The 72,089-nt window shown below is 33.4% G+C and overlaps 3 protein-coding genes across 3 annotated transcripts; all 3 read left to right on the top strand.

Moving 5' to 3' along the window:
• The first annotated feature begins 14,154 nt into the window (after positions 1–14,154).
• LOC105774541 (cysteine-rich receptor-like protein kinase 34) lies at positions 14,155–17,269 on the top strand. Its single transcript, XM_012597069.2, has 7 exons — positions 14,155–15,178; positions 15,255–15,389; positions 15,589–15,704; positions 15,824–16,034; positions 16,149–16,386; positions 16,528–16,678; positions 16,759–17,269. The coding sequence occupies exons 1-7, from the start codon at positions 14,344–14,346 to the stop codon at positions 17,089–17,091; spliced, it is 2,019 nt and encodes a 672-aa protein (XP_012452523.1). The 5' UTR covers positions 14,155–14,343; the 3' UTR covers positions 17,092–17,269.
• A 10,164-nt stretch (positions 17,270–27,433) lies between these two features.
• On the top strand, positions 27,434–29,246 carry LOC105771462 (berberine bridge enzyme-like 8). Its single transcript, XM_012592930.2, has one exon. It carries the CDS (start codon positions 27,434–27,436, stop codon positions 29,123–29,125), a length of 1,692 nt encoding a protein of 563 aa, XP_012448384.2. The 3' UTR covers positions 29,126–29,246.
• Positions 29,247–45,521: 16,275 nt separating this feature from the next.
• LOC105772148 (berberine bridge enzyme-like 7) lies at positions 45,522–47,126 on the top strand. Its single transcript, XM_012593464.1, has one exon. It carries the CDS (start codon positions 45,522–45,524, stop codon positions 47,124–47,126), a length of 1,605 nt encoding a protein of 534 aa, XP_012448918.1.
• The last annotated feature ends 24,963 nt before the right edge of the window (positions 47,127–72,089 follow it).

A 72,089-nucleotide genomic window follows, 5' to 3' on the forward strand; every position in this document is an offset into this window, starting at 1 on the left:
TTGGTAGAAAACCAAGCCAACTGCAAGCTTAAAAGCTTGAGATCAGATAATGGAGCTGAGTATGTGTCTCAAAGGTTCCAGAAGATCTGTGATGAAGAAGGGATTCTACACCAACTGACTACTGTCTACACACCACAACAGAATGGTGTTTGTAAGAGAAGGAACATGACTGTCCTCGATATGGCCAGATGCCTTCTGTTTGAGGCCAAAATGCCCAACAACTTCTGGGTTGAAGCAGTAAACACATCTGTTTACTTGCTAAATAGACTGCAGCAGTTAAGGGTAAGACACCCTTTGAAGCCTGGTTTGGACAGAAACCAGTTGTATCACACTTGAAAGTGTTTGGATGCTTGTGCTATGCATTAGTGCCAGCAGAGAAGAGAACTAAGCTGGAAAGAAAGTCTGTGCCAGGGGTGTTTGTAGGCTACAGCAGTGTGAAGAAGGGTTATAGGATCTTTGATCCATCTACCAAGAAAGTGATTGTGAGCAGATATGTCAAGTTTAATGAAGTAAGCTATTGGAAGTGGAATGAGACTGATGCAAGCTTGGCTAAAGAAGACTTGTAGGACCTTGATCTGCAGCATGCTGAAATTGAAAGTGAAGCTATGGATGATTATGATGATATGTCTGTCAGAGGCACTAGAACACTGGCAGACATCTATGAAAGATGTGTTGTGACCATGGTTGAGCCATCTTGCTATGCTGAAGCTTTAAAAGAAAGATGCTGGCAAGAGGCTATGGAAGCTGAACTGAGAATGATCCAAAAGAATGACACCTGGGAGCTAGTTGATAGGCCAGAAAATAGGAAGATCATTGGAGTAAAGTGGGTGTTCAGGATAAAAAACAATGCAGATGGATCACTGAACAAACACAAGGCCAGATTAGTTGTGAAAGGGTACAGTCAACAGGAAGGAGTCGATTTCTTTGAAACCTTTGCTCCTGTTGCAAGGCTGGACACTATAAGGCTGTTATTTACCTTAGCAGCTTAGAAACAATGGCAAGTACATCAACTGGATGTCAAATCAACATTTTTAAATGGATTTCTCATGGAGGAAATCTTCATAGAGCAACCTGAAGGCTTCAAGCTTCATGGAGAGGAACAAAAAGTCTACAAGCTCAAGAAGGCCCTGTATGGCCTAAAACAGGCTCCAAGGGCCTGGTATGATCGAATAGATGCTACTTGACAAGGCTTGGATTCACAAAGAGCACTAGTGAGCCTACTATTTATGTTAAGAAGGATGGAGAGGAGACTTTGCTGATCGTGTCGCTATATGTAGATGATCTGTTGGTCACTGGCTGCAAAAATGAGCCAATTGAGACTTTTAAGAAGCAAATGCAAAGTGTGTTTGAGATTGACTGATCTTGGCTTGATGACATACTTTCTTGGTATAGAAATGAACCAAAACGAGCAAGGCATCTTCATAAGCCAGAAGGCTTTTGCATCAAAGGTCTTGAGCAAGTTTTGCATGTCAAACTGCAAGCCTGCTAGCACTCCTGTGGCACTAGGAGAAAAACTCTCAAGCCATGGTGATGAAGATCGAGTGGATGAAAAGAATTATAGAAGCCTAGTTGGTTGCCTGCTCTACTTGACTGCAACTAGGCCAGACATCATGTATGATGTTGGTCTTCTATCGAGGTTCATGCACTGCTGCACTGTTACACATTTTAAAGGAGCAAAAAGGGTCCTAAGGTATGTCAAAAGCACTTTAAACTGTAGAGTGAAGTTTGAAAGAGTTGAGGAGTTGAAGCTAGTGGGATATTTAGACAGTGACTGGGCTGGCTCAGCTGATGACATGAAGAGTACATCAAGTTACTTCTTCACTCTTGGTTCAGGTGTTTTTTGCTAGAGCTCAAAGAAGCAACAAATAGTGGCTCAATCCACTGCTGAGGCTGAGTATATTGCTGCTACCTCTGCTGTAAATCAAGCCATTTGGCTTAGGAAAATGTTGTGCAATTTGAATGTTGATCAAAAGGAAGCCATAGTGATTAAGGTCGACAATCAATCTGCTATTGCCATTACTAAAAATCCGGTTTTTCATAGTAAGACCAAGCATTTTAAAATCAAATATCACTTCGTGAGGGCGGCTGAAATGTCCAAAGAAGTAAACTTGGTTCACTGCTGCTCGAAAGACCAGCTTGCTGACTTATTAACCAAACCATTAGTTGCTCTAAGATTTAAGCACTTGAAGAATGAGATTGGAGTTTGCTGCTTTGTAGCCAAGGAGGAGTGTTCAAAGGTGGCAACAATAGCAGCAACATGCAAGAAACCATGCAAGGCAGACGTTGCATGCAGAGAACCAAGAACACAGCAGATGCATGCTAACGTCCATGGTGTAATTCGACAGTAGCTTGTTTTATTTAGTTGACTTTTACTAGTTAATGCTGTAATCATTTTTTTCCTTGGTCAGCTAAGGTTAATTATGTGCTTAGCTGATTTTGTAGTCATTTTAGGTTGTCATTATGTTGATGTAAACCTTTAGACACTTGCACAAGCAAGCTTTGTTTTCTTTCAATGTATTTTGATCTATTTATGTATGTAACAATGCTCTTATTCTAGTAATGAGGAAATCACTTTGTTCATTCAATTTTCTCTTTGTTTTGCTTTTGTTTTAATCTTTCAAACACTTCAACAATCGGTTTTGATTGTTTTTAAACCTTATTGCTAAGTTAAAAACTAACAAGACTTAATTAAAGATGATTGTTATAGTTGTGTCAGTTCCTTGGTTAATAATCTCAGAGTTAAGTGTCCTCACTGGAAAGAAGCTGTTTCATTGGCAGTTTTACGACCGTGTATTGTACACTATGCAAATCGCCCATTTTTTGGAAACTTGGAGGTAGAACCCACGGATGTAGCTTATAACAATGAAAGCATCAAATCAGACGTACTAACATAATTTGAAATGGCTTGGGATGGTTTGGTGGTCAGTATGATGAGAAATGCTTCCAACGGCTCTTCTAAGTTTAAGTATGCAACTGAGGAAGCAAAATTTACAGAATCTCAAACTATATATGCACTAATGCAATGCACCCCAGATTTATCACAGGAAAATTGTTGGACCTGCCTAAAGCGAGCCACAGAAACCCATAATGACTGTTGTCGTGTGAAGCAAGGTGGTTTTCTTCAGAAGCCTAACTGTTATTTCCTCTGGGATTTGCATCCCTTCTATGCACTAGGACCTGACACTACTGCTGCTTTATCTCCTGTACATACATTTACAAAAGGTAAGTATGGCTAGATGACTCGTAAGTAAATTGATGTAATAAAAACTACCAAATTGGAACATGGAAACCATCTATTCATTCAATCTCTAATGGTTTAAGAGCCTTCTTTTCTGAATCCAGCATTCCTCACAGCCAACGACTTAACCACAGCTCCTTTTCCCAATCCTTCTCATCCTCTTCATCTCTGATTGCATTTGATTTAAACAAAAAAATTGCAAGATCATTTGTTGTAACAAAAGAATAGTCAAATCGACTGTTGAGTAAGTGGTTAGCCAATCCAAAAAAGGATCTGCTCCTTTGATTGGATTTAGTTAGCCATCTTCTTTTGTATTCATTTCAGCCTAAGTAGATATGGTTGCCAGCACACTTAGTATCTAGTCTAAACAATCTTCCACTGTATGAGTTGCAAGCTTTGCTCTCTTGCTTCTTAAGGCTAGTTGAGTTTTTGTGTTTCTTGTTACATGTCCTTCCACGAGTTGATGATAAGATCTCTTTTCTCTGGGAAACAATTATCAGATGAAACGAAACAAAACAAATCAATATGGATTCCACTTGGTGCAAGCTTATTAGCTACTCTAGGACTAGCTCTGTTTTCTGCTTGTGGTTTCTTTATCTGGAGAAGGAGAAACGTTCAAGGTATGCACTATTAGATCATACTGGCATTTACAAATTTATGTTATAATCTTATAGCCAATCACATTTTGTTTTATTACAGAGGATAAAGGCCAAGAAGTTCGATTACTTGACTTGGTAATTGGAAGTGTTCCTCGTGGGAACTCAAGCGAAAATTTTGATCTACAAAATATAGGAAGGTCGCAGAAGTTTCCTTCAATTCAATTGAATATTTTACAAGCGACAACCAATAATTTTTGTGATGAAAATAAGCTAGGACAAGGTGGATTTGGCCTGTATACAAGGTAATTATGGTTAGGAACTAAAATAACGTAGTTAAGAAAAATGCATGTTAATATGTTAATTTGTAGGGCACACTAGCAGATGGAAAAGAAATTGCGTTAAAAGGCTCTCAAGAACTTACGGTCAAGGGTCGCTTGAGTTCAAGAATGAGGTCATGTTAATTGCCAAATTATAGCATAGGAATCTTGTGAAATTTGTTAGGGACGCCGCTTAGAGAAAAACGAAAAGTTGCTTGTATATGAATTCATGCCCAACAAAAGCCTTGACGTGTTCCTATTTGGTTTGATCCTTCAACCTTTAAATAACAACATTATCTTATACATACACAAAATAAATTTAAATATTTAACTTTGTCTTTTCTTTTCTCTCCTTCTTGAGCATTTGTCGATTCGAGTTTGCACGCCCAACTAGTTTGGCAAAACTATTCAATATTATTAAAGGAACTACCCGAGGTATCATGTATCGCATGAGGATTCTCGTCTTAGAATTATCCACGAGACCTTAAAGCAAGTAATGTTTTACTTGACCATGAGATGAATCGAAAATTTAGGACTTTGGTATGGCAAAAATTTTGGCCAAGATCGAATGAAGCAAATACAAATAGAGTAGTGAACATAGTAAGTCTATTAATTGGTCCTTCCCAACTTATTAACCCATAAGCTTACGTGGTTACATCTACTTATTTTCTTCACCATTTGTTGTTGCCAACTTCAACTTATCCATATTCATCGACTAGTTTAGAAATATGTCCTCTACATCAATATCATATAAACTAGAAGGACCCCATGCAAGTAATGAATCTTAGTATGTTTCATGGTTAGTGATTAGAAACAAAACTTGGTTTTGTTCTGAGAGTATCGATATGTGATTGTTATACACTGAAAATCGGTTCATGTTTGTAAAGTTTCTTATGATTATCTAATTTTGATTTAGTTTTTCTTCATTGTTTCTTATAAACTACAACAAAGTGGATACATGGCACCGAGTATGCTATGGAAGGACTTTTTCATCCAAATCGATGTTTTCGGTTTGGTGTCCTTTTCTTTGGAGTTTATAAGTGGAAAAAGGAATAATGGGTTTCATCTTTCGAATGCGGTGAAAGCCTCCTGACTTTTGTATGTTTTCTTATCCTATCAAAATTTAAATAATAGATTAATACCATGTTATGTATACTACGCTAATTCTAAGTAAGAATCGAAGGCGTGGAAACCATGGTCCAAAGGAGAAGGAATGGAGTTACTGGATAAGCATATTTGTTGGTGCAAAGAGGCAGCAGCAATTTGTTGTTTGTCTTGCTTGGATAGCAAGCCTCGAGCCTTGCTGAAGAAACAAACTCAGAAGCAAGAACAGAAATAAATGTGAATGGAAAACAAAAAGAGAGAGTATTTTTGAATGAAAAGAGCTGATATTTTTCATTAACAAATCAAGAAGGCATAATGCCATTACATATAATAGATAACAACAACAAAATGAACAAGTCATTACCTAATGACATACCTAACACCACTAAATTTACATTGGAAATTGTTAATCAGCTTGCTTAAGTTTCTTTGCTGATTTTCAGTCAATCAATCAACAAAAACATCATAAGGTTTACCAACTTAGTTCAACATGAACTAGATTACAAAATAATTAAAAAATACAATCAAAACATAACAAGTAGTTAGGCAACTTCAAGCTCCAGTTTCTGCACTTCATAGCTCAACTGCTTGCTGCCACTTCTCCTTGCATGGCCACCTTTGCATGTCTTGCATGGGAACTAAATTCAACACTCCTCCTTAGTTTCCATGCTAGTGACACCTAATTGCCTTCTTAATTTAACAAATTTAGACACATTGAGTGCCTTTGTAAAGATATCAGCAATTTGCTCTTCTGAATTGCAATGAACCAGTTCGATTTCATGAGCTTGCTCCATCTCCCTTATGACATGTAGCTTGATGTTGAAGTGCTTTGTTCTACCATGAAAGATAGGATTCTTTGCAATTGCAACAGCAGATTTGTTGTCACAGTAAATCTCTGTTGCCTTTCCTTGATTTTGGTTTAAATCAGCTAGGATTTTTCTAAGCTATATGGCTTGATTTACGAGATCTGTGACAACATATTAAACCTGCATTTGTTGATATGCTACCAGACTTTGCTTTTTAGAACTCCAGCAAAACATGCATGAGCCAAGACTAAATGCATATCCAGATGTGCTCCTCATGTCATCACAAGATCCAGCCCAGTCACTATCAACATAGCCTATCAGCTTCATGTTTTCTGCCCTTTTGAACAATACGCCATGATCAATGGTGCCTTTGATGTATCTTAGCACTCTTTTAGCTGCTTGAAAGTGCTGATCATTGCAGCAATTCATGTATCTGGATAGCACACTAACAGCAAACATGATATCGGGTCTTGTTACAGTCAAATACAACAGACTACCAATGAGACTTTTGTACATAGTCTCGTAAATTGGTTCACCACTCCCTTGCCTCGAAAGCTTCACTCCAATGACCATTGGTGTGCTTGTTGGCTTGCGTTCTTCATAGAGAACTTATCCGGGATCTTCATAGTAAAAGAACTCGACTAAGAAAGATTCCCTTTCTTTGTTTGCTTCACTTCCATTCCAAGGAAGTAGTTCATTCTGCCTAAATCAGACATTTCAAACATTTCCATCATTTTTCTTTTGAAATCTTCCAGCATTCTTCTATCTCCTCCAGTCACCAATAAATCATCAACATAGAGTGACAGGATAAGCTGAGTTTCAGCTTGGTTCTTCTTCACATACAGTGTTGGTTCACTGGGACTTCTCTCGAATTCCAAACTGAGCAAGTAAGAATCAATTCGAGCATACCAGGCTCGAGGAGCCTATTTCAGGCCATACAAAGCCTTTTTCAGTCTGTACACCATGTGTTCTTTGCCAGTGATTACAAATCCTTGAGGCTGCTCGATGTAGATCTCTTCTTCCAGGAAACCATTGAGAAATGCAGACTTAACATCAAGCTGATGAATGGTCCACTGATGTTGAGCAGCCAAGGCAACTATCATTCTAACTGTGTCAAGCCTGGCTACTGGTGCAAATGTCTCCAGGTAGTCCAGACCATACCTTTGGCTAAATCCTTTGACAATAAGCACGGCTTTTAGCTTGTTTGATCGCCATCGCATTCATTTTGCTCGATAGACCCATTTTACTCTAATGGTCTTCTTTCCGGCGAGGTTTATCAACTAGCTCCCATGTGCGGTTCTTCTCAATCATGTTGATTTCATCGACCATAGCTAGTTTCCACCTTCATCCGCCTCGACCTCTTCAAAGCGCTAGGTTACGCTATTGCAACTGTGCCCTTTCATAAATATCATCTAGGGCCTTGTGCCTCTCACAGGCACATCATCAACATCCATTTCAGGTCCTAGCTGCTCAAGTTCAGCTTGATTAGGCACCAGGTCTTCTGAAACTGCTTCTGGCTCATTTTTCTCCCAATTCCAGCAGGTTTTTTCATCAAAGATGACATCTCTGCTCACCTGGACTTTGTTTGTCAAGGGATCCAGAACCCTGTAGCCCTTCTTGACTGAGCTGTAGCCTACTAGAACACCTAGTTGAGCCCTTTAAGAGAGCTTGTCTCTCTTTGCTGCTGGTATTTGTGCATAACACAGGCAACCAAACACCTTCAGATGTGCCAAGGAAGGCTTGAAACCGAACCAAGCCTCAAAAGGTGTCTTGGATGCAATAGCTTTGGTAGGAAGCCTATTCTGAAGGTAAACAACAGTGTTTACTGCCTCAGCCCACATGGTCTTGGGCAGTTTCTTCTCAAACAGGAGACATCTGGCCATATCCATCAGACTTCTGTTCTTTCTTTTAGCTACCCCATTCTGCTGAGGTGTGTAGACATTTGTAAGCTGGTGTTTGATACTAGCATCATTGCAAATGGCTTGAAACTGAGCTGAAGTGTACTCAGTGCCATTGTCTATCCTTATCGATTTCAGCTTGCAACCTGTTTCTGTCTCTACAGCAGTTTTAAACTTCACAAACACTTGAGCTACCTCAGACTTGTGTTTCAAGAAGAAAATCCAGCAAAAATTTGTGAAATCATCAATGAAGAAGATGAAATACCTGTTTTTGCTAAGTGATTCAGTCCTCATCGGGCCACATACATTAGAGTGCACCAGCTGCAGTCTTTCAGTAGCTCTCCAAGCTGAATTTGTAGGAAATGGCAGTCTTGCCTGTTTCCCCATCTGGCAAACTTCACACACATCATTATGCTCCACTGAGCTGGTGAAGTTCTCTGCCAAGCCCTCTTTGGCCATTCGAGCCATTGATCTGAAGTTGGCATGTCCGAGCCTTTGATGCCAAAGCTTTGAGTCATCAACAGAGGCTGTGTATGCTGACTTTGAGTCATTTGGCCAGTGAACCTCAAAGCATTTATCAGTCATTGTGACTGTCATAAGGCTTGATCCACTTGGATCAGCAATGTGGCACTGTTTGTCTTTGAACACAACAGAATAGCCTTTCTCGAGCAATTGAGCTATACTGAGAAGGTTTCTGTCAATCTCAGGCACCAACAAGACATTTGAGATGACTTTGTTGCCTGTAGAAGTGCATATCAACACTTCTCCTCTTCCTTCAACTTTTATAAACTGACCATTTCCAACCTTAACCTTGGTTTTACAACTTGTGTCCAAGGTTTTGAACAAAGATGCATCTGGTGACATGTGGTTGGTGCAGCCACTGTCCAATAGCCACCCTTTTGAGTATTTCTTCTCAGCAGCTAAGCAAGACATAGTAAAGACCTGCTCTTCCTGGTCACTGCTGTCTTCAGCCACTCGAGCTTCAACCTTTGGTTGTTGAAATTGGTTCTGCCTTGGCTTGTTTCTGTTCTTGCAGACCCTTTCAACATGACCCTTCCTTTTGCAGTGTTGGCACACAGCATCTGGTCTAAACCAGCATCTATCTTCTGGATGACCTAGCCTCTTGCAATGTCTGCAGGGCTGGTCACTGTTCCTTGCAGCATCAGGCTTAGGCCTGTTTTTCTAGAGCCTTTTGCCTTTATGAGCATTGGTGCTCGAGGCTTCTCTGGCTCTAGCTTGAAATGCACCTTCTTGGTGGTCTTCAGCTCTGCTAGCTCTCCTTTGTTCCTGAGCATAGAAAGTGTTGATTAGCTCAATCAAGGAGATGGTAGCAAGGTCTCTTGAGTCCTCAAGTGAGGATATCTTGGCCTCATATCTCTCAGGCAAAGTTGAGAGGACTTTCTCTACTATCCTTGCCTCATCAAAGTGCTCACCAAGGAGCCTTATACTGTTAACCACTGCCATGATTCTATCTGCATACTGCTTCACTGTTTCTTCTTCCTTCATCTTCAGATTCTCAAAATCCCTTCTCAAATTCAACAACTGATGTTGCCTTGTCCTCTCAGTGCCTTGAAACTCCTCCTTAAGCTTATCTCAGGCCTGTTTTAGAGTCTCACAGGCCATAATTCTGGTGAAGATGACATCTGACACACAGTTTTGAATGCAGGACATGGCTTTGTGCCTTTTGGTCCTTTCATCAGCATGTTGCCTGATCTGAGCTACTGTGGGATTGGCCCTCAGTGGTGCTGGCTCAACATCTGTGTTGACAACTTCCCACAAATCAAAGGCCTGCAGGTAAGTCTTCATCTTGACCAGCCATATGTGGAAGCCTTCTCCATTGAAGACTGGTGGGGCTGCTGGTGAAAAACTTGAGGAAGACATTCAGCTTTCTTAGTTTGATATAACAGGTCCACTAAGAATGAAGCTCTAGATACCAATTGTTGGTGCAAAGAGGCAGCAGCAATCTGTTGTTTGTCTTGCTTGGATAGCAAGCCTCAAGCCTTGCTGAAGAAACAAACTCAGAAGCAAGAACAGAAACAAATGCGAATGGAAAACAAAAAGAGAGAGTATTTTTGAATGAAAAGAGCTGATATTTTTAATTAACAAATCAAGAAGGCATAATGCCATTACATATAATAGATAACAACAACAAAATGAACAAGTCATTACCTAATGACATACCTAACACCACTAAATTTACATTGGAAATTGTTAATCAGCTTGCTTAAGTTTCTTTGCTGATTTTCAGTCAATCAATCAACAAAAACATCATAAGGTTTACCAACTTAGTTCAACATGAACTAGATTACAAAATAATTAAAAATACAATCAAAACATAACAAGTAGTTGGGCAACTTCAAGCTCCAGTTTTTGCACTTCATAGCTCAACTGCTTGCTGCCACTTCTCCTTGCATGGCCACCTTTGCATGTCTTGCATGGGAACTAAATTCAACAATCTTGTTGAGTCGAGTGTGCCCAATGAGGTGCTTAAATGCATCCAAATTGGGTTATTGTGCGTGCAATCAGATCCGGCAGACAGACCAACTATGTCAACAGTGGTTGCAATGTTAGGAAGCGACACCATAACAGTTCCTCTACCAGCAAAATCTGCATTTTATGTTGGACATTTTATTGCAGAATCAATACTAAACATATATGCAATACGTGTGAAATTAAAATAAATAAATAAGTTTAAATATAAATAAAAAAATTAACTGGTTAAATACTTCTTATTTAGAATGATAAATGTATTCCAATTGTACTACACATATACTTTTGTAAACTACTTATTTAAAATATATGTAATAATGCAACAAATAATTTGAAATTAATAATAATATACAAACTTAAATGGGATAAATCTTAAAATTATATATGAACTTTGATTTAATGTGTAATTGTATACATGATTTTTAACTTGGTACAATTATATCGTGAAACTCAAATTATGGTTCAAATGTATAGTAGAAATTTAATCATACATATTTAAAGAAATAAATACATCAATTTATTTTTATATTGAATAAATATAATTATTTATGTATGCAATATATAAATATAAAATAATATTATATCAATAATTGTGTTAATAATTTACGAGAATTGAATCAAATAAAATTTATATGTAATTACACTTAAATCAACTTAAAATAAAATATTAAACATTATTAATAAAAATATTTAAGATTTTATGTTATATAACACTGCACTCTACATTTTTTATTTTATTTTTCAAAATAAGAAAAGCTTATTTTATAACTTTTCAAGTGGGATAATGCCTACTAAAAAGAAATTATATTAATTGGTGAACCTAAATTTAATGAGGAAATTATATTAATTAGTAATTCTATCACATATGTATGCATGTAGAATGTATTTAGAACAAAAGTAAGCATTGTGAAAAAAACATCTGTCGAAACCTTTTTGGAAATCAACTTTTTTATTTAAAAAAACGAAAATAGAGTCACCACCAATCATTTTTAATTAGGTGTGATTGGATCACCTTAAAACTTATTAATTTTAATAAAATGTTAGGTTTACTAAAACAATGATTTTTAGTCTACAAAATCCAGGAAATGGGTTCGGGAGTCAGTTACAAATGAGGAAGGACTAGCACCCTCATAACGCCCAAAATTGGTACCTAGTTGATTACTTAATGTTTTGGCACCCTCATAACGGCCAAAAAGGTCATGTCTTATAAGTTAGGGCACGGCATCTCAAATCCTCGAAAATAAGATTGCTCATTATTTAATTATTATTTAAATCTTATGTGTTTTTAGTTTTAAAAAGGATGTTCGATTATTTAGGTTCAAAGAGAAAGTCAAACTCCATAAGTTAGGGCACAACTTCTCGATTTCTAAATAAAGAACGTTGCCTCGGTTTTAAAAATATCCTTTTTTATGCATTGAGTAAAAATCATGTAACATTTAAAGTTATGTGCATTTAACTTATTTGGGTATAATATGAAAATGGACAAATATATTTAAACATGATACATGATATAGTGATAGCAAAATAATATAAAATAGCTATGTGGGCAAAATATCAATATTAAAATGATAAATAATGAATAAATAAATACCATAATAATAATGCAACTATAATAATAATAAAAATATTAATTCATAATACTAATAGCAATAGTCATATCACTATCATAATACCAAAATAAATAAATAAATAAAAATATGTAATAACCACCTAAAAAATGCATAAAAAAAGAATATAAACAACATAAATTTTAAGTGCTAAAAAAAAAGAGTAAGTAAAGGGGTGAAATTAAATAAATGAATGATTAAATGGAAATTTAAATAAAATTTAAAGTATGAATTATATAAATAAATAAAGCAAAATAAAGGACTAAAATAGAACATGCGAAAAGGAACAAGAACCAAATGGGTAGTTACCCCACTCATATTACACGTGTCCTTCCCTCAGAGGGTCAACAGTGGGTCAAGGGACTAAATTGCACAAGAGTAAAATAAAAGGGAAAAAAATAGAAATTAAATAATGAACTGTAGGACGAAATTGTAAAATAACAAAAAAGCGGGAGGGTCAAATAAGCAATTAGACCCCCCCTTAAAAACGCACGGATCCTAAGGGAATTTGGTTCGGGTCATTGGGTTGTGTTTAAAACGACATCGGTTTGGGGCTTCTAGAGCCTAGCCAAAATGACGTCGTATCCTGGTCCTTATATATACCAAAAAGTTCTAAAAAAAATCATTTCTAAACTTATTCTTTTAAAAAAAACTTTAGGCCCCTTTTTTTTTCTCGTCCCTTCCATATCCGGCCCTGGTGTTGGTGAGTCTCCACTGTGGCCACCGATCATCAGCAACAGAGACCGCTGCCTCCGATGGCCGAAGATCGCAAAAAAAGAAGAAGCCTTTTTGTCCCTATCTTTTGGGGAATTCGAATTTGGGGTCAAAATCCCTAGCTCCGGTCAAAGTTCAACAACAAAAAAATGGCCCTTTCGGTTTCTAGTCGTCCTCTGACGCGGCCTTAGACGAACCCCCAAGGGTTCGGCAGCCTTCTAGGCCATAGAAGACTCCGATGACGGCAATAGAGGTAAAAACAAACCTTTCGTATTCTTTTTATATATATATATATATGCAATATTCGAAAAAATAAAAAAAGAAAGATACCTTTTTCTTTAAAATATTATAATTTCTTTCTGTATTTCTCTTTTGATTGTTTGTAAAAAGATACATGTGTTGTTATGGCTTTTATAGCCGAACATATTACAGGATATTCATTTTTATTTTTCCTTTTTTTATTGTTGTTTCTGCTACTGTTTCTGTCTCTTTCTTCTTGCAGGTCGTTATGGTGGTCAACGACAATAGGGAGTTGCACCCTTGCCATTTCAGTGAAATGATGGCAAGGGAGGCAATTCTCAGGCAATGTATTCACTGACATGGCCAGAAGCAGCGGCGCATAGGGGATCTAGAGTTTTTTGATTAGTTTAGGTTTTTTAGGCTTGGACTTAGGTGTATTGGGTATTTAGGATTTTGTAAATGGACTTTTGTTAATGGACTATATTATTTTTATTTATTTATTTTTGTGCGGACCAGACAAAATTGGGCCATTATAACATCTATTAAATAATGAAATATTTACTTTGAAATTAATATTAAACATATATGTAATACGTATGAAATTAAAATAAATAAATTAGTTTAAATTTGAATAAAAATTTAAATAATTAAATACATCTTATTTAGAATGATAAATTTATTCCAATTGTACTACACATATACTTATGTAAACTACCTATTTAAAATATAAGTATGTAATAATGCAATAGATAATTTGAAATTAATAATGTAAACCTAAAAGAGATAAATCTTAAAATTATATATGAATTTTGATTTAATGTGTAATTGTATACATGAATTTTAGTTTGGTGCAATTATACACGTGAAACTCAAATTGTGATTCAAATGTATGGTAGAAAATTTAATTTTGATTTAATTATATATATTTAAAGAAATAAATACATCAATTTATTTTTATATTGGATAAATATAATTATTTATGTATGCAATATATAAATATAAAATAATGCTATATCAATAATTGTATTAATAATCTACAAGAATGAAATTAAATAAAAATTTAATCTATCAACTTAAAATAAAATAAAATAGTTTAAATTCTCAATAAAAAGAATATTTTCCATTAACTAGACGCAGGTGAGAGACAGGCATTACAGACCAAGTTTCGTCTGACTTTTAAAACCTTCAAGACCTTTAGCTTTAATGGGCGCTCTTTGACTCTTTCTCCAACTCAATCCCCCCACCTCCTCTCTGCCATGAAAAATCTCGAATAATAAGTTCCCACTTCTTTCTTTTGGGTTTCCTTTCCTTCAAATTATACAACCTTAAAATGTGGGTTAAATTTACAGCTCTTTCTTCAATTCTCTCCCATCTCCTTACCGGCATCACTCTTGTTGAGGCTCTCCTAAAATGCTATGACACTGGCAATTTCTCTACAAATAGCACATATGGTAAGAACCGGGACCTTATTCTTGCTTCTCTCCCATCTAATGTCTCTGCAAAAGGTGGTTTCCTTACTGCCAGTATTAGCCAACACTCCGACAAAGTTTACACTCTTGCTATGTGCAGGGGAGACTCTACTCCAGACGATTGTTATAAATGTGTCAATTCTACAATTCACAACCTCATAGCTAACTGTCCCAATCAGAAGGAAGCCCTTTCATGGGAAGGGCAACCATGTCATGTACACTATGCAGATCGCTCGTTTTATGGAGCCCTGGAGCTAGATCCCCCTGAGGCAGTCTATAATACCGGTGAAATCACATCTAACTTAACACAATTTGATACGGTCTGGGAGAGTTTGATGGACAGTGTGGTGCAAAAGGCTTCCAACGGCTCTTCTACTCTTAAGTATGCAACTGGGGAAGCATATTCTAGATTTTTCCAAAAGATACATGCGCAAATGCAGTGCACTCCAGATTTATCACAGATCAATTGTGATTTCTGCCTCAGGCAATCCGTCAGTACATATCAAAGCTGTTGTCATGGGAAGCAAGGAGGTGTTGTTCAGAGGCCTAGCTGTTATTTCCGCTGGGATTTGTATCCTTTCTATACACCCAGTGCTTCTACAACAGCCCCATCCTTATCTCCTCCACCCTCACCTGTTAGTTCTCCACCCCCAGCTGCTAGTCCTCCGCCACAGTCGGTGAACACAATCAAAAAAGGTAACTACCGATCTGTTAGACGGCATGCTGGTTTCAGGAAGAAATTGATGTAAATGAAAAGTTGTTGCTTGTGCAGAGGAAGGAGGCCACCGTTCATCCCAGACCCTAGTCATTATAATTGTTCCAATTGTCATCTTGGTGGCAGTACTTGTCATACTTGCAGTAGCTATTCTCCGTAAAAGGATCGCGAAACCCAAGCAGGATAATCGAAGTAAGTTGGTCCTCTACTCTCTTTTGATGTACTTCTTCCAATGTTTAAGCATGGTTTTATACTTTAGAAAATAAAAATTAGCAAAAATGTTGCAAGTGCTTTCCTCTTGTTTTCATTTGTTATAACTTTTTTTTTTTTTTGGCATGAGACCTCCCGGCCGTTAACCACAAGCCTTAATTCGTTCTTTGTTAACCTGCAGATGCCAAGACCAGTGAAGAATCGTTGCAATTTGACTTTGATGCAGTAAGAGTTGCAACAGAAGACTTCTCGGATGCAAACATTCTCGGACGAGGTGGATTTGGTCCTGTTTATAAGGTAATTTTGGAAATTTGATTAAATATATGAAAGTGAAGCCTCTAGTTTGATGGCTTCCAAGAAATAATAGGAAATAAAAGTTGGTGTTTTCTATCATTGTTTGTTACAAATACTATCAGGGTAAGCTTGAGGATGGACGGCAAGTAGCTATAAAGAGGCTGTCTGAAAATTCGGGACAAGGACAACAAGAATTCAAGAATGAAGTGATGTTATTGGCGAAGCTACAACACAGGAATTTGGTTAGGCTTCTTGGTTTTAGCTTGGAACAAAAAGAAAGGGTTCTCATCTATGAGTTTCTGCCTAACTCAAGCCTTGACAACTTTATATTCGGTATGGTTTAATCCTCTAATTTATATTTGGTAGTAGAATGCAACTCAAGTCTGTTATAGAGGTGAAAAGTTGATAATCTCTGGTTATGACTATTAAATTCATGATTAATCGCAGATTCAGTAAAGCGTTTGCTACTAAGTTGGGCGAAGAGGTACAAAATTATAAAGGGAATAGCTAAGGGACTTCTTTATCTTCATGAAGATTCTCAATACCGAATCATCCATCGCGACTTAAAAACAGCCAACATATTGTTAGATGAAGAGATGAATCCTAAAATCTCAGATTTTGGATTGGCGAAATTGTTTACGGTTGATCAAACTCGAGCTGACACAAGCAAAGTCGTTGGGACCTAGTAAGCATTTAGAAGGATCTGTTTCTACATGTTATTTGTTAACTTTGTGATATTTAAAACTAAAAGATCCTAAGCATTAGCACTTCTTCTAGGGGATTAGCTACCATTTAAATACATTCATTAAGATTTATTTGTCCGCAGTGGATACATGGCTCCTGAGTATGCATGGCATGGACAATATTCAGTTAAATCCGATGTTTACAGCTTTGGAGTGTTGGTTTTGGAAATCATTAGTGGTAAAAAAATCAGTAGCTTCTCCAACCAAGAAGTGGGAGACTCTCTTCTAACCCATGTAAGCTGCATACTGTGGTTATCGTATTACTGGATTAGAATTTGCTAAAACACAATGTAAGTTTTCCTCGACTTTTGCAGGCATGGAGAAACTGGAGTGAAGGAACTGCTTTAGAAGTAGTAGATCCAATCCTGAGGGATTGCTCCAGAATTGAAATAATGAGATGTATCCATCTTGGGTTGCTTTGTGTTCAAGACAATATTGCTTACAGACCAACCATGGCCTCTGTGGTTCTCATGCTTGGTAGCTATTCCATGTCTCTTCCAGTGCCATCGAGACCTGCATTTTCCATGCATTCCACCATGGAGACAGAAACGAAGTCTCAGTCATCCTCACTCTCCAATCAATCTAAACGAGAAACCGTTCAAGTCTCAGTCAATGAAGCTTCCATTTCTGAACTAGATCCTCGATGAAGTTCGAAGATGGTTACTTACTAAGTACTTGCATTGCATATTTTTTTTGTATCTTTGTCTAGAAATTCAGAAATTCTTTGGTTCATGTATACATAGCAACAAAAAGGACCGTATAAACTGTAATTTTACTTATTCCTATCCCTTTCTGAGAATAAAAAATTTGATTTTTTGTGTTGAATTTTAGCATTTCAATCCCTTATATAGCAATAATAAACAAACAAGCTTCCATTTAGGACACTAGAATAGAAATAAATAAAATCATCTATAAAAATAATAGATTTAATGTTGGAACAATGGCAGCAGCAACTATGAGCATAAGCACACGAACAGCAAAGCAAAGCAAAACAATTGAAAAACAAGAACAAAGAAGAAGTAACCGAATGGAAGTCGTTTACTTTCATTCTCATTTAAAATATGAAGTGTTACAAAATAACTTGACAGTTACCTAAACTTGTAACTGCTCCCATCAATTTGGCAAGTTGCTAACTAAAATAATACATGTAAAAAGCTGAAAAATTCAGCTATTACATCCCTCAGTTTCAAATCAAAATCCTACTAACTTTAGAAATCAAGTTACATACTAACTTGATAACATTACAAAAAATGAACAAAATGAAACAAGCAGCTTCTGGTTCTGCTCCAATGCTGGTCTGCTGTTGCTACTGCTTCATGGTTACTTGCTGCATTGCAGTCCACGCTCAACACTCCTCCTTGGACTGTAGGCAACAAACACCAATCGAATCTCTTAAGAATTCAAACCTGATTGTGCCAAGAGGCTTTGTCAAAATGTCAGCCAATTGGTCTTGTGAGCTGCAATGTATGAGACATACTTCTTTGGATTGTACAGCTTCTCGAACAAAATGAAACTTAAGCTTAAAATGTTTTGTTTTGCCATGAAAAACAGGATTCTTGGCTATGGCAACTGCTGCCTGGTTGTCCACCATAATTTCAGTAGGTTCAAGTTGCTCTTCATTCAAATTACATAGCAAATTTCTAAGCCAAATGGCTTGACTTACTGCTGAGCTACTGCTATGTATTTAGCTTCAGCTGTTGACTGAGCAACTGTTTGTTGCTTCTTCGAGCTCCAACAGAAAATTTCCGAACCAAGTGTAAAGAAGTAGCCAGAGGTACTTCTCATATCATCAACAGATCCGGCCTAGTCATTATCTGAGTAGCCAGTCAATTTTAGCTCACTTCCTTTCTTGAACATTACTCCAAACTTCAAAGTGCCTTTGACATACCTGAGTATCCTCTTAGTTGCTTTCAAGTAAGTTATGTTGCAGCAGTGCATGAACCTGGACAGTAGACTAACTGCATGCATGAGGTCAGGTTTGGTTGCTGTTAAGTAGAGCAAGCAACCAATCAAGCTTCTATACTCCCTTTCATCAACCCTTTCTTGACTTCCAAAGCTGGTCAATTTCTCCCCCATAGCTAGCGGTGTACTCACTGGTTTACAAATTTCCATCTGAAATTTAGTGAGAATCTTCATGGCAAAAGCATGCTGACTAATAAAAATGCCTTGATCAGACTGGTTTACTTCCATACCAAGGAAGTAAGTCATGATTCCCAAGTCTGTCATATCAAACATGTCTTGCATTTTTTCTTTGAACTTTTGAATCAAATCGATCCTGCTTCCAATCACCAATAAATCATCCACATAAATTGAGACAATCAGCAATGTTTCATCTTTAGACCTTTTTACAAACAAAGTTGGCTCACTCAAGCTTTTCTCGAAATTGAGCCTAGATAGGTAAGCATCTATCCTGTCATACCAGGCTCGAGGAGCTTGTTTCAGTCCATAGAGTGCCTTCTTTAGCCTATAAACTTTGTCCTCCTTTTCTTGGACTTTAAAACCATCAGACTGTTCAACATATATCTCTTCCTTAAGAAGACCATTCAAGAAAGCTGACTTGACATCAAGTTGATGGACCCTCCATTGCTTCTGTGCAGCCAAGGCAAATAGAAGCTTAATGGTATCAAGCCTTGCCAGTGGAGCAAATGTCTCTACAAAGTCAATGCCAACCTGTTGGTTATACCTTTTCACCACAAGCCTTGCCTTGTGTTTGTTCAAAGAGTCATCAGCATTGAATTTGGCTCTGAAAACCCATTTGACACCTATGACTTTCTTCTGATCAGGTCTATCTACCAGATCCCAAGTGTCATTTTTGTGGATCATGTCAATTTCAACCTCTATGGCCTTTTTCCAACTCTTGTTTCTTGCAGCTTCTTCATAGCTTGAAGGCTCAACTATGGCCACATTGCATCTTTGATAGATGTTAGCAATGGACCTGGTCCCTCTTACAGGAGAATCATCCACATTGGCATTACTGAAATCATTTTCTGTTAATTCTAAGCTGCTGTGAATCTGCTCTTCTTCAAACTGGCTTGTGTCAGAGCCATTTAGACTCCAAAACCTTCCTTCATCAAATTTAACATCCCTACTTACCAAAATTTTCTTGGTTGAGGGATCAAATCCTCTATATCCCTTCTTGGTGCTACTATAACCAACAAATATGCCTGAAACTGACCTCTTCTCAAGCTTGGTTCTTCTTTCTGCAGGCACATGTACATCACATGTAACCAAACACTTTTAAATGGGAAACAGTTGGTTTAAGATCATACCATGCTTCAAAAGCAGTTTTATCCTTCACAGCATGTGTTGGCAGCCTATTGAGCAGGTACACAGAGGTGTTGACACACGCCCTTGTACTAGGCCGTGTGAATATTTTGAGCATTCTGCTTCTCAATTTTAAAGATGTAGGGGACACACGGCTAAACCACACGCCCATGTGCTAGGCCGTGTGTCACACGCGACTGAGACACACGCCTGTGTCTTTGCCCGTGTGGATGAAAATAGGTCATTTCAAGGTCACATTTCTCACCCATTTAGGTATCAACCTAAACAAAACATTTTAACACGTCAATATTCCATAACAAAGCATTCAAAACAAGCCAAAGTCATGTATTATATACAATAGACATATGTCTTAAATACTCAAACTTACCTCTTTAGTCTATTTAACAAATTTTACTAAGGTTTACTACTAACTAAATACCTATAAGCATATATCCATCATAACCACATCACAATTTACTTCATTTCCAAACCAAAATATATATCAAGGTTGATTATGTAAACAAAACATCATTCATAACATCTATATATGTCAACTTTAATCTAATCCACATCAATCCCTATACATGCCATATAAACCATGTTGAACGCTTCAAAAACTACCAGAATAAGCTGGATAGTGTGACTTGGTGTGTTGATCCAATCTTCCAACCTCACAAAAATCTGCAAAGACATTAAACCACACAAGTAAGCTTAATGAAGCTTAGTAAGTTCGATGGGTTAAACATAAATTTTACTGAACCTACTATAATCAATACACTTATCAAATCAATACCAATAACAAACAATATGTCTTTTAATTTCAATTACATAGTCACTTACCAAATATTCCTAAATCGGAGAACAGCTTACGGATAAGAGTACATCCTTTTCAGAAGCCCGATGGCTGAATAGAAACTCATGAGAGCTAAACAAAAACTCATAAGGGTTGAACGAAAGCTCGTAAGAGCTGAACGGAAACCCATAAGGGTTAAATAAAAGCTCAATGGAGCTGAACGGAAACTCATATGAGTTAAACGAAAGCTCGTGAGAGCTAAACGGAAAGTAAACATGAAAGTTTGCAACAAATGTTGAACCTCGGTTTACTTGGGTAATTTTCTGTCATTTTCCTCCATTGCCGTCAATTCATAGAACGCCGAATGTACTCAAACCCCGGGTTCCATTTAATCTAAATATTCAACTCAAGTTTATAACTTTAACAATATTTTATTTTCAACAATAGAATAAATACATAATATCATTCATCAATTCAATATAAATATTAAAGTTTAATCGTACGAACTTACCTGGGTTAAATTTGTAATATTGCAGAAGTTCAGGGACTATTTAGCTAATTTCTCTTTTTACAGTATTTACGAGATCTTGATCTAAAATATAAAATTAATCATTCATTAGAATATATTTGATTCGATTAATTTCACAATTAATACCCTTCATTTTTGAATTTACACAATTACCCCAAACTTTTACAACTTTTTCAATTTAGTCCTTAACTAATTAATCTTATCATACAACCCTTGATAAAAATAAAATTTAATATCAAACCCTAATTCTTTAATTCTTCACAATTTGATCCTAAAATCAATATTTAACAAAATCACTTTATAAAATCATCATACAACAAAATTAAAGCTCTAAATCCATGTTATTCATCTAAAACATCTAATACGCATCAATGGAAACTTTCAAAATTTTCAATAAAATCAAAAACTAAGGTAATATTAAGTTAGACTTAATTGTAAAAGTCTCAAAAACATAAAAATTATAAGAAATAGGCAAGAATTGAACTCACTTGAAGTAAAAATATGAAAAACCAGCTTAAGGAGCTCTCCTATGGCTCTTTTGGCAGAAAAATTGATGAAAAATTGCCTAAAAACCTTTTAATTTTCTAATTTGTATGTTTAATTTCACTAAATTTACCATTTTGCCATTAAGTCACATTATTTTATTATTTTTTCACACTTATGCCGCCTCAGCCATCTCCTTTAGGCTTATTTACTCTTTAAGTCTTCCCTTATTTACCATTTAAGCCATTTAATCACTATTTAATTCAAAAGTTTTACATCTTTTTCAATTTAGTCCTTTTAATTAATTAACTATCAAAACATTAAAATTTTCTATCGAAACTTTATTTCTACTTTAATGACACTCCGTAAATATTTATAAAAATATTTATGGCTGGGTTTATAGAAACAAGGCCTCGATAACACATTTTCTAAAACCACTTGACCTAATTATTATTAAATACAAATCACTAATTCAAAAATCTTTCTAAAACCACATTTGACTCGTAAATACTAAATAATAAAATTTACGAACTTACTCATCAAATTTAGTGGTCTCAAACCACTATTTTCGACACCACTGAAAATCGGGCTATTACATCATCAATGACAAATTCTATACTTTTAGGTAATAATATAATAGCTCTTCTAGAGCCTTCAACTAATTTTATACTATCAAATATTGGAATGATATTTGTTTATTTCAGTACCAAATAAGATAAACATTTTCTATTTATAATGATAGAATTCATTACTACATTCTCATATCCTTCCTCAAAGAATATTAATGAAATAAAATATTTGGGCATACGCTACATATGTGGTCAATAATCTTTCATATCACATTGATAACATAAGTTATCTTTACTCTTTGAAGAGTTATCTTGGAAATTCTCATTGTTCTCTTATTTATTACTATATTCCCACTTTTAGTGGTCCATGATTATATCTTTTTTTCTTTATGTTTTCATTCACTTGGAATGCAACAAATCTAATAGGATAGACTTCTAAACATCTCCATTGATTCTTTATTTCATAATCACCATCGCAAATATATGTGAATTTCAAATTAGAATTTGTCTACTCATATTGTCATGATTAGTCTCCAATTATAATAAACATAATAATAAATAAATCATAGTAAAATATACCTGAAGATCTTTAACATCATCGTTATAACCCACGTAATGATTATATAAATTTCTTTGTATAATGATTACCCATAGTGAAAGGCCCCACTTGAAGACTGAAATAATTGTAGCTCTAAAAGGCAATTGACAACAGCTTGAACAACAAATTTGGAGTGGTCGTATTATAAAATAAAAGAGAATCGTGCTGATAACGTGTTATAAAATAAAGACAAAGAAAATAGGAGAGTAAAAGAGAGAATGTATTTATTGATCAATGAGATAATTACAATGTTTCTTCAAAGTCTCTATTTATAGGCATAAGAAGTATAAATAAAGTAGAGATCTACTTCTAATGACTATTAGAATTTAAAGTAAATCAAAACTTATCTTAATCTTAATGGATATCAACTAAATTAGATATTCATAACAAAATTTACTTTTCATATTTTTATTATTATAAATTTTAGCATTTCTAATAGTTTAAATATTATGTCAATAATGAATTTGAACACATAGATACCCAAATTTTAATCCAGAATGAACCTAGATAAATAGATGTATGTTTAAGTGGCAGACTTGAATTTTTAAATTTTTTTTTAATTTTGCATTATAACAACTGACTCAATGACTATTAACGGTTATGTCAATAAAATAACAGTTAATGATAGAAAGAGTTAATCAAGAGATGTAATTGACAAAAATTTTAACATTCAAAGATTCAATTGAATGCGTTACTTGAAATATTTTAATTAAAATTTTTTGGGTAAAAGTTCAATGTTTCTATATCCTTGAAACTTTTAAATATTATATATTTTATGAAATTTTAGTTTGTAGGTAAACTAAAATGGTTTTTTGACTTTGTTGACGTCAAATCGAAAGCTAAGTACGTTTTTCTTTTCTTTTTCCTTCAAGGGGAATATGATTTTTATAACTTTTGAAGCTTAATTAATTAATTGAATCTCGTGTGTTGGCCTAATAATTGGGGTGTTCATTATTCTAGATGTAATCTAGATTTAAGTCGCGTTAGTCGTATAATTGATCAAAAGAATTAATGAATCAATCAATCATACAATAAAATAGTAATTAGTTTTTCTAGAAAAAGACTTGATTAATTAGTCAAAATTCAAAATATTGATCTTAAACAATTTATATTTACATAAAGGAGGGAAATATATTTATTTATCTAGTCAAAGTCAAAGAATTTTATCTTATATAATATAAAAATTGTATGCGTGTACTCTTTTTTCTCCCGGAACATGCGTGTGCTGCTTAAGGACCGGTATTTTTTTTTTATTTCTTTGAAAAAAAATATAGTAGAGGTTTTCTCCAAGGAAACTAATGGTTCATGGTGTTGTCTTTGGAAGAAAAATTTTTAGGTAGTAATTGGATTTGAGTGTAATTCCGTGTAATTACATTGTGATGACATATTTGGGTAATCATTATAATTGGTGAATCTTACCGAATTAGATGTAATTAGAGCATCCGGGAGGTGAGAATTGAAGTAATTATATAGGTAATTATACTCAAATCCAATTCTTAGGAGAATAGTTTCATTTTAGAGTATGTAGGTAATTGATTTTAAAATTTGTTAATTATACTAATATTAAATTTTTGATTGAGTTGGTATTACGAGTTTTTTTTAACATTAATCTCATTATAGGTTCTTATCATATTTGCTCTTTTTGATATAATGCCTAGACCTACCCACAGCGCCTCCCCAGTCTTTAAATAGGAGGATAATGTGCTTCAGCGCACTTAAACGCATGTCCTCTTACACTGGCAATAATACCAATGCCAATCGAGTTAAGAGTTAATCGACTGGTATTATGAATTAATAAGACACCAATTTTGTATGTTAAATGTCAAAAAACCCAATTTAATAAATGATGCTTGGTGATGCCTTTTTGTGGTAGGTTGATGCAGTAATAATAGATTGTGTGATGAGTAAACTGCAAACTAAAATGAGATTAAGAGGTGATAGAATTAGCACTCCGAGGCACCTTCCGATAGATTTGATAATGAAAATTATAGTAGAGTAAAGGTGGCTAAGCTGAAGAATGGCCATACCTACATACATGTTGCAGCATAATATTTGTAAGGACTTTGGGGTTGCCCTGACTTGCCCATTTACATGCTCAGATCTAATTACTAGTTCTCCTTTGTTGATCGTAGCGCTTTTTCCTTTTAGGCGGCCACTCAATTTATTGCATGCTTTGCTGAGGGTGGAAATCTGTGTAGGGTCTTCTCTACGAGAAAGAAGGTTATTAGATGGTGTCGTATTCTAATTTCTTAAGCATTTACTTGGTGCTTTGGGCTCGTGACAAGTTTAAAAAATATGAAAATTTATATAAATTTATAAAAATTAAAAAATCATAAAAATTTATAAAAGTAATAAAAACATATTTAAAATATTTAAAAATTTATAAAAACGTATTAAAATACTATAAAAATCATAAAATTATAAAAAAAGTATTAAAATTGATATAAACTTATAAAAATTATAAAAACAATATATAAAAAACTTGAATTGGACCGGATCAGTCGGTTGGACCGCTTAGACCGAAATCGACAAGGGTATCGGTTCAAAGAAAGCCGTTATACCAGTTGACTTGGAAATCGGATGGTTGAACTGGTTTTTTTAAAAAAATATTTAAATTTTTTATTTTTATTTAATTGAATTAGACAAATAAATTGAATTGGCATATTAGTGGCCTAACTAGTTTGATTCTGAAAAACTTGGTCAGAATATTTCATTCTGACATATGGTAATAGTTGGATGTTGAAATTTTCGTTTGATAAAAAATATTAAAAAATAAAAAAAATCGGTTCCACCGCCCGGTTCCCAGGTCAATCAATCTAATGGCTTTCCCTAGACCGGTACCCTTGCTAATTTCAGGCTAATCGGTCTAGTTCAAGTTTTTATGTTTTCTTTATAAGTTTATATCAATATAATATTTTTATAATTGTTAACAAAATTTTAAGAACTCTAATACATTTTTATTTTAAATATTTTAAATAATTTTTTAAAATTTAATTTTTATTAGAGTTTTTATATTTTTATAATATTTATATGTTTTTATAATTTTAATAAGTTTATATCAATTTTATTATTTTATTATATTTTTGTGATTTTTTTATAATTTTTTAAAGATTTTTAATCATTTTTCATGAAAAAATATTAGATTAAACCGAAACTTGCCATTTATCACCATCTGATTGGTCCGCCAATTTATTTTAACAGTCAACTTAGTCAATGGCGGAAACCCTTAACAGATGGGCTTAATTGATTATTTTAATTAATGACAACAACTTAATTAAATGCGAATTTAATACAAGAAATTTTTTTTTGACACATATAAGAAAAAGAAAAGAAAGTGTCAATCTTTAATGGTGATGCTTGGACATTCTTCAAAATACAACTATCTTTTATGAGTAGGGAGGAAGGGTGAGGTTGGTTCTTCCCAACATAGAATTTGAATTTGAAACCTAAAATTCTATGATTTCCTTTTGACATAAAATGCATGTTCTATTATTTTAATTGGTAATACATCATTTAATTTTGAGATAGAGTAAATCGTTTAATTTTTAGATAAGGTTAGGTAATATGTATTTTTATTATAATTATTTTATCATATGGTTTTAATAAGGTTTTCTATGTATAGATGTCAAATATTAGATATTTATTATTATAAACTTATTTTAAGATAATTTTATAATTTATTGAAGTAACCCTAATGCGAAATGCTGATAAAGTATTTATCTTAGTCACTATTTTTATGTTTTATATTAAACATACATAAAAGATTGCAATCATTTTCCTTAAATTACGGCATCCACGTTTGGTATTAGGCAATTGGAGTTGGAATAGAATAATGCTTGTGAAAATTATGTTAGCTGATGGTGCTGGTGTTAGTATGTTATTAGAGTTATGTTTGATTAGTTAATTTCTATGTTGAAGTTGAAAAGTTCGTTTCCGACACATCTTTAAAAAATATAACAGAGTAGCTGATTGGATAGATAAATCCGGAAGTAGGAACTATAATGGAATACAGGTATATGAGAAGACCCCAACCTATTATACTATTATTAAATTTGGTATTGAAAGTTAAATCTTACAAATGATTCAAATATCATTTTTTTTAAATCAATAAATTGTATTATAAAGGGTTTTTCAATTAAGCTGGTTTACATCAACTAATAGGTGGGAATTATTCAACTTTCACGTCTCTATATATTTTTTGCTGTCATATTATTTTCTTTATATTTTACTTTCTCTATTTAGAAAAATAAATAAATTAATCTCTATAAGTTAGATCAAAGAGTAACATTGTCTTCCTGTTAAAAATTCCATCCAGATCTACCATTAAAAATTGATTAAAAATTGATTCTATACTTTAGCATGAAGTACACGTGACATGTCACGTGCTACTGTTTGATTATTCTATCAGCCATGTCATGTTTTAGCAATACAAATGAATAATTTTTTTAACGAAAAAAATCAATTTTACTTTTTGATCTAATATATAAAAATTAATTTACCTATTTTTATGTAGAACACGAGTAACCTGTCAACTACAACATGCATTAGCATATACGTGAGCATGACATGTGATGGAATATATATAAGCAAGATTATTGTTAATGGCTTTATCGCCAACACTAACACACACAGTTGACATTTTTACGTAACATTATGAATGTCAAAACGCCAAACATTTACGTTCCATACTTGAAATCTTCTAGGTCAAACTATTCGGTCTTGACCTATCTTTTTAAATAATTTATTTAGTATAATGCCTTACAAGTTGATTACACCCAAAAAAAACTTCCCTATAAATTCCTTAAATCTTCTCACTTCAACACAAAACAATTCAACAAAATTCATCAACATGGCAATTTCATGGCCTCTTGTTGTTTCACTTCTTCTTTCAATTTCATCCCTTGCAACTTCTGCTTCAAATTCTGATTCAGTCCATGAAGCTTTTGTTCAATGTCTTTTAGACAATTCACATCCATCTCACCCTATTAGTGAAGCCATTTTCACACCTCAGAGCCGGTCATATGCCACAGTCTTACAATCCTACGTTCGAAACCTTCGATTTAATGAGACCTACACACCCAAACCCTTCCTTATCCTCACTGCATTATACCAATCCCATATCCAAGCCGCCATTATTTGTGCCAAAAAGGGCAACATTCAAATGAAAATCCGAAGTGGTGGACATGATTATGATGGTTTATCATATGTTGCCACTGTTCCTTTCTTTGTCCTTGACATGTTCAACCTTCGATCCATTGATATAGATATGGAAACCGAGACTGTTTGGGTTCAAAGTGGAGCAATTCTTGGTGAACTTTCTTATAGAATCTCTGAGTTGAGCAAAACACATGGTTTCCCAGCTGGTGTTTGTCCTACAGTGGGTGTAGGAGGTCATTTTACTGGAGGTGGCTATGGTAATATGATGAGAAAATATGGTTTAACAGTTGATAACATCGTGGATGCTTATTTCATTGATGTTAATGGTAGAATTCATGATAGAAAATCAATGGGGGAAGATCTTTTTTGGGCTATTAGAGGTGGTGGAGCAGCTAGTTTTGGTGTGGTCCTTGCATATAAAATTAAGTTGGTCCGTGTACCTGAAATAGTTACTGTTTTTCGGGTTGAGAAAACATTGGAAGATAATGCCACTGACATTGTTGATCAATGGCAACATGTTGCATCTAAACTCCCTAAAGAACTCTTCGTTAGGCTTGTCATTGACGTCGTAAATAGTAGTACTCGTACCGGTGGAAGTACCGTTAGGGTTTCATTCATTTCCTTGTTCTTAGGAGATTCCAAGACACTTGTTTCAATCATGAACGAGAACTTGCCTTTACTTGGTTTATCTCAATCGGATTGCATCGAAACCAGCTGGATTCGATCGGTTCTTTTTTGGACCAACATCACCATCGATAGCCCAACCGATGTTTTATTGAACCGAACCCCGTCGTTGAGTTATCTCAAAAGGAAATCAGACTACGTAAAACAACCGATCCCGAAGACGGCATTGGAAGGTATTTGGGAAAAAATGATCGAATTACAGCCGGCGCAAATGATATTCAATCCATACGGTGGGAGAATGGCTGAGATTGCGTCCACAGCGACTCCATTTCCACACAGAGCTGGCAATTTATGGAAGATTCAATACTTAGCGAATTGGAACCAAGGTGGGGCTGAAACAGCCCAGCGTTACATAGAGTTGACAAGGAAGCTTCATAGGTACATGACACCCTTTGTGTCCAAGAATCCAAGGGAGGCATTTCTTAATTATAGAGACATTGATTTGGGTGTCAATCACAATGATAGAGGAAGCTATTTGGAAGGGAGGGTTTATGGGATCAAATATTTTAAGGGTAATTTTAATAGGTTGGTCCATATTAAGACTAAGTTTGATCCTACTAATTTCTTTAGAAATGAACAAAGCATTCCTACTCTTCCCCATTAAGAGAAGACAGATATAATTATTAATGTTTATTCATTTTAAGTTTTAGTTCAATTAGTTCCATTGTTATTGTAATAATTAGAAAATATGAACTCAAATGTATTGAAGCATGTTTTTCTTTCAATTTAAAGCTTGTTGAACATATGTTTGTATTTTTAAGATATAATAATAGATTCAATATGTGTAATTAATAAATTTTATTTTATTAGGAATGTGATTTATGGAAACAAGAAATAAATATTTTATTTTGTTAAATACTTCATCAAATTTGTGGCAAATCTTTTATCAAATCCTGAATGAAAACAACATATCATCTATCTTAACTTAAATTTTTAATTGGGATGACATTTCGAATTAATAAATAGGTTCTAATCATATCTGTTTTTTATACAATGTCTAAAACTATTCATAGCTTTTTTCCAACTCATAAATAAAAAGATAATGCACTTCACTGCATTCGAACCCATGTCCTCCAGGGTTAACGATAATGCTCATGTCAATCGAATTAAAACTCAATAATATTATAAATAAGAAAACTGATGTTTACATTTTTATATTTTATATTTTATTTTTTACAGGATTTACATGTTTACTTAGATGCTGCAATTATGCAAAATGATTGAACAAAAACGAAAAATAATTTACTCTTTGACCTGCTCAAACAAATATGGCTATATGATGCTTGGGCAGTTAGGTTGCCTTCTTCATGTGGTTAGCCGAGAGGAGTTGAATAACATCAACTCAATCGATTCGGCAACTTAATTGATCTTTTATTTATTTATTTTGCAGTAGGGTGTTGATTTTTGTAGAAGGCACCATACAAGAGTATTAAAATATAAGGTAAACTAGGGGTGAGCAAAATTTGATTCGATTTAAAAAATTCGATAAAAAATTAATTTTTGAATTAAATAATTCAAGTTATTTGAGTTAATTAAATTATCCAGATAAACTCGAATAAAAAATTAAAATTCTTGGTTTAACTCGAATATAAATTACACAATTCGAGTTATCCGAAAATCTGAATAAGAAAAGACAAAACTATGTTGTTTTGATAAATGTTTACCTTTTCTAAATTTAAAAGTCAAAACCATTATATTGTATATGTAGTTAAATAATCTTGTACCTCGTCAATTGATTAAATAATCGATTCATGTAAACACAACATTGAGTATAAATAATAGGATTCGTTAGCTCGACTCGACTCGAAAATTTTTTACTCGATTCGGTTCAATTCAAAAAAAAAATCAAATTGAGTTTGGTTGCTAAAATAGGATTCGTCAACTCGATTAACTCAAAATTTTTTGACTAGATTTGACTCGACTCGATCGGATACTCACCCCTAACGTGGAATATTGGAGGCTTTCTTATATTGATTTGCCTTTCATCTGCAACATAAATGGGAAATTTTCAGCTATGGTAGTTGTGCTGTAACTTAATATTATCCATTTGATTATTGAAGGGCAGGCTCAAATTATTTTCTATATTATATATAGAGAGAAGGGGATAATATTCGGTTAAATTATGCTATTTCTCTCTGTACTTTGTAAAAGTTATGGATTTAGTCATTGTACTTTAATCTGATCAATTTTAGTCATTGTACTTTTCGAATTTTGAAAATTTTAGTCCTACCCCAAACAATGGTTGTTAAATCTGTTTGCTTAAATCTAATTACTAGTCCTGTACAATAGGTATAGTTGTAGATTTAATCCATATTTTTCAATTGGATCATTCTGAGTCTCAAATTTTGAAATTTCAATCTTGTCGCAAATGACAGTGGTTAATCCATAAACTGAATTTTTAGTGAGTGATATGTGGAAATAACAAGCAGACATGGCATTACACATGATAATATGTTTGGCCCATCAGATTTTAGAAATAACAAAACTTAACTTAATGAATTTAACAATTATCATTTAGTGATGACTAAAACTTTAAAATTTGAAAAGCACAAGAACTAAATCAACAACTTTCACAAAATATATAAACTAGTAGCAGAATTTAACCATAATATTTTGATACTTGTCTGAATGTGAGTCAAAGCTTAAGTTATCTTACTTTGTTCGGATGTATGTGTTGGATACGATTATAAATCCACACAAGTGCAAGTGTATATGTTGATTTTTTAAAAAATATTTTTTTCCTTATATTTCAAAGGTGCTTTAAGGATATGCCTTCATACACATATAAGTGTAATGATTTTGAAGAAATTATTTTATGGACCCTTCCCACCGCACTATTCATGGTCCTTTCCAATAATTTAATGACATTTTAGCAATTTTTTCATGTCATTGACACATAATTTTGGAAGTTTTTACCTTGAACCCCGAACCTCGAATATTGAACCCTAAACCATGAACTCCAAACCCCAAACCTAAACAACAAACCCTGAACATGAACTCGAGGTTTCAAATTAGAGGTTCAAGATTCGAGTTCGGGGTTCGGGGTTTAGGGTAAAAAAAATTACCATTATTATGTGTCAATGACATGGAAAAAATTGTTGAAATGTCATTAAATAACTGGAAAGGGACCATGAATGATGTGGTGGGAAGGGTCTATAAAATAATTTATCATTGGTTTTGCCTTCTAGTTGCACATTTAGTTACAATTAGCCTTATTTACTAACTGTATAGAAAAGGAGATGCACATTAAAGTTTGGTAACATAGTTCGGAAATTCCCTATGCATGTTAGGTCTTGCCCAAAGAGTAGCCCACTATAAGCTATTTGTACAATATTTGATTTAAGTCTAACATGCTCATCGAATTGCAATCTCACTCGTATACATAAACTATATCACTCTCGACTTTCCCCTAGTTGAAAATTGAACAACGAGAACAAATTAAAACAATTTTACACTAAAATAGATTTTTCAAGCGAACAGGTTAAGTGCTCTCTCAATCTCGTCCATAAGACTAAAATAAGCCCTGTTTTAAATAAGCATACAATGACTTGTTAAATTAGAATTAATGCATATATCTGTCTCATCGAATTCAACTTAATAAAGTCACCAATATGGAATAGATTTAAAGATATCTTCTTGGTATAATGGTTTTGTGAAAATCAAATCTCTTCAAATAAGAAATTTTCGATCACATTAAAAGTCTTCAAACAATTTTTGCTTAACTTAATTTTCACTTTTTTTTTTTTTTACTTCTATAAGTTGCAGCTAAAACTTCTCAAAGATGTGCTAAAATAAAAAATCTAAAGTTTTTCGATCAAAAGATATCACTTAAATATGACAAGTCATCTTAACTTGCAAAATGCAAAATAAGTTGCAACTGGAGTTGCATCTATAACCCATATAATTGTAACTAATAATCTCCTTCCTTGACATTTTTATAAACACATTGCAGCACGTTACACTCCCCCTTAAGCAATCAATTCGTCTATGAAACATAACTATGGAATCAACCATTCATGCAAAGATAGCAAAAAGCATTAATAATCAAACTCATAGAACCATAGCAAGAGGCCACTTCAAGTAAATGCTTTAAATCCTGTATTCTTCGTACATTTGTAATCTAATATTCTTACTTTTATCTCAAGAAATTTAGTTCCTTTACTAAATTAAAATGTAAGTTCAGTTTTTAACATTGTTAAACTTTTTCAGTTAAATTCAAGTTCAACGAATTAGATAGATTTAATTTTAACGGTATTAATAATCATACCTAAATTTTGAAATCTAAAAATAGAGAAGCTAAATTTTTTTAATTAAAGATAAATAAACTAAATTTCAAATATATAAAAAGTACTACACATTTAGTGGAGCACATATATAGTTGTTTAAAAGTTAAAGTACCAATGTTCAAAGATTACCATTATCCAAAGTCCAACTATTTGGAAAGGTTCCTAAATAAAGAGTAGGGGTGAGCGTTCGATCAAACTGAGTGAAAAAATTTTGAGTTAATCGAGTTGACGAGTCATATTTTATCATCTTAACTCGATTTGAAATTTTTTTGAATCAAGTCAAGTGAAATGAAATTCGAGTCAAGCTGAATCGAGTGAAATTGTTCGAGTTAAATTAAAAAATTAAACATTTCAAATTAAAATCTTGTTTCAAAATAATTAATTTCATGTTAGAGCAAATAAATTGAAACCATATATTCAAAGCAAAATAATAAAAAATAAGATACTTTAGTATTATAAACTTAAATCATTAATGAACTTATTTAGGTCCCAAAATTATTATTTTAGAAAATTTTAAATTTTGAACTTTCTTTATATATTTTTAGATTTTTTAAAATTTTATAATTTTTAAATATATATATAATTTAGAATTTTATAAATATTTTTAATTTTAAAATTTATTTTGATTTTTGAATTTTTTTGTAATTTTGTTGAAAGAGATCAATTTGCTCTTTTTAAAATTGATAGGGACTAAAAGGGTATTTACACCAATCATTATTCAAATTATTCAAGTTATTTAAATTTTAAAATTTAACTCGACTCAAACTCGAAACTCGAATTACTTATTCGAGTTGACTCAAGTAATTTAAATAACTCGATTTGATTAACTCAAAATTTAATTTTTTTATTTTTTTCAAATTAAATCGAATTTTAGTGAATTGCATGATTATGGCCAAAAAGTTATATAACAAACGTCAATTATCAAGGCTTGCAAAAGAGTTGGGTTTGGATCATTAGCTAAAAATTTACAAAGGATCCTCGGAATCCACCATTAATTCGATATAAAAAGTTTAGATGTGGAATTTATATTTACTTATTACTATAGAAACATTTATGTTACCCAACAGAAATAAATCGGATTACTTTATTTTTTAAATGTGAAAAATAAAATAAAATAAATATAATTAAATCAAAATTAAATTTTTGAGTATAATTATATCAAATCAACATTCACATATCAAAAGCACATTGTATCGATATATATTTTTAGATTTAGTCCGTTCTCTATACATTAAAAACAAATGAATGCAGATGCCGCATGGGAAGAGCATGCACACAAGGTGATGCGATCGTTGAAAGCACCAAAAATATCCTATCCCTAATAAATAATGAAAAAGAATAGTAAAAGGGAAGTAGGGTCAAATCCTTAGGAACTGGATTTGCACAATATCTTATTCCGTGAAATCCCGGCAGAATCTTACCCAAGAAAACCTGCGTGCTTGGAAAAAAAAATAAAAAGAACAGAATTAAAGGTTTGGATCTGGAAATGAAAAATAAAATAAAAACAGAATTAAGAATATTGAATCGAAAATTCGAGTAATTAAAAATAGAGTTGAGAGAAAGAAAATTCTTATGGGAGATTCCAGCCTCCAGTTGTCTCGTTCCGCCTTGGGTTCAATCCTCGGCTTTTAGATGATCCTTCCCAAACTGAATAACCTAGTTATAGTGGAAGAGGACGCCTATGACTACTAGCTCCAATGATTTAGACTTACGATTTAGTGGAACCTGACTCTAGCCAACAATCGCTTCTGTGGGATTGTCTTATACTAGATCAACGCTTCTCAATGGCGAATCCCACGCCATTTTGTCCCTTGGGCTCGCCAACCTCTGACGCAGTAAGCTAACGAACCAACTGTGCAACCTTCCCAAAACATACAAAGCAGTCACCTTTGCATACATTGAAAAGCTTACTTCTTAAGGGACATGGACGGAAGCGTCAGCCCCGTAGTGCGGAGAAACGATGAATACTCAGCGAGGAGGCTAAGTACGGCCTCTAAGCCTCAAGAACCCTTTTTGGGGAATATCGACAACTTCCGGCTAGATGGGTTTAGTGGCTCATGGTTGTGGTGGAAAAGAAAATAAATAAAATAAAAATGGAGATTTTATTGAAAGGAAATATGAGAGGAACAAAAGCCTAGACTTTTGGGGAGAGAGTGTTTACAGAAAAAGATGGATCTCTTTTGAGTCACTTCACCCCGTATTTATAGTGCTAGGGGAGATAGTCTAATCCTACTTAAATTCGCAAAAGATAAATACATTTAATTGAAGATAAATAAAGATAAATAAAATTAAATCCTAAAATTAAATAATCATTAACAATTATCTTAATATTAATTATCCTAATATAATTAAAATAGAATCTGATAGAATAAAATCTCTTCGTTTTGCATTTCAACCCTTGTTTCCTCCATGCTTGCACTTTTGGTACCAACTTTTCCTTGTGTCGCATGTGGGCCCATTTTATCTCTAAATTCACGCTTTTGGCCCGTAATTTTTATTTTGCCTCAAATTTAATCCCTATGAGATAAAAGATCATAAATAGCTCAAATTAGCAAGATCATACTCAGAATAAATACATAATTAACACATAAAAATACGTTATTTTAGAGTGTTATCAAATTCTCCCCTACTTAGCCCATGCTTGCCCTCAAGTATGGTTCCTATCTACTGTGAAAGTTAGATTCTGCCATAAAAGAAATACCACTCCAAAGTTATATAAAAAGCAGTCAAAAATGCATATGAAAAATAAAGAGAACCCTAAGCTTGCTTTAAGTAAAACAGAAAAAGTTTTCCAACTAATACACAAAAATTAGAACCGACTTGAATTATTTAATGAAAATTAGGTAAATTACCAAACCTACCAAGACACCTTATTTGTTTCCTCCTTTAGTCCCCAAATAACTTTTTTTTATATGAGGACTTTAGAGAAAACAAATAATCAAGTGTCAAAAATAAGTTTCAGTAATTACCTTAATAGTCATGAACATATTTTAGCATGCAAATATATTAAGTATCCACTTTGTATTAAACTTGATCAATTTTACGAAAAGCAAGATAAAGTTAACTCTATGAATCACAATTATATTTAGCCTAATAAGAATAAAACAGTAGAGATGGCATCAATTATGGAAAATCTGTAATTTCCTCAGAAAACGAGAATCATGCTTGTAGGTCAAACAGTAGGCAATTCTTGGTAAAAATCTTGGGCATGAAAAGAGGTAGGAGATTCTAAAATAAATATGGACAAAATGGAGCCTCAAGTAGTAACACCAGCCAAATATAATCATAGCAACAGCAACAACAACCAAAATCACAGCAGAAAATTATAGTAATAACGAAGAGTACCTCCCCTACTGAAAGCACATTGTCCTCAATGTGGACGAAAAGAAATAAATAGGTAGAAAATTTTAGAAAACTACCCGTGTTGTTACTGTTGATTTCATATGATGGCAATGAGCTTGGCTAGTTACTGGCCAAAGGTTTCAAGTCGGGCTTCAATGCGCTCTAAGCGTTGCTCAACGGTTTTCTTCGCATTTTAGCTCTGTTTTATCTAAGCAAAAGAAGAAAAATTTATTAATATCCAAATAAGTAATAAATAATAAAATAAAATAAAATAATAAATAAAGTAAAGAAACTAAAATAAATAAAAAATAAAAATTGGGTTGCCTTCCAACAGGCTCTTGTTTAACGTCGTTAGCTCGATGCCGTTATTGGTTCTATGGTGGTTCCAAATGGATTTTCTCAATCGTGTGGGCTTGAAAGTTCTCATAAAATGACCGCTGGCCATTGACTATGAACCACTTTCCAGATTCTTCACTCTCTATTTCAATCGCTCCATGTGTGAACACTTCAGCAACAATAAAAGCTCATTGCCATCGTGATCGAAACTTACCTGGGAATAACTTTAACACAGAGTTATAAAGTAAAACCTTTTGTCCCACCGAAAAATGCTTCTGAGCTATTCTCTTATCATGAAACAACTTTGTCTTGTCTTTATAAATGCGAGCATTCTTGTAGGCATCATTGCGAATTTCTTCTAACTCTGGTGCCTGTATAACAGAAGGTAACAGGTTAGTATTTGGAGATAATAACTCATTAACAAATTTAAATTCATCAAGTTCAGAATTATTTCCAAAATTGACTCAAAATTCTCTTCCACTAAAGAGTCAATTATGTCGATTCAATTTACACTCAAGATTTTGCTTGGATGGCTAATGGCGTTGTAGACATTCAACTTTACGATCTCCCCATCAAACTCCATTGTCAGAGTTCCACTTCGAATGTCGATCTTAGTACTAGCTGTACTAAGGAACGGTCGACCCAGCAGGAGATCTGAAGATCCAAGATTGTTATCCTCCTCCATTTTGATCACATAAAAATCTGTAGGGAAAATAAGCTCGTTAACTTTTACCAGAACATCCTTAAGGACTCCTTCTGGATGCACAACAAACCTGTCAGCAAATTGAATGATAACACCTGTTTTTGTCAAAAAACCCGCGTTAAGTGATTCATAAATCGAATACAACATTACATTTATAGAAGCCCCTAGATCACACATAGCCTTCTTAATTCTCAGATGGCCTATTTTTCATGGTATTGCAAACATGCTCCTATCCTTGCATTTTCCTGGCATTTTCCGCTATAACAATGCAGATACATTCTCACCAACATTCACCCTTTCATTACCTGTTAATTTTCGCTTGTTGGTGCAAAGCTCTTTAAGAAATTTAGCATACCGTGGTATTTTCTTGATGGCGTCCAACAGTAGAATGTTGATCTCGACATTCCTAAATGTTTCGAGGATTTCCTTGTCCTCTTTACCTCTTCGACACTGGTTGAATCGTTCTGAAAATGGAGGTTGAGTTTTAGGCAATGGAGGCTTCGGTCAGACCTGTGCTTCTTTTTCGGGTTTTTTTGGGCGATTTCTTGGCCAAGATTCCTGTCAAGAATCAATTCCAGTACCTTTCCGCTTGGCAACGTTACTACATTTGCATTTTGTCTAGGGTTTGGTGCTGTTTGTGACGACAGCTTCCTTTGAGAGGTCAATTTCTCGATCGATATGGTCAACTCTCTTATGGACGCCTCGATTTTCTGTTGGATATCCTTCATCTCTTTTTGTAAATTAAGAGTTTGCTGTTGAAAATCAAGAACATTAGTTGCTAACTTATTGACCATGGTTTCTAGAAAATTACCTGAACCTTGCGGCTGTTACGAAAACTGATTTTGGTATGGCTGGTTATTTCTTGGATTGGACCCATAACTTAAGTTAGGATGGTCCCTCCACCTTGGGTTGTAGGTATTAGTGTAGGGGTTGTATCACCTTTGTGGCGGCCTAGGGAAATTTCCCACAGCATCCAGATGGGTGGTGGTATCATCATACAAACTGGGACATGCATCAGTTGCATAATCAGGTGTAGCACATATTCCGCATAACCGGGCTGTCTTCGCTTTTTCTGCAATAAGAGAGTTTATCATATTAGTAAGTCTATCAACTTTATCCTCTAAGGTTGAATTACTTAGCTGGTGGGGGATTCAGTATTGGCTCGAAACTGTTGAGAATTTACAACCATCGTGGATATCAAGTCTCTTGCTTGTTGGGGAGTCATGTTGACCAATGCTCCTCCACTAGCGGCATTTACCATATTCATCTCCATGGGCTTCAAACCTTCGTAAAAATATTGGAGGAAAGATTGCTCCGTTATACCATGTTGTGGGCAACTTGCACACAACTTCTTAAATCGCTCTTAATAATCGTAAAGGGACTCAGCTTCTTTTTCCCTTATTCCAACGATCTCTCTTCTTAGCTCAGCTGCTCGAGACACTGGAAAAAACCTATTAAAAAATAAACGAGATAAATCATCCCAAGTTGTAATAGATCTCGGGGTAAATAAAATAACCATTCCTTAGCAGAATTTGCTAGGGAGAAAGGGAAAGCACGCAATTCAATCTAATCCAAGGGAAAGCACACAATTTAATCTGATCCTCAGTTACCCCTTGAGGTTTCATGCTAAGATAAACCATATGAAACTCTTTCAGATGCTTGTGGGAATTTTCATTTTGCAACCCACGAAAAGTTGGCAGTAACTGGATTAAACCTGACTTCAACTCAGAATCAATATCCATAGTAGGATACGCGATGCACAATGGCAGTTGTTCTGTCGAAGCTTCAGCCAGTCGTCAAATCGTTTGAGCCATTGGTTGGTGTGCTAGATTCGGGTTTTCATTAACCCTAGTGTTAAGCACTTCTTCTAGTCATTCGACTTCTACTTTTTCACTTTCAAGTGTTCAAGTAGGGTTTTCGTTAACCCTAGACTCAGCTTCGTCGTCGGCTTCGATTTCTGGCGGTGGGTTATTTTGAGTTCCAACCACTGCTGACTGTTTTTTTTTGCAACTTTGTCTCCTTACGATTGGCTCTAGCAGTCTTCTCAATTTCTGAATCGAACGCAAGAGTACCTGGAGCAGATCTGGTCATAAGAAACAAAAAAAACAAGATTAGTACGTTGCCAGTCCCAGGAAAAGGCGCCAAAATTTGATGTGGTCGTTGAAAGCACCAAAAATATCCAATCCCTAATAAATAATGAAAAAGAAAAGTAAAAGGGAAGTAGGGTCAAATCCTCAGGGACTGGATTTGCACAATATCTTGTTCCGTGAAATCCCAGTAGAATCTTGCCCAAGAAAACCTTCGTGCCTGGAAAAAAATAAAAAGAACAGAATTAAAGGTTTGGATCTGGAAATGAAAAATAAAATAAAAACAGAATTAAGAATATTGAATCGAAAATTTGAGTAATTAAAAATAGAGTTGAGAGAAAGAAAATTCTTATGGGAGATTCCAGCCTCCAGTTGTCTCGTTCCGCCTTGGGTTCAATCCTCGGCTTTTAGATGATCCTTCCCAAACTGAATAAGCCAGTTATAGTGGAAGTGGATGCCTACGACCATTAGCTCCAAGGATTTAGATTTACGATTTAGTGGAACCTGACTCTAGCCAACAATCACTTCCGTGGGATTGTCTTATGCTAGACCAACGCTTCTCAATGGCGAATCCCACGCTATTTTGTCTCTTGGGCTCACCAACCTCTGATGCAGTAAGCTAACGAACCGACTGTGCAACCTTCCCAAAACATACAAAGCGGTCGCCTTTGCATACGTTGAAAAGCTTACTTCTTAAGGGACATGGACGGAAGCGTCAACCCCGTAGTGCGAAGAAATGATGAATACTCAGCGAGGAGGCTAAGTATGGACTCTAAGCCTCAAGAACCCTTTTTGGGGAATATCGACAACTTTCAGCTAGATGGGTTTAGTGGCTCATGGTTGTGGTGGAAAAGAAAATAAATAAAATAAAAATGGAAATTTTATTGAAAGGAAATATGAGAAGAACAAAAGCCTAAACTTGGGGAGAGAGCGTTTACAGAAAAAGATGGATCTTTTTTGAGTCACTTCACCCCATATTTATAGTGCTAGGGGAGATAGTCTAATCCTTCTTAAATTCTCAAAAGATAAATACATTTAATTGAAGATAAATAAAGATAAATAAAATAAAATCCTAAAATTAAATAATCCTTAATAATTATCTTAATATTAATTATCCTAATATAATTAAAATAGAATCTGATAGAATAAAATCTCTTCTTTTTGCATTTCAACCCTTGTGTCCTCCATGCTAGCACTTTTGGCACCAACTTTTCCTTGTGTCGCATATTGGCCCATTTTATCTCTAAATTCACGCTTTTGGCCCTTAATTTTGCTTTTGCCTCAAATTTAATCCGTATGAGATAAAAGATCATAAATAGATCAAATTAGCAGGATCATTGTAATAGCCAATTTTGGATGGCCCGATACAGATAATAAATAAAACCAAAATAATAAGTCTCATTAATGTCCATTTACATCTAAAACCCATGCCCAAATACATAGCCCAAATCATTTTAACCTAACCTAGACTAACCCAAAAGACCCAACTAAAACCCAAACCCATTAAGCCTAGCCCAGCAAACCAACTCAGTCCAAATCCCCACCCAATTGCAAAAACCCTAGTAGCAAACAACTTCCAGCGTCGCAACCACCAAGGCCTTCCTCCGCGCGTGCCGAGCCTTTGCCCTCGCGTGCACTTTCGTACTCTCCACGTCACCGTGCCTCCGTACGGTCGTACCTCCAGCACGCAGACAAAGAAACAGCAAAAAAGAAAGAAACAAAAATAACATAAAAGAGGACTTTGTATTTTTTCTTGGGATTTTTATTCTGTATTTTCGGCTATATAAGCCAAGATTCGAGCACTGTATTTTTTTACGGAGATTTTATAATGAAAAATACAAAAACAAAACAAAGGTGATTTTTTTTCTCTTTGATTCGGTTCTTAAGTTTTTCTTTTCGATTTTTTTCCTTCGATCCTTTGATTCTTTTTCTTTGTTCGTTTACTCATTAAGAAAAGAGAAACTAAGGGATGATGGTTTACCTGTGTATTAAAGCCGTCAAATCCCTATCTTCTCCGCCTTAATCGGAGTCTAGACGGGGATGACGAGGCGTGTGGCGGCACCACCTACGAGTAGAGAAGTGGGCTAGGGTCAGAACCCTAGCATAGAATACTCAACTTTTTTTATTTTTAGGTCCACAACTGTTTTTTTAGAGAATTTAGTTTAAATAGTGCCATCATACTTCATCGTTTTGAGCAAGGGCTCATAAGCGCTGAAACGACGCTGTTTAGGCTATAGCCCGCGCGCGACCCGACCCGAGGGTGAGGATCCGCGCGTTTTGTCCCAGGGGTCAATTTGCGCGAGAAGTCCTCTCTCTTTTAGGGTGTGTTCAAATCAGTTTTTGCCATTTTTTTATTTTTCGCCCTGCATTTTTTTTGTTTCATTTTGGCCCAGGTTGAAATGCTGCGTTTTGGAGGGATGGGAATATTTCCTATTTCTGTCCCCCCATGTTATTCGCGCATTGCACATTGGCCCTTATTTGGCTTTATTTATGTTTGTTCCCTAGAAATTCTGTTTTAGTTGCAATTTAATCCCTTTCGTATTTTCTTCATCAATTAATTTAATAATATTACTATTATTTATTAATCATATTATTATTTGTATTATTATTAAAATTTTCATCCATATGTAATGCTTATTTAAATTAATATGTGTACATTATGTTATGAATTTCGATTTTCTTCCAAAAGTGCATTTAAATACTATTATTTATATAGTGTTTATTTTATTAACTTTATTTTGAATCTATCATGAACTCATATATATTTATTTTAAAATTTAGTGCTTATAATTTATTGACTATCATTTCTTCTCTTGTTTTCAATATGTCTTTTAAGGTTGATTATTAATGCCTCTGATTTTTGAATGTTGTATGATGTGAGACGATTGCTATTATGCGTATTGTGTTGCTTGTTCCTATTATTTGATTATTTGTCATTTATTAGTATACATTGTGGCTTATGAATTATTATTTTGCGTCATCCATTTTCAATCCACCACACTTTATTCGTTTAAAAGGGTATATCTAATATCGTTTAAATATCAAAATCATTTCATTCAAAAGTTTTCAAGATAACGCAATGTTCGGTATTTGGGATCTTCGAAAGAATTTGGCCCTAACGTATTGGGTTCCAATTTTCCTCATTGAGTCTAAATAATTGAGAATATTTGCTAATCAAAACGTAAATAAAAAGCTCCCTCTCAGGAATTTGATACGTTGTGTCCTAATGTATTGGACATGACATGTTGATTTTTCTCGAGATGAAGATTTTTCTAAAAATAAAGGCAATATTCGATACTTGGGAATTTTGTGAAATCGAACCCTAACTTACTGGGTTTTGATTTTCTCATTTGACCTAAATAATCAGATATCTTTCTCAAAATGCATAGGTTTTAAAAGTCAAAAGAAAAACTTAATTTTTGAGGATTTGAAATGTTGCACTCTAACTTACTGAGTGTGACAATTTAATTCTTTGAAATAAGTGAGCCTTATCATCCAATTCATTTTATTCAAGATAAAAGGATCGTATTTTAAAATCTTTTCAAAATTTCGACACTAAGACATAAACAATCGATTCGGTACCTATTTTGGGCGTTACGAGGGTGCTAACCCTTCCTCGTGCGTAACCGACTCCCGAACCAATTTTCTCAAATCTCGTAGACCAAAATCGTTTTAAGGTGTACCGATCACACCCCAATAAAGGATCGGTGGAGACTCCAATTTTTTTTAGTCGACAGCTACATTTTTTGTTTTTCAAAAAAGTGGTTTCGACAATCATACTCAGAATAAATACATAATTAATAGATAAAAATACGTTATTCTAGAGTGTTATCACAAGGCCAAGCTTAGCTTGGTGGTAAGTAGAACTGATCATGGGTTGGGTCAAGCTGATGCAAAATTTTAAGCCTGTTTATTAGGTTGGGTCCAACCTGGCCCGAAAATGAACTTAAAATTCTGCCAAGCCCAATCCAAATTAAAAAGGCTAAATCGAGCTCGACCTAGCCCACCCGCATTATTATCTTTAGATTATAATTTCTATAAAAAATAAATTTTAAAAAATATAATACATGAAATACACAAAAAGATTAAAATAAATGTTTCCCAACAAATTGAAAATACATTTTAAAAAAATTTTATACTTAAATAACACTAAGATAGTTTCAACTTAACAAGCAAATGCTTCTAAAATAGTAACAAAATTAACAATAAAATAAGAGTTATACAATATCCAAACAGTAACAACAAAATAAAAGTAATATAAAAGCGAAATGGCAGCAAAATAACAACATAAAAGAAAGTTTAGGTTAATTCAGGTCGGGCTGAGCTAGGCTAGGCCAAAAAATTTTACCCGAAGCCTGATCAATTTAGAAAGTGGGTCTTATTTTTTTCTAAGTCCATTTCTTGGGCTTATATTTTTGTCCAAACTCTCTTAATCATCAAGCAGGTCTTCAGACCTAGATAGAGAACTTGACCCAATTGCAAGGCTTAGAGTAATTTTCTCGGTGTTTAGAGATATAATTATTGAATCAAATTGCTATGTTGTAATCTCTAAATTTACCTATGATACACTCAGTATTTTAATTCGTTGAAATTTGTTTAGACTGATCGATCAGTCTATAGGCTTGTCGATTCTCTTAGCTGCATGGGTTTACTTGACGTAAATGATGTTCGATTTGGTGTACGACAGCGGATATTATTAGAATTGTTGAATGGATTGCAGTTTTCGACCTTTGTTGATGAGTTGATTCTCAAGCAAATCCAGCCAAATGCTCTTATTTAACTTAGCTTGTAGCAAATTAAAGCTCTTGATGTGTCCCTATTCCTTTGTCATATCATATATAGAATCCGATTTCTCTTCTTTGGAAAGCTCGCTCATTCTCTACCAATACCTTTCTAAGCGGAGAACCCAATATACTTTGTTGAAATTTGCTTCAAGTGTTTGAGATTTAATCTTGAAATTTGATTCTAAGGGCCTTCCATAAATTTAATATTGAAATTTGATTGTGGAAATAAAAATAACATTTCGGATCAGATCAAGATTAAAGTCATGAAAATTTTCGTATTAAAATTGTATCTTAAAGATTAAATTGGATATCATCATTCAAGATCAAGTCATGAAGGATTTTGAATCGAATTTGTATTGAGTATGATTAGAGAGTGAAGTAGACTACTTCATCGATTCAAAACTATGTTGTCAGGAGCAAAGTTAGGAGTCGAATTTGAATTATAAATTTTTGAAAGAACTAAAAATGTAAATTCATTATTGTAATAATGTAGAATTTTACAAATTTTTTAACTATAAATTTTACAATTGTACCATTAATTAACTTAAAACCCTTCATTTTCTAAAAGGACTAAATGGATATTTTTGGTGGGGAGTACAGCCCTCCTCTAGCTTTGTCCTTGTCCTGTGAAAACACTTGGATCAAGAGTATGGTTGTCCATGGGTCAAGTCAAGTCGAGCCAGGTAAAAAAATTTAGGCACGATTTTTAGGCTCAGGTCCAGCCCAAAAAATGGGCCTAAAATTTTGCTCAAACTTGGTTCGAAAAAAATGCTAAAATCCGAGTCCAGCTTGGCTTGTCCGTATTAAAATTTTTTCTATTAATTTTTATATAAAAATAAATTTAAAAATATAATATATCAAATACACTAAAAACATTAACATAAATGGAATTTTTAAAAAAATATATACTTAAGTAACACTAAGATTGATCCAACTTAGCAAGCAAATACCTCTAAAATAGTAGCAAATTTAATAATAAAATAAAATTTATACAATATTCAAAAAATAACAACAAAATAATAGCAATATGATAGCAAAATAATAAAACAATAATAATAAGCAACAGTGTTTTTTTTTCAAATTCGAGCAGAGTCCGGGCTAAAAAAAGCTTACTCGAGATATAGTCTGTTTAAAAAACAGGCCTTATTTTTTTTGTCCAAGCCCTTTTTCGAGTCTATATTTTGCACAAACCCTCTCACTTTTCGAGTAGACCACCTGTCCTGACCAATGGACAAGTATAATTGAGAGAGGTTGTAACTTAAATGTTTCATAAAAAATAATTATTTATCTTTGAATTTTATTATTCATATTTCACAAAAAAAAAAGGTTAAAATGATATAAACATGTAATATGCTAAAGAGTTAAATAAATTAAGTATTCTAGATTTGGCTTCATTTGGAAAATTGATCCTCTAGGCCTCTACTCTTTATATAAACACCATTGTAAATTCTTTGAAAACAAAATGAACTCTTCAAGTTCTAAATTATTCATTCTTTCAACATCTTTCCTATTATCAATTTCATCCATAACGTCAAATTCAGTTCTTGATAATTTCCTCCAATGTCTTCCAATACATTCCAACACTTCAAATCCAATTACAAATTCTATATACGTTCCCAACAATTCCTCCTTTCAATATTTATACGAATTGCGTGCAAATAACCTTAGAATCATATCATCTTCCACAATATCAAAACCTTTGGCTATTTTAACTGCCCGACATGCCTCCCATGTCCAAGCTGCTGTCATTTGTGCCAAGATCCATAGTATCCAATTAAGAATCCGAAGTGGCGGCCATGATTACGAAGGCTTATCGTACAGATCCGACATCCCGTTTGTCATCCTCGATTTGTTCAATCTTCGGTCGATAAAGATCAATATCACAAGCGAGACGGCGTGGGTTCAAGCCGGGGCGACGACGGGGGAACTTTATTATAAGATAGCTGAGAAAAGTAAAGTCCATGGATTCCCATCGGGAGTTTGTACTACGCTTGGCATCGGTGGACACTTTACCGGAGGTGGATATGGGAATATGATACCAAAATACGGACTTTCAATCGATAATGTAATTGATGCTTGTTTAATCGATGTCAACGGTACGATACATAACCGTAAATCAATGGGAGAAGACGTGTTTTGGGCTATCCGAGGAGGTGGTGGAACTAGCTTTGGTGTTATCCTTTCATGGAAGATCAAATTGGTTCATGTTCCCCGTAAGGTCACTGTTTTCAAAGTGCAAAGGACATTGGACCAAGGTGCTACGGATATTGCATATAGTTGGCAACATATTGCACCTAAGCTGCCTAAATATTTGTTTATAAGGCTTCAACCTGAACCTATAACAATTGGCAATGGAAACAAAACAATTCGAGTTTCTTTCATTGGCCAATTCCTTGGAAGAAGTAGAAAACTTATGAATCTGATGAACGAGGAATTCCCCGAATTGCGTTTACAACAAAATGATTGTATCGAAATGAGTTGGGTCGAATCGACCCTTTTTTGGGCCGGGTTTACCAATGGGACCTCCATTGATGTATTGCTTAATCGTGTGGTGGAGAATAAAGTGTTCTTCAAGACCAAATCTGATTACTACAAAAATGTGATTCCCAAACAAGGGCTGGTGATGTTATGGGAAATGTTGATGGACATAGGGAACATTTTCGTGCAACTAAACCCTCACGGTGGACGAATGGACGAGATTTCAGAGACTGAAACGGCGGTTCATCAGAGAGGTGGGTACCTTTTTAAGGTCCAATATACAGTTTACTGGTCGGAGTCCGATGGAGGGATCGGTGCAGCCAAGCGGTACGTTGAAATGTCGAGGAGATTGTACGGTGCAATGGCTCAATATGCGAGTAGTGACCCTAGGGAGGCGTTTCTTAACTATAGAGATCTTGATATTGGTTGCAATGAAAGCAATGATACGGATTTTGGTGTTGCGGAGGTTTATGGGACTAAGTATTTTAACAATAATTTCATGAGATTGGCTCGTGTGAAAGCCATGGTAGACCCTGAGAATTTCTTCAAAAATGAACAAAGCATTCCACCGTTGCCATCATCTCATTGAGGTGCTTAGTTCTCACATGAACCTATAGAATCAGTTGAAACGAAATTTAATTTTCTGAATTTTCTTAACTTCTTTGGCCATATGCATGAATCGACTTCTTTCCTTTTACTTTTTGTCATTGTTATTAAAACCAAATTGTTGATACTTTGGAACACGAGGAGGGATCGAGATTAAATTATATATTTTTATAGGAATTAAAATGTAATTTTCCATTTGTATTGGTTTATATTATTATGGCTTTCAAAAGAACTAATTCAAAATTCTAGCATTTGGGGGGTAAATTATAATTTTATCATATATTAACTTAGGATTTTATAAACTTTTAGATTCTAAAAAAAGAATTTTTCATTTTAGGGGCAAGGGTCCCTACTAGCCCCTCCTTTCGCCCTTGATTGCTAGGAGTAATGGTTATCAATCCCGAACATGAATTGTAAAACTGAAAATATTTATAAAAAAAAACGTACTCAAAATGTTACCTTTAATTTTTTTTTAAACAATCTCATTATAGGTTCTGATTATATCTACTCTTTTTAACATAATACCTAGAACTACCCATAGCTCTTCTCTAACCTATAAATATGAGGATAATGTGTTTCATTGCACTCAGACCCACATCCTCCTACATTAAAAACCATTCTTATACCAATCGAGCTAAAACTCAATCGGCTTAGCTTTTATTTTTTAGCTTGCAAGGACATGGATTATTTAATGGAGCAAACTTCATTGTTCAATTTCTGAATTTGAAGGATTGAGATTTTTTTCTATTGAGAATAAATATTTTAAAACCTTTTCCATTTCATATGTTTACAATTATAATTCCTTGCCTTAATGTTTGTATCTTGAGCCTTTATTTGATTTTAATATATTCAATCTAGTATACATGTCTCAAATTATGAACATAATCGATTGAATTATCTAATTAATCATACAATTGAATCATAATTTGTTCAAATATAGACCCTTAATTCGTATACACATCTCTCAAATTAAGAATGTATTTGATTGAATTATCTAATTAATCTTAAAATTACAAATAATTATTTAACCTTCTAACATTCTAGTGCAAGAAATATAATTGAGAGATCGATCAATTTAAAGAAACGATAAGACTGTTTTAAGAAGTTCCTCTTTCTTTGATATAAAACTCAAATCAAAATAATTAATGCTAATTTTATACTTCATAAAAACATAAGAATGTAGAAAGATAATAATTCAGTTTCAGTAGCGATTGATTTAAAATCACGAAATTTAGTCGATCAAGAAATAAATTAAGCTAAGGATTGAAGAATAAATTTCAATTAGTAAATTTTATATAAGTTTCTTTTTGCATTCTTCAAAATTTTATTTCATTGATCACTAGGTAACCACCAATTTTTAAGTGGGAAAGCTTTTATATCTAAGAGGAGACCACTGCAGCGTAACAACCCTGTACTATCTTAGCAAAGGGAATGTTAGAGCAGTATTGCGCTTGATGATAATTGGCCTCCCACCTAGCAGAACACACGAGCAAGCCACCGCATGTACTATCGGTGACATGACACTACTAGACATGAGGCTTTCCCTCTATAAAAACCATAGGGAATGATAAAGAAGGGATCTTTTCCCTTTCTAGCAACCTTAAGCACTTATCCTTAGCACTCAATCTCCCTTACCTTCCCACTCCCCTTGCTTGCTTTTCCCTAACTTCGACTCTCCGTCTATCTAGGTAAACAAACCTCCTTGTTTCCACTACCCCACTCCTATATCTTATTTTGTTGAACACTTGTATCAACATTAGCCAAATATGAAAATTTTAAATTTTATTTTGAAATTCAATTTTTTTGTTAGAGAAATTCAATATTTTAGAATTCTAGCATATTTCCCACCCCCAATACTCATGCAGAACTAACAGATATCATATATGTATATGGCATACATGCTTTTTATAACAGATTCACCATGCTTAGCAAATAACAAATCATAATTACATAATACAGATTAACCCTAGCATATAGCTTATTAATCATGCGTAAATAACTCGTATTTAGCAGTAACAGAACATCAGAAATGAGCTTATATTAGTAGTTGAACCTAAACATGTCCTTAGTCTAATTGGAAATGTGCAAACCGATTGAAAAACTAATATGTTGTCTACCAAGTCCAATTGGGAAGATGCTTTGTCTTGGCCATCAGAGCGAATGACTTCAGAAGATAGAGATATAGACATGACCGGCTGGACTGACAGTACATTAGTCTGGACCCAAGAAGAATAGAACCTGAATCTATTTATAGATTTATTTACTAGTGACGTTCATAGTATGAGATACCTAAATCTTGAGCGGATGATAGATTACGTATGTGTGATTCGTACACTTTAATGTAATTAAAAACCTTAGTTCGAATAGATAAGGAATCAAAAGCTATTGCGTTGGGTGTATGACTTCTGTAGCATGTAAGGTCATTCACAATAGTGGAATTCATAGCCCGAGACATGGGTAAATGATATCCTCTCATTGGCATTACATGGTTGATGAAAAGTAAATATGGCCACGGGTCGTTCGTCTCTGTGATAGATGACTTGATTACTATTTGATAGTAATTGACTTTTCATGAAAGAATATGTAATGGTTACCATGAGATAAAATAGGATCATATTGGCAGAACGAATATTACCCCCAAAATATTAATGATAACCTATGAAGGTAACACACTTATGACAAGGTTAGTGGACAAACATTGATCGAGTTGCTTTCATAATGGTATGCTGCTGGGAAGAGTTCAGACACGATATTATAGTGGAATAACTTTGTGACCAAATGAGTTTATAATTAATAGGTGAAAATGGAAAATTGGGAAACATTTGGAGATGATTATGGTTTTCTCAAAGATGAAAATGAAAATGGAGAGATAGAATCATTTGGAAATGAATGTGGTTTTCTCCTAAATGAAAATGACCTGAAAAATGAATTTATGTTTTTCAAATTAAATGAAGTTCAAAAATGAAAATAAATCATTTGGTCATAATTAACAGTTGAATGAAGAAATATTAGATATATTTTGTTATAAATTCTTTTACGGTAAAGTTTTATGATTTTAACGAAATTAAAATTGGGTTAAGAAAATTATTTAATTACAAATATATTAAAGTTCATTTTAGGAAATAGAAAAACAGATATTGGGTTGGATCAAATTATAAAGTATTGGGTTAAAAGCCTGGGAAATACTTGTAATTGGACCCGATATGGAGAGGCCCACAAGCCCCTCATGTTAAAGAGGTGGACGACAGACCCTAGTAACATTAACTAAGGTTACCGCCCACAATACTCTTATTAGATTAGGAGTTTGTTTTTCTAGTTGAAATAAGCTTTTACGATGCAACAAATTTTCTACCTTTTTTTCCCTATAAATAAATGACACTAGTAGGGCTATTTACCCAACTTTCAAATATTATTATTTTGCTTGAAAATAGAGACACTTTTATTCTCTAAGAATTAAATATGTTTTCCAGAATAAATATTCTATCGGTTTCTATTTGAGAAGAGAATTTTCATTTTCACATTAAAGAAAAGAAAATTATTTCTAGTTTTGTGTTTGATTTGAATCTTTCAAACCCACACTCGAAGCAGTTCGTGGTACAAGAATAGAGAAAAATATCGTTTGGTTGAAAGTCGAGAACGACAAGGATCATTCTATCCAAAAACACAAGTGTAAATTTGGTCTAGTGTTTATTGCTATAAATATCATAAACCGAGTTGATTTTCAATTTTTTTATTTTTCGTTGTGTAAAGAAATCGTTTTTGAATCGAATTTTTTAAAAAACTAAAACTGGGACCATATAGTAACTTGCACTAGACTTGGGCTCTCTAGCGGGTCTTAAAAACGGGCTTACTTTGACCAAAAAGATGGTATTGGAGCTCTTTCCAAATTGGAAAAATTAGACTGAACCCAATCATCATCACAATCTGTTGAAAAGAAAGTAGACAGTTAGTTGGGTAGTTAGACTTAATTAGTATAGTTAGTTTGTTAATCACTTAGCAGGTAATCTATAAAACTAATGAGTTTGTAATTATAGATAGACTGATAGTTTTTTACTTAATATACTATTAGTTTTTTCCATTCATCAATAAATTCTTGATCAGTTTTTCAACATGGTTCCAGAGCTCCGGTGATCGTTGTCTTTTCGGCTATTCACGATTGTCGTCTTCCCAGCCATTCTTGGTTGTTTGGTACTGCTTCCGATCATTCCAGTTTGCTCAGTATTGTAGGTTGATCTTGTTTTTGTTTCTAGGTTCTATAGGTTGATAGGCAAACCCATTTTCTGTTGGTTTTTACTGGCCCAAATACGTTTGTTTGACAAAGTCTGGTTGTTAATATAGGGCTTTTTTCATTTGTGGTGTTTTCTTCCTATTCTTGCTCGTCGACATTTTTTTTTATTTTCAACATCGGAGTTTTTTTTAATCATCGTGAATCCCTCTGAATCGATTATTGATTTTAATCATCCCCTTTACCTGTATCCATCCGATACTCCAGGTACCTTGTTGGTGTCTCACCAGTTGCTTGGAGTTGAGAATTATAATGTTTGGATCTGGACCATGAAAATCGCTTTGTTAGCCAAAAACAACTTGGGGTTTGTAGACGGTACTTGTTCTAAGGATTCATTACCAGATGAGATGGGCTATCAATGGGAGCGGTGTAATGCCATTGTCTTGTCTTTGATTTTGAATATAGTTAGCAGAGAGCTCTCGGCAGGGATCGTTTTTGCATCTAGCGCAGCAGCGGTGTGGAACGATCTTGGTGAACGGTTCCACAAGGTTGATGGTTCTAGATTATTTTTTGCATCATGAAATCACCTTCATCTTCAAGGTACTGCTTCCATTTTTGTGTATTTTACTAAATTGCGACTGTTCTAGGATGAATACGATGCTCTTGTGCCCTTTTCTTCATGTGGATTTGTTCAGTTAAGGTAGAATGTTAAGCATGTTTTGCAGCAGCGTCTATTCCAATTTCTAATGGGATTGAATGAAACATATAATGCGATGTGTAGTCAAATCTTGTTAATGAACCCATTACCATCTGTCAATCAAACGTACTCTATGCTCGTGTAAGAGGAATCATAAATGCAACATAGTTCTAGTGTTGTTGGGTTCGATTCAGTCTCTTTTCATTCAGCACACATGGTGCGAAAGAAACATTTTACTGGAACTTGTGATCATTGCAAGATTAAAGGGCATAAAAGGGAAAGTTGCTATTGGATAATTGGTTGCCCTGCAGATTTTAAGTTCACTAAGAAGAAGGCAAACAATGTTTTTGGATCCGTAGTGAACAATGTTTCTGTTAATGATCCTGTAAGAGGCAATGAAATGACTAGTGATGTTGGTGTGTCTAGTCCACAAGCACATGTGTTTACTCAAGCATAATATCAGCAAATCTTGAGTTTGTTGAACAATGAGCCTACAGTTGAAGCTGCTGCAAGCCTAGCAGGTATGGTTGATGTAGGTCAAAATTGGATTATGGATACTGGAGCTACTGACCACAGTCTCTATGATTTCCAATTCTTAGAATCTCCTGTTGCATGTGCATCGCATTCACATTGTGTTCAAATCCCAAATGGCTATTTTGTTTCAATTACTCATGTTGGCACCTGTACTGTTCAACCTAATCTTCAGCTTACCAAAGTTCTCTATGTTCCAAATTTCCATTATAACCTTCTTTCTATTTCTAAACTTACTAATGATCTTAATTGCGTTGTTTCGTTTTATCCTCATTTTTTGCCTCATACAGGATCTCTAAAGTGGAAAGATGAGGGGGATTGGTAGGGAGCGAGGTGGTCTTTACATCCTAGAACCTTCTGGACAGACTAGTGTGGTATGACTCCATCTGTTGTATCTGTTACATCCGTTGAACCATCATTTCTTTGGCATACTAGACTTGGCCATGCTTCTGTTTCAAGATTGAATAAGGTCCTTAATCTTCCCTGCACAATTTCAAATAGAGATAGCATACAACAATGTCCTATGTGTCCTCTTGCTAAACAAACTAGACTTCCATTTCCCATAAGTACATCTTGTGTCGATACTATTTTTTCTCTTATTCATATAGATTTGTTGGGGCCCTATCGAGTTTCTACTCATAGTGGCCATAGGTATTTTTTAACCATTGTTGATGATTACTCAAAAATGACATAAGTGTATTTGTTATTATAGTAGGCCAATTTGCCCGGGCCCGTCAATAAAATAAAACCAAATTAAAATTAAAAAAGTCCAGTCCAAATGTCCATTTACGGACCTACCGAGCCCAAATAACCCAAAATTACAACCAAAATTTAGCCTAGCCTGCTAAATCAGAAGACCTAACCCAAATACATGTCCCCAGCCTATTAAGCCCAACTAGCCTAACCCTCCAGGCCCAAATCACTCAGCCCAAAGCCCAACCTAATTGTAGAAACCCTAAGTACTCAGCATGAGTGCCGTAGCTTTCCCTCGGCCCACGAGCCTCCACACGCTCCTGCCTCTGCCCAGCTCCAGTGCCGCACGAGCCACTCCATACGTATGCCCGCGCACATCCGTACCTACAGAAACAAACAGAAAACAACGCAACAAAGCAGAAGAGGCAAAAAACGACAAAAAAATAGCAGAAAATAAGAGAAAAATAGGGATTCGAAGGGGATTTTTCTTTTTCTTTTTGGTTTCTGTAAAATCGGGCTATAAAGAGCCAAGGCAAACTATGTAAAAAGATCCTTTTTTTACGGAGGAAAATACAAAAACAAAAGAGGCTTTTGAGGTAAATCAGAACGTTTGTCTTGCTTTTTCATTTTTTATTTCCGATTCGTTTTTTTTTGTAGATACGCGAATAATAAAAGAAAAGGGGGGTTAAAATATACCTGGTGATGCCTTTGAATCCGCGCGAAGAAGCCAAAAAACCTTGAATGGTGAGGCTCCGACCACCATTCATAGGGGAATCAAGGCGGAGGGGCGGACTGACGGCGCAGAGTGTTTAGGTTTTAATTTTCTTTTGTTTTCAAATGACAGATTAGGCTTAGTTTAGGGTTTTCTTTTATTTTTATGTTGATTATTGAAATGGCACCGTTTCAAGAATGTCTCAGTAGCTTTGAAAACGGCACAGTTTAAAGGCCCTCGACCCGCGCGTGTGACCCGACCCGGGGAGGATTCGCGCACTTTCGCTCATTGGTCTATTTGCGCTATGAGCCCTTCTCCATTTGGGAGTTGTTTCGATTCAGTTTTCATTCCTTTTTAATTTGTACCGCGCATTTAGTTGTGATTTCATCCTAGTCCTTAGTTAAGCGACGTCGTTTTCACCGTTGGATTTGAGTGCCTGGATTTATGCGTTTAATTGCAACATTAGTCCATTTGGTATTCAACGATTTTCAATTCGGTCGCTGTCATACTTATTTCAAAGTCGCCTCTGAAATTTTGTTTTATTTTCGAAATAGTCTTTGTTATTATCATTATTTTTATTTATTAATATTATTTTTATTATTATTGTCAATGCTACTGCTGTTATAATTATTAGTATTATAATTTGTATTAGTTTAGGCGTTTATTTACCTATGTATGTGTATATTATTTTATATATAAATAATTATTATCGGTATATGTATATTATTATTTATATTATTACTCTAAGTTTTGTATTATTATCATACATTAATATGTAGTTTCATTACATTTTATTATTATTTATGTAGTATTATTATATATATATATTTTTGTAAATCTGTATTACAATTTTGGATTTACTATATGTTTGTTTTAAAATTGATTGTGTGTTACCATTCTAAATCTTCATTATGTATTCTTTATACATATATGTACATATATAATATATTATTTCATTTTGAACTATATATCGATATACCTATTTTCTATATACATAAACATAGATATTTTATTCCTTTTAAAATCCTAATTTATTTAGTTTATTTCACATTTCACATAGATATTTTCTATATTGTTTTTTACCTCGTGTTTTATTTGTGTTAAGTTTGCTCGGTATTTCTTTTGGGATAGACTTTTAGGTCATTACTTTTCAAATGTTGATGTTAATATTTGCATAATATGTGATGTGAGATTATCGTTCTTATATGTATCATGTTGCTTATTTGTATTTATTAATTATTCGTAGTTCATTAGAATACATTTTGGTTTGCAAATTATCGCTTTGTATTGTACATTATTATACAATCGTTTTTTTATTCATTCAAAAGATTTAAATATCAAAATTATTTATTCAAAGTCTTTCAAGATAACGCAAAGTTCGGTATTTGGAGTCTTCGAAGGAATTGAGCCCTAACGTATTGGGTTCCAATTTTCCTCATCGAATCTAAATAATCAATTTTTTTTCAAATATACAAATTTCAAATAAAAGCTCATTCTCGGGAATTTGACACGTTGTGTCCTAACGCATTGAATATGACGTATTGTTTTCTCGAGACGAGGATTTTTCTAACAAAGGCAATATTCGATATTTAGGGGTTTTGTGAAATCGAGTCCTAACTTACTGGGTCTGGATTTTCACATTTAATCCAAATAATCGGATATCCTTCTCAAAACGCATAGGTTTTAAAAGTCAATAGATAAATTTAATTTTGAGGATTTGAAATGTTGCACTCTAACTTACTGAGTGTAACAATTTATTTCTTTAAAATAAATGAGCTTTATCTTCCAATTCATTTTATTCAAAATAAAAGGATCGTACTCTAAAATCTTTTCAAAATTTCGACATTAAGACATTAAACAGTCGATTCGGTACCAATTTTGGGCGTCACGAGGCTGCTAACCCTTCCTCGTGTGTAACCGACTCCCGAACCTGTTTTCTTAAAATTCGCAAACCTAAAATTATTTTCAAGGTGATCCGATCACACCACAATAAAATATCGATGGTGACTCCCATTTCTATTTTCAAAATCGATACCCATTTTTCAAATCTCCAAAAAGTGGTTTCAACAGTTATGATATAAAAGTGATGCTCTTGTATATCTCAAACAGTTCTTTGCCTTAGTTAAGAATCAATTTTCCACTAGCATCAAATTCGTTCGTAGTGATAATGGGTATGAATATTTTAAGACTAAGTGCAACGAATTTTTTACTATGTTAGGCGTTGTACATCAAAGCTCGTGTGTTCACACTCCTCAGCAAAATGGAGTTGCTGAGCATAAACATAGACATTTGCTTAACGTTGCTAGGTCTCTCCAATTTCAGCCTCATATGCCAAGTAAATTTTGGGGTGAATGTGTATTAACTGCATGTTTTTTTGATAAATCAACTACCTACTCCTCTCTTGCATTAGAAGAGTCCTTTTGAACTTTTATATCGTAAACCTCCTCATCTTTCTCGTTTAAAAGTGTGTGGATGTCTTTGTTATGCTACACACCCAATTATCATGATAAATTTTCTCCTAAGGCTATTCCTTCTGTGTTTATGGGACATTCTACTGTTTAGAAAGGTTACTTGTTATTCAATCTTGAAACCAAATTTTTTTTTGTTAATTGCGATGTTGTATTTCATGAGACCATATTTCCTTTTGCCTTTCCCACAAAACATTTTTTTATTTTTTCCTACAGCTGATAGCTCTACTTTTCTTAATCTGGAGCATTTGTCTTCCATTCCTATCCTTTCCCCATCACCTATTTTGCCAACAACTTCTTCTTCCCAAACCTTACCAACTGATACTACTTTACCTACTCAATTTTGCATCCTTCCTGAACCAATTTTTTTCCCATCAAACCCCTTACGACGCACCACACTGTCTGTCAAGCCACCTGCCTAGATGGGAGATTACGTCTATTCCAACCAATCTTCCGCTTCCCTTACTCCAAGTTCATATCCTATTTCTCATGTTTATTCCTCGTTGCATTTACCTGTTCACATTCAATTGTTTGCAACCTATATTTCTTCCCTGACTAAACCCCAAACATATGCTGAGGCCATCTCGGATCCAAGATGGGTCTATGCTATGAAACAAGAAATTCGACGGAATAATTTTATGAAAATTTCGTTCGAAAATTTCGACGTTTGAGCACTCAATTTAGTAAAAAGGACTAAATTGTAAAAAGTGCAAAAATTGAGTTCTACATGTTAGAACTGTCCAATTGTTATGAAATTTTAAATTGGAGATCCTTATATGGTAATTATACCATTGGTTAAGTTCGTGGACAAAAATGGACATGGTTAGGCATGTTTCCAAAGTTTTTCATTAAGGGTATTTTGGCCATTTAGTAATTAAAATGAATTAAAAACAAAATTAAAAGCCAATTTTTGTCCATCTTTAAGCTAGGGGCCAAAATTTGCATGGAGAAACCATGGCTAAGGTTTTTCAAGCTTCCAAGCTCGATTGTAAGTTCGTTCTAGCCCCGTTTTTAATGATTTTCACTTTTTTGAAATCCTTTTAACATGATTTATTTATTTCTACCATTTATTTGAGATATGATGAAGGTCTAGGTTTTGACCCATGTTATAAATTTGTGCATTTTTATGGTTAATGGTAGATTATGCATGTTTATGGTTAGAGAAACAATTTTTACTAAGTGATTTTCGGTGAAAATGCATAAAAGGACTAGTTTGTAAAAAGATTGTAAAATGTGTATAAGTGTGTGAATAAGTGAAAATTGTGGACTGCTATAGTTATGAAAATGGTTCGGCTAGGCCTAAAATGCAAGGAAAATGAATAAAAATTATTTTACGAGCCTAGGGGCAAAATTGTAATTTTGTGAAATTTTAGGGGAAAAATGTAATTTTTCCAAAGTATGATTTTTGGTCTAAATTGAATAATGTGAGTGTTAAGTAAGTTTGTATGTGAATAATGCATTGTTTTAATTTTATTTAATATATTGTTGAGATATGATTGAATATAGAATAAATATTTGATGTAGATTACAAAAATGTGGTTAAATTTGAAAAAGTTGGTAAAATATTGTAAAATAAGGTTCCCAATTAAACACTCGGATTAGACCGAGATTCATTGAATGTAAGGGGTTGCTAAGTGCAGATTCCCCGAATCACTGATCAAAAAGGGGTTGCTAAGTGCAGATTCCCCGAATCATTGATCGAAAAGGGGTTGCTAAGTGCAGATTCCCCGAATCACTGATCGAAAAGGGGTTGCTAACTGATCGAAAAGGGATTGCTAACTACAGATTCCCTGAATCACTGATCGAAAAGGGGTTGCTAATTGTAGATTCCCCGAATCATTGATCGAAAAGGGGTTGCTAAGTGCAGATTCCCCGAATCATTGATCGAAAAAGGGTTGCTAAGTGCAGATTCCCCTAATCATTGATCGAAAAGGGGTTGCTAAGTGCAGATTCTCCGAATCACTGATCAAAAAGGGGTTGCTAAGTGCAGATTCCTCGAGGGGTTGCTAAGTGCTAATTCCCCGAATTATTGATTCTAAAGGTGGTTGGCAAGTGTTGATTCTACCGTATCCTTGATTGTGAAAGGGGTTGCTATGTGCTGATTCCCCGTATAACTGAATATAAGGTGGTTGCTAAGTGTTGATTTCACCGAGTAACGGTTAATATTTCGAAGTGTTCATCAGGGAAATTGGACAAGTGAAAGTACATGTGAAATGAATAAGATTACGTGATGAATATTGAGTTCGATATTTAATCGACCCTTGAGTAAGATGATATGAAGAAATGAAACTATTAAAGAGTAAATTTAGAAATAAAATAGTTTTGAACAATAGCAGTTATGTGACTTTGAAAAATCACCAAAAATGGTGGAAATTGAATTAGAGGCTAAATAATATATGAAATTAAAGTTGAATGAGTCTATTTTCACATAAAAGAGACAGAGCAAGCAAAAGAGTTTTCTATTATGAGATATTTGAATTTTAGTGAGACAGGGCCAAAATGATTTCGAAATCCCCTATTCTAACTTTGGAAAATCATTAACAATTGTAAAAAAATAATTACGGGCTAAACTTTATATGTTTAGAATCCTGAATGACTTTATTTTCAAAAGAAACAAACGAGAACATTATTCAAATTCTATACAATGAGATAATTAATTTTTAGTGAAGAGGGGTCGGAACTGTCAAGTAGTGAAATAGGGGAAACTTTAAAGAATAAACTGTACTTATTAGCTAAGCCAAAAATTCTGAAAATTTTATGGAAAAAAAATGAGTCTAGTTTTGGGGAAAATTAACGGATCTTAATTTGGAGTTCTGTAGCTTGAGATATAAATAAATTAGTGACTCTGACTCAGACAGACAACTTGAATTTACATACAGGAAAATAGTGAAAGTATGGATAATGTTGTTTAAGTGTGTTATACACATTAGGGATGTGGAATGGAGAGGAGGAGGAGGAAAATTGGAAAATATATGAATTATTTATGTATAATTAGTCATATGTTCGGTTATAATTGATAAACGATGAAATAGAAATGACGTTTATATTTGTGCATTATTGGTCATGGTTTAAGCTCATGTGGGAAAATAAAGTTTCATAGTGTGTGTGTATGGTATATTGGGTATATGATTTGGCATGAAGTAATGTTATGAATGTTTTATAAATTAACTCATGTTGGTAAGTTTGATACATGAACAAATGTTGTGCTCATCATTGCTTATAATGTTTATGCTATATGTTTATTTGGCTAACATATTTGGTGTATATGCTTAGTGTTGACACCATTTTTTTGATAAAAACGGGGTTGACTTGGTGTTTTGAAAAAATGAAACGGGAGTCGCCACCAATCCTTTTTTATGAGGTGTGATTAGATCACCTCGAAAAGTGGTTGTTTTTAATAAACGATTTAATTTTATTAAAACAACGATTTTGGTCTACGAAATTCAAAAATACGAGTTCGGGAGTCGATTACGTACGAGGAAGGATTAGCACCCTCGTAACACCCAAAATTGATACCTAGTTGATTACTTAGTGTCTTGGTGTCGAAAACTAAAAAAACTCGTAAAGAATTTAAAAATACGATCCCTCTTTATATTGTGTTATTTTAAAATTACTTAAATGAGTCAAAATGGAAAATACCTCCTTATCTCGAGATAACAAGATGTCACATACAGTAAGTTAGGACACGACATCTCGTATCTTTGAGAGTAAGCTTTTCTTTTTATTTAAACCTCATTTATTTTAATTTTGAAGGATATTCGGTTACTTAGAGTCAACGAAAAAAATCGAAGCCTAGTAAGTTAGGGCACGATTTCTCGAATTTTCTAAATATAGAATATTACCTTTATTTTTGAAATTTTATGTGTTCAGAAATTTAATATGATATTTTGCTATTTAGGTTTAACGAGAAAATCGAGACCCAATGAAGTTAAAGTACAATTTCTCGAATTTCCAAAATGCAAAATATTGCCTTATTTGAAATTTTATTATTATTATTTTTGAATAATAGCGTGTACAAAATTTGAACAAAATATGTTTGTTTTATTCATGACAAAACATAAAAATTTATTAAAATATATAATAAAAAATCGAGCACAACTTTTGAAATGATGAAACGGAATGATAATGGAGCATGAATTATCAATTCGTGAATAAAATGATACATTAATACATGACAATAATATGAAAATATGAAGAAGCTAATTATAGAACATATGTCGGCAATAATCACGCAATGCACATCATTTTAATACTAACATTAACAAATAGAAGAAAACAAGACAAAATATCATGCAAAACAATTTAGAGTAAATAATAATTTAAAATAAATAATTTAAGAATAAATCAAGAATAAATAATAAAAGGCGTCAACAATATATAGTATATAAAAGCTTAAAGTGAATACTAATAGTTTAAAACAAATAAATAAAAGGCATATAACAATTTTTGAGATATATATATATATATATATATATATATAGGAATCTAAAAGGGTATATAAATATAATGATTTAAAATATATAATATATTCAAGAATTAAATAAATAGTATGCAAAAACAGTTTATAATAAACAATAAATAGGAAAGTTAAAACAAATAATAATAAAGGAAACCCTATTTTAAAATGATAAACAAAAAATAAAAATAAAATAAATGGACTAGGGACGATGCTGAAACCAAACTAGAATCTGGGGGCTTTAATTGCAAAAACCAATAAACAGGTCACTAGGGATTAAAATGGCGCGCGCGCAAAGAAAGAAGGACTAATAAGGCAATATACCCCAGTCCTAGACTGCAATGTTCTAGCGCAGAGGACTATATGTGGTCAAAGGACCTGATTGGAGTAGAAACAAAGTTCGCGACCCAAATCGAAAAGAAATAAGAAGTTGGATTGCACTTCAACGCAAGATGGAGGGACTAAATGCATAAATTACCCATTAAGGCAAAGCATTTGCAGATCTCCCCACCAAACGGTGCCGTTTCACTTATCCCCATTTAAAACAAAAAAATTTTATAACTTCATTTTATCAGTGTTTTAAAAAAAAAATCTAAACTTATTCTCTCCCTTTTAAGGTTCCCAGCAGCCAAACATGGCCCACGCCGGCGAGCGGCGGTTCCAAAGGCCGGGGCTCCTTCACGAGCGGTGGTCGGAGCGAAAAAAGGAGGGGTTTTTAACCCCATTCTCGACCTCCACCTTAAGGCCCAATCCCAGACCAAACAAGCCGAAACAAGGAGAGACCTTTCGTCTCCTTCTCGGTCCGATTCCAACACCGAAGACGGTCTCCAGTGACGGGCTTTCGAGACCGGTAAGTGTCCCTTTTCTTTCTTTTTTCGTTTTGTTTTTAGTTTAAAAGAGTAGTAAAAAAAACAAAAATAATAATAAATAAATAAATAAAAGGGAAGATGCGCAAGAACAGAAATAAAGAATATTGGAGTCAACCTTTTTTAATTTTTCTTCTTTTTCATTCACTGGTTCTTCTTTTTTTTAAATACAAAGGCATTGTTTGGCTTATATAGCCTATCTATTTCTATTTTTTCTATTATTTTCCTGCTCTTGCGTGTGTTCTCTGTTTTTGTGTTGCAGGGTGATGGAGACGTACGGCGCGAGCAGGTGGCGGTGGCAAAAGAGTTGATGAGCGGCAGAAGGTAGGTGCGGTGCTAGGGTTAGGTGCAATAGAGGCTAGGTTTTCTGAAAATGTTTTAGTTTTGGGCTTGTTGGGCTTTTAATTTTTTTTCTTTTTGGGCTGTAATTTTATTGTTTTGGGTTGGTATTTGGGTCTAGGTAGGTTGTAATGGGTAGGGGTTTAGGTTTGGGTTTTAATTGGGTATTGGGCCCTGGGTAAATGGGCCTACAACACTTAGGCTTTGGCCAAGTTGTGGCTGGATTATGCCACGTTAAACTTATAAGTTATGCATTGAAATGGTAAGTGCCTAAATGAAAATATGCGTGTGATCAAGAAAGGGGTGATAAGATTTAAATTATGTAATCTCTAGTGAAATAGTTTATCATGTGGTTAGTTCCAAAAAGAATTATGTTTAAATGCACTAGCTTGCGACTATGGTTGAATGATATGTTTATGTCTTGTGTGATATGCATAGGAAACGGGTATATAAAGGTAATGAAATAGTAAGTTCATACTTGAAGTGTAAAATGACGAAAAAGGGGATAATGAGTTGAATTGATGTTATTTAAGCTAAAGTGATATTTTCATTGCAAATTTGAGAATTTCATAGATGTGTTAATGAATGGTATAATCGATAAACATTGAGTTAAATGGTAAATACATATTAGTATTGATCTTAATGATATTGAATTGTAAGTGAATTAAAAGGAAATTGCTAGTGATATGATTTGAATTGTAAGCATGAGAAATTGTGAAATGAATGAAAAGGAAATGAAGCATTGAATTCCATGAGTATGTATCGAGTCTAGTAAGCCCTATTTATTATGAATATAATATTTTAAGGATATATAGTGAATAACTATAAAAGTATGTTAATAATTTGAAAATTTTAATTTAGATGAAATTTTATAACTCGGTTTAATACGTTTACAAGTGTATGTGTTCTGGTAATGCCTCATACCCTATTCCGGTGTCGAATATGGGTAAGGGGTGTTACAAAACTTGGGTGCATTGAAATATTTTCTTGGAATAGAGGTTATGAGATTAAGTGAAGGAATTGTGTTGAATCAAAGGAAATATGCTTTGGAGTTGATAGCTGATGTTGGGTTAGGAGAAGAAAAACCAGTGAGTACGCCCCTTGAACAAAATCAGAAACTCACTTCGATTGAGTATGATGAATCTGTAATATGAGGGTTGATGGCGATGAATTGATTATTGATGTTGCAGTATATCAACGACTTCTAGGAAGGTTGCTATATTTGACCAATACACATCCAGACATATCGTTTGCAGTCCAACACTTAAGCCAGTTCATGCACAAACCAAAAAAATCTCATTGGAGGCTGCTTTTCGGGTGGTTCGATATATAAAAAAAAAGTCCTGGTCAAGGTATCCTGTTGGTTGCATCTAGTAAACCACAACTTATTGCATTTTGTGATTCCGATTGGGCTTCATGTCCCATGTCCAGAAGATCCGTCACTGGTTTTTGTGTTAAGTTTGGAGATTCTCTCGTTTAATGGAAATAAAAAAAAATAAACTATTGTTTCTTGATCGTTAGTAGTGGCTGAATATAGAAGCATGGTAGCAGTAGTAACAGAGGTTATTTGATTGGATGGCTTGTTGAAAGAAGTCTGCCTTAGTCAGCTTGACAAGTCTTTACTTTTTTCAGATAGTCGGGCAGCACTACAGATTGCAACAAACCATATCTTTCATGAACGCACTAAACATATAGAAATTGATTGTCATTTTGTACGAGATAAAATTGGAGAAGGTTTGATTCAAATGTAACATATTGGGACAACTGAACAGCTTGCAGATTTGATGACTAAAGCTCTTGGAATCAAGCAGCATGAATATTTGGTGTCTAAGTTGGGGGTTAAAGATTTTTATCACCCCTCAACTAGAAGGAGAGTGTTGAGAAGAAAGTAGACAGTTTGAGAAGAAAGTAGACAGTTAGCTGAGTACTAGAAGGAGAGTGTTGAGAAGAAAGTAGACAGTTAGCTGAGTAATTAGACTCAGATAGTATAATTAGTTTGTTAGTCAGTTAGCAGGCAGTTTATAAAACTAATGAGTTTGTAATTATAGATAGACTGGTAGTTTTTTCCATTCATCAATAAATTCTTGGTAGTTTTTCAACACAATCATCATTCTGACTCATCGTTCCAAGTGACATTAAATGATTTGTTCTTTGCACGCTTTTACTAAAAGTGCCCAAAGCATTCATATTTATGGCATTTATTTCCTTTTTCGTTTCGTCGAAATTTGTGTCATTGAAAGCAACTCTCCTTCTGCCTTTGCTATTATTGCTTCTTATAACTCTCCTACTGTCATAGTTGTGTCATTTGTGGTGCCCTTGGACGTATCAACTCCAACTTTCACACTTAGAGCTATATTATTGCCTTGCTTAACTCTATCTTTCTGTTCATTTCAAATCTCCATAATGAACCAATTAGTTCATTAATGCTATTACCTTCTTCAACAGCGGCCACATTAGTCCCAAACTTTTCTCAAAAACGAATATTTTACTTAAAAACTCTTATTAAGAAAATTACGAGTAAAGAAAGAAAAATTCACTAATGTTAAAAAATAATAATACTAGAGGTTTTTGGCACTTGGACTTTCGCCCCACATATCCCCAATTTTACCCCTTTATTTTTTTTTTTAACAAGTGAGTTGTACATCAAACCTTTCAAACCGGATCAAATGGGATTTGGATCACACAACTCTAATCACACAACTCTAACAACATACATGTGTATAAAAACATAAATAGATTCATATATCCTAAAATTTTCAAAGTTGGTGGTAAACATTTGAAGTTTAGGCATTTTAACCTTGGAAATTCTTTCATGGGTAGTCTCCAAAATGTTCCAAGCTTCTCAGGGTGAGACACATTTGGAATTTCCTGTGAAATCTTGTGGATCAATGCCATTAAAAACAACATACAAGTGTTTAAAATTGTACTTGGCAGCCTTGTCTTCTTCTAGCTTGCTTCAGGCTTTAGAGTTCTCTCAGCAGTTTGAGGAGGATCACTTCCATTTAGTGTAATTTTTCATGTTTTTTTTATAAATTGATTTGGTAAAAGTTAAAGGTTTTCTTATAAGAATAGTTTAGATATGACTTCTTTATGTATAGGGATGACTCAATTTATTCGAGTCCAAATCAATTTAAATAATAAAAAGGTATTTTTATTTAAATTTAATGATAAAAATGTTAATATAAAACACATTTTTCAATATTTTGTACATTATATTAACAAAGTGAGAATTCAAGTTTAAATCTTACGAAACATGCTTATTGATAGGCCTTAATTTTTAACACCATTGACCTTGACACGGGCTTCACTATTTTCAGTAGGATAAGAAAATCGAGAAATCAAAAACTGATTTCAATTAAAGTGTTTTTATAGCTTACAAAATACAAATTAAAACTCAAATTTAGTATATAAAAATAGAAAATCGAACCGAATTATCATGAATAATTCGAATTTAAAAAAAAAAGCCGGGCCGATCTTTTATTATGTGTGGGCCTTTTGCTACTGTTTTGGTTTCTTTAATTATTTGTGTAGGGCTAGTTTAAGAATTGTTAAAAAGCTTTTACTCAAAAAATAATAATTAAGTTTGTAAGGAAAATATATATAATTGAATTCATCTGTTAACGAAAATCGTTATTGATTGATTTAATTATTTACAAATACCGATGAAAGTAGTGCGAAGATAACATTGGACATATAAAAAAATTGCTTACAACACGTTCAGAATGAACTTGGACAAACTGAAGTCCAAGATCATATTAATGTGGATGCTTATTTATCTATATTCATTTTAGATGTGGTTCAAAATAGATTATATTAAAACAAGCATATATATAATAAATATTAAAATTATATTTATATTAAATAAAAATATAAACTAAAATTATGTTCATGTTTTTTAATGTATTATATTAAAGTTAAATAATAGTTAAAATTTATGTAAATTATTATTTTTATTAAAATTATATTTATATTGAATTATAACACATTGATGGTGTAGTGGAAAAATTATTTATAAAAATTTTATATGAAAAATAAAGGAGAGTCTGATATGATTACTTATTTTCAAATCCTATCATGTGTCGATATGAATTGATTTTATAAATTTTATATAAAATATATAAAATAAAAATACTCTCAAAATAATATTTTTACATAATAATAATATTATAAGGGTGTTTATATTATTATATATATTTTATTATATAAAATCTAAGAAAATACATGATTTTTTCATCGTTTTATTATTAAATTCCACCTAAATATTATAGATGGGTTATAATCTAATGTTAATATCCTTCCTTCAATGAATCAAAAGAAAAAAAATTCTCCTAAGAAATAATAAACTTTTCTCCTAAAAAAGTATGGAGACTCGTGTATTAAAAGTTAAATTGTATTTTGTCATATTTACTTAAAATAAATAAACCAATCCCTATATGTTAGAAATTGATTCTTTTATTAAAATTTGGGTAAACCATAAAAAGAGTCACTTTTGTTTGTCTCAGATTTTATTTTAGTCACTTATGTTTGAAATGTTACGTTTTAATCACTTACGTTATCATTTTGTTATGAAGTGGTCACTTTGTCGTTACGCTCCATTACCTCTCTAACGGCAATCCTACGTGGCAGTCCAAATGGGTTTTAAATACCAACTGGGACGAGAATAGGTTTTTAATTAATTAAAAATTTTAAATTAATTACACCTTGAACTGGAAAAGAAAAATTATTCATCTCCTTTTTCTTTTAGTTTTCTTTTCCATTTTGACTGAAAAAACTATTCTCATCCCAGTTGGACATTCAAGTCGGCATTTAAAATCCATTTGAACTGCCACGTAGGATTGTCATTAGGGAGGTATGAATCTTAACGACAAAGTGACTACTTCATAACAAAACAATAATGTAAGTGACTAAAACGTAATATTTCAAACATAAGTGATTAAAATGTAATATGAGGCAAACAAAAGTGACTATTTTTATAGTTTACCCTAAAAATTTCATCCATTTCTATTGTTAAAAGCTAGCATAACTGACGAAATAACCAGACAGTTACACATGAAATACTACGTAAATTTCATACTGACATATAAAGACTATTTTTTAATAATAAAAATGAATAGTTTTTTTAAGAGAATAACCCTTTCTTCTTTCATCTTGATCTAGCTTACATTAATTAACTAGTGATAACTTGCATTAATTAACTAGTGAGGTGGGGCAGACAAAATACTCACAAAGCCATATGGGATCCAAAGGAGACCTCAATTCCTTGACAATTGGAAGGGAACGTGGTGGATGAGCAATGTAGGTAAATTGAGTTATTGACTCGAGGTAGGTAGCAATTAATTAATCATTGGGAATTGGTTGGGCTGACAATAAAGCATCAAAAGTGCATATCTCTAGACAGCCCAAATTCAGAAATTTTGCTGTATGTGTTTTCTTTTTCTTCTGATACGTACAACAGAATCGCTCAGTAATATCTTAAAAGATCACATAGTATCATTTACAAAATAATAAAATGATATGGTGATTTTTTTAGGTTAAAATGTGCTACAAGTCCCTATACTTTTCTTAAATTTAAAATTTAGTTTCTTCATTTTTATTTTTAGGTATTTAATCTCTCAACTTTTCAAATTTCAAAATCTTGATCCAATAGTTAACCTCCTTAAACATTTTCTACTAAATTCATTGGGTTCACAGTCTGAAATAAAGAAATACCAACGTTGGTAACCATGCAACAAGAAAAATGACGTTGTAATGAAACCGGTTTTAATAGAATATTGGATTTGAATGTTTACATCTGAAAAGTAGTATTATTAAACTGAAAAATTAAATGCTAAATTTAAATTATAAAATTTGTTTGGTATATTATTTAACATTAAATATTGAATATAATTAAATATTATTTTAATCACATTTTATCCTTGAATGAATCTGCCACCTATTCTCAGATCACTAAGATTTTCCCACTATCGCACTTACGTTTTTTTTTTTTTTGTCTAATCGACATCACTTTGGGGTTTACATTAAGCGAGTGGACAATGATGTCCATGTTTATCCCTAGATTGTTTACTATAGACACACGGAAATGTCAACATTGCTATGAAGAAAGGTAGATAGGAGTTGCTTGCCTTGAGGGTTAAGTAGCTTGTTAATGCTCATGGTACGTTCTGAGTTTTGTTAATTGAGTTGGAGTAGTTCCACCTCCATAGTTGATTGTGCCCTTAGCTACGCATGCTGTAGGTGATTAAGATCTTCTAGAGTTAAAGCTTGGTCAGAGATGACATGAGCTAAATTTTCAAGTTGTTAGTGAGGGTCATGCCTTGTCACGATAAAGCTGTGAGTAAGCACTGATATTTCGATATGAGATGTTTCAATAGGTATTAGAAGGGTGCACAAGAAGTTTGGTAATGGACATTAGTGAGGCGCATGCAATGGGGTCTTGGAAAGTCTTTAACATCGAAAAGAGGGGTGTTAGCTTCAATGGTAGGATTCATGGCACCAATTGTTTCAATCATTTGAGACAGAGATGAGATAAAGAGATTATGCGCCAAGGATGATCAAAGGCTTGCAAGACTAAGGGTAAATTATAGGGGTGCCAAAGCTTGTGCTCCAACATGTTGTCCGATGCTTAAGTCAGATAGAGGACACTTGTAGGCTTAGGAGAATATCTAGGCAGAGTATAGATAACACATGAGCTCATACTTGAGGATAGAGCCTCTCCTTCACCTTGTATCCTATCCAAGATTGCTAGTTCCTTCTAAGGTTTATGATCTTAGGGATTCGTGGGGACCAATTCGTGGTCAATAGAGGCGCATGTCCTTGGTTTGTCATTACTGTGCCTTCAACCTCTTTGTTGGCTCTGCCATCTCACTTGAGTTTGCTTACAAAATTGCACCTGAGTACAAATCCTTATATGAATAATGATAATTGTTTTCTCAGTTATCTTCTACCTAGAACAAGCATATTATATATAAGAGTTTATGCTTGCTAAGGTACAAATCAATTGCAATCGCATTCTCCATAAATAGCCAATAAAAAGATTTTCAATTAAAATAAGGATTGAGATCTTTAAAATATTTTAAAGTTAGCCTTTAAACAATGAAACTTAGATTACATTGAAAGATTTCGATCCGATTTTGTGTGATTTAATTGTGCACAATTGTACATCATAGATTAGTCATAAATAATCACCAAAGATCACAAATATTTTGGATTAAAAGATTGTATTAAAAAATACACAAATCTCTTCTGCTAGAATACTCATCCCTATTATTTGAAAATTATTTATTTATTTTCTCGAGATTTTATAAAGAAAAAACTAAACTCTAAATATGTTTATAAAAATATCATGTCAAATCATGACCTGAATCTGTTTATAAAAAAATTTTAAGGACTAAGTTGAAAATTTTACCAAGTTCAAGGGCTAAATGAGTTTATCCCAAAAAAATGCAAAATGGTTTAATTGTATGTTTAATGGTTTGTCGGTTGGCTGGTTTAATAAATTGCAAATGGAAATGTAAAAACACAGCAGATCAATAGGTCAAATTTTGTTATTAGACCATGTACTTTGTATACGTTGTGGATTTAATATTTATACATTAATTTGATCAATTTTAGTCCTAACCAAACAACAGCCGCTAAATATATTTAGTTAATTTTATTATTAGTCATGTATTATACATAAAGTTGTAGATTTAGTCAATATTTTTCAATTGAATCATTCTTAGTCGCTACATATTTCGATTTTTAAATTTTCAATTTTTTTTTCAGCAATCATGAAAATAACAAACTGACATGGCTTACAGATGCGACAACATGTTTACCACATCAAATTTTGAAAATAAAAAAATAATGAATTTAGTAAGAACCATTTGGTTTGAACTAAAATTTAAAAATTCTAAAAGTACATGAACCAAAAATAATCAAATTAAAGTATAAAAACTAAATTTACAACTTATGGATAATACAAAGACTAATTGTAGAATTTAAACCTACAGAAAAGGATCTTCCGACTATGATGACATTGAGGATCGTACTCTCACACTGAACTACACGAGATATCGGTTCAGTTCGATTCGGCCGAGATTTTTAAATTTTTTAAATTATTCATCATAATTTGATTTGATTCTTAATTTTTTTCAGAGTCAGCTTTTTATTTTTTAGATTTATTTGTTGTTGAGCCTTTGTCTACTCGTCATATTGGCGCGTGAAAGACAAAAAGACACTTCTCTTTTTTCTCTATTTTCAATTTTGTTTTAAAGTAATTAATTTTCAAAGTAAACCTATATTTGATTTGATTTAGATTGAATGATAAATCATTTGTTGTTGCTTAGTTACTTTTCAATTTTCATTTTGGACTAAATTGACATAAATACTAAAATATTAGTTATTATTAAAATATTAGAGTTATCCATTATTATCCACAAATTTATGATGTTACCATTTGTGACACAAATCAACCGGAGACCGATTCAGTTGAAAAAGTACTAAAGCGAGACAGAATATTTTCATTTAATCATTTCAACTAAAGCCTCACTTGATTTTAATATAATATATATATATATATTTATATAATTATTTAAGAGTTTGATTGGGTAGATCATTTTTATTTTGGTCACTCTTGCTTAAATAGTTAACGAAAGTGTCGATGTGACCTTTTTCTAATTTGTATAATATCACATTTAGTCATTAACACTTATACATTCTATCGACCTAATTCTAATTCTAAATACTTCAATAAATTTAACTCTTCATATTTACAAATTCTATCAATTTGATTCTCAAGCACATATAATTAAATATAAATTATATATTATGGAAAAGTACAAAATATAATATTATATGCGTTTATATTTAATTATAATTATAAGACTCAAATATGCATTTATCCCCTCAAACTTGACACATTCTCCCAAGTTGGTACTTATGATTTTTTTTTTCCAAGTTGGTACCTAAAATTTCATTTCATCAAGTGTTTTGGTAATTTTTTTGTAACGATGTTAAATATAGGACACATGGTACTCTGATGTTGTGACATGTGGCACTAATGATGCCATAATCTATTTTTTATAAAAATATTAAAAATAAAAATTTTATATTTTTTATATTTTTTCAAAATATAAAAGAAATTGTAAATTATAAAAAAATATGTATCTAAAAATAAAAAATAAAAAAACATTAAAAATGTAAATTCAAGTTAGGAAAATCGAAAACCCCAACAATTTACATCATTTTCTAAATAAAATGCAAACAAATTAGATTAAGATAAGTTTTTCAATAAATTTTATTCTTAGATATATAGGTGCAAATTATTACACGATTCTTCAAGTTGACAATAATATAAAAGATAATGATTTGAAAAATGCTTATAGGAAGCTTTTTCGTTTCTCTTTTAATTTGTTAGGTTTCATAGGAAAATTTAGGCTCCTTTGTTGAGAATGCTATTAGCATGATCATGAATGAAGTTTATAAAATTACAAATTTATTGACCTTTAGGGTTCTGAGTTTTGGTTTATTAAAATCACAAATTTACATATAAGTTTATTGATTTATTATATCATTTACATATAATTATAATTATATTTAAATATATGTATTTGAGGATCAAATTGATAGAATTTGTAAATATGGAGGATTAAATTTATTAAATTATTTAGAATTAGGATCAAATTGATAAAATGTGTAAGTATTGAGGATTAAATGTGTTATTATACCAATTAGAAAAAGGCTACATCATCAATTCTATTAACTATTTAACGAAGAGTGACCAAAATAAAAACCATCTAAAATGTTGGCGACTAAATTAAAAATTTCCATAGTCGAGTGACCAAAACAGAAATACGCTAATACTTAGGTGACTGATTCTATAGTTTACCCTATTATTAATTAGTAAGATTTTAGATTGTATTTTAATAAAATATACAAATGTAATTTTATTTACTAAAATTATTTTCTTTTAATAAAAT

The sequence above is a fragment of the Gossypium raimondii genome, chromosome 6, assembly GCF_025698545.1.
Source record: "Gossypium raimondii isolate GPD5lz chromosome 6, ASM2569854v1, whole genome shotgun sequence".
Classification (NCBI taxonomy): domain Eukaryota; kingdom Viridiplantae; phylum Streptophyta; class Magnoliopsida; order Malvales; family Malvaceae; genus Gossypium; species Gossypium raimondii.

Coding starts and splice junctions, on each gene's coding strand:
- LOC105772148 (XM_012593464.1), top strand. CDS start 45,522: ATGAACTCTTCAAGTTCTAAATTATTCATTCTTTCAACATCTTTCCTA.
- LOC105771462 (XM_012592930.2), top strand. CDS start 27,434: ATGCCTTACAAGTTGATTACACCCAAAAAAAACTTCCCTATAAATTCC.
- LOC105774541 (XM_012597069.2), top strand. CDS start 14,344: ATGTGGGTTAAATTTACAGCTCTTTCTTCAATTCTCTCCCATCTCCTT. Junction 15,705..15,823: donor GATTTGGTCCTGTTTATAAG/GTAATTTTGGAA, acceptor AAATACTATCAG/GGTAAGCTTGAGGATGGACG. Junction 16,387..16,527: donor AGCAAAGTCGTTGGGACCTA/GTAAGCATTTAG, acceptor ATTTGTCCGCAG/TGGATACATGGCTCCTGAGT.